Below are 70,720 nucleotides of genomic sequence, written 5' to 3' on the forward strand. Positions count from 1 at the left end.
TTTCATTTGTTTAACTAAATAATTTGATCTGTTTTACTTTTCTTTATCTTTTTTGAAAGTTTTAATATTTTTTATCTGTTTTAAAATTTTAAAAAAATTCTAATATTTTAAAATTATGGGTAAATTATGCGTGTAGTACTAAAGCTATCAATTTTAGTCTATTTTAGTACTTAAACTTTTAATTTTTTCAAAATCATACCTAATATTTAGTTTTTATTTCATTTTAATACGTCAATGTTAAAATCTTAACGGTTGATTTTCACGTGACACTTTTTTATGGATAAAATGCATCATTAATCACTCAACTATCTTCTCACTCCTATTTTGATCACTATGGTTTAATTTTTTTAATTTGTTTACTTAACGTTCACATTACTCCTAATTTAATCACTTTAACCTTAATTTTTTTTATTTTTAATTATACATATTAATAAAATAATAAAAAACGTGTCACAAAAAATATTAATAAAATAAATTAGAGTGGTTAAAATAAGAGTAATTTGAAGTTGAGTAGTTAAATTGAAAATTTTTAGAATTTAGCATCGAAATAGGAGTGAGAAGATAATTGAGTGATGAATGATGTAACTTATCCATAAAAATTGCAACGTCATTAAATTTTTAATGATTGTGGTATTAAAATGAAACAAAAATTAAATCTTATGTATGGTTTTAAAAAAAATGAAAGCTTAAATACTAAAATAAACCAAAATTGGATGTCCCTTGATCCCATATGTAATGGGATAAGGGGGATGTAAGATAGTAGGCTACCTCAACACCAGGTTGAGAGTAGCTTCCGTAAAAGACCACCGAATTATGAAATGTCCTCCGTGGGACTCAATCCCACGACCTCAAGGTTAAGAACCTTGTGCTCTACCAACTGAGCTGGATAGTCATCTCAAAAATAAACCAAAATTGATAGTTTATATATTAAACGCATAATTTAAGCTTAAATTATTTATTGATATTACGTACAATATTACAATATAATTTTACTCATATTTGTTGAACAACAAATCAAATGAAGTTTCTGAGGTACTGATACATGAATTAGCTTGATCGCTTCGGACACACTTATACAAGATTTGAATGCAAAGATTAAAACCTAAACAAAAACCACCTCTGGAAGTGTATATCCTATGTCATTACACTATCTATAGCCCACGTCCGCACAAACAAATGATGAAAAACAATATTAACCGACTGTAAATCTTAATTGACTGCCTCCTTAGAGAAGAAGTTTGAAACTACGCACCGTAAGCAACGAGCTCGGTAAAGCTGGCCCATGATGTGTTGGATTGTGATTTCCAGGCACCATTGCTCGTTACCCGCCATCAGAGGTCGCCGTAAATGAGAAAAATATGGTGATGTACAGTGTCGAAACAAGGTTCTGTTGTCATCGCCTCCTTTGCCACCAATCTGGAACTTTCAGTCTTCTACTTCTGTGTAAAGCAAGTTGGACCCCGGGAAGCTTGTGCTTTACCTGTCTCCATAGCATATTGACGGCGTCTTCCTTCTTTGGAGGGAACTGGAACTCGAAATGATGGGAAACATTCTTGAGCCGGTTCCACATTTCAAGCCATCGATCCTTTGGAAATTGACGCAACTGATTGACCAGATAACCTGGTTCCAATGCCTCTTTCATGGAGAAGAAAATTGAGAATTCAGTGTAGTCAATTTCATCCTCATAGGGGAGCTCAATATTATCACTGACGATCACGGGAACACAATGACTCACAATAGCATCGAACAGTCGGCAAGATGAAGGTGTGTCACCTGCAGGATGCAGACAGAACTTCGACGAGCGCATCCCCTCTGTAGACTAACACAAAAGAAAGTGAAATAAATTAGATATTTAGCATACTTTTAGTACAAAAAATATACTAAAAAAATTGCAAAGCGTCACCAAAATCTTCCTCCACCTTGAAAAAGTGATGATTATTTGGTTTCATACTGTAATATGGTGGCAAATACTTTCCATTTAATAGATTAGCAACACAAATTTATTGTCTGAAACCAAGTGGCAGAAGTATCACACCACGTCAAGTACAAATAGCAGACATGGTAACTAAAAATTGGTTTTTTTGACTAAAAATTGCTGCGAAAAAGCAAACACAACATTAACACATATTGGCAAGCAAATCCATTTGAGTCTTGTGACTATCAAAATATGCAAATTGGAAAGTGGGATTACCACTTCGTTTTCTGAATGCTTAGAAAATAGTACACTTCCAAGGTCCAAGACAAGCAGCATACCATTATAATGTTTTTCGGAGTTGCTACACTCTTCTCGTAATGAACATCATCAATACCAGACAACATCTTTGCCAGTTTGACTCGAATTTTGCCTTGCTGCATAGAAATGATCTTGAGTTAAGAACAATACCAAATTCAACATAAGTTCTATGAATGGAATATCTGTGTTTAATAAACTGTCATACATCTTTTCTGACAGTATTTCCCCGGAAGAAAAGAAGTGTATTTCGGGACTCATATGGGTCCAGAGGGTCATCATCTGTGAAGGAGTCCACAACATGTACATATGGAGCAACCACATCTTTGCTTAAACTTGACACGTTTCTAGGATAGCGGCCAAAATCTACAACAATAAGGAGTGATGCATTCAACTCTTGTCGAAGAAATCTGAAAGCATTTGGATGTGTCATGGGAATTACATGGTCTCTGCCTCCAGATCTTTGATAGTACTTGGATTTTTGCAGGAATTCCAATAACTCAACCTGAAATGAGAAAGCAATTTACATTCCACCATAATCAACAGTAATCAACGTGAAATGAGAAGCACTTTATATCCCACAGCCATCACAGTAAATATACTCCAGAAAACTGAAATATAAGATCATTCCGCCTGGGACGTAGAGTCAAGTAAAACCACAAAGCAATAACTTCAAACTAGAGAAACTCATCGGCAGCAGAAGGGAGGGGGGCCAATAGCTCTTTTCATATCATTTGCATTTGCGTTACACAATTCTAACAAGTTAGGCATGATAATATTTGAGAAAACCGGTGCAATTTACTATTAATCAAACCAGCAACCGCTGCTTGCTTCCAGTCAGTAAAAGAGGGCACACAGTGCTAATTTAAAGAAAAATACTTAGAGAATTGCAATAAGCATTTATTTAAACTCTTCAAAAATAATAGAAGGAAACATTATAAGTTCTCCTTTCCCCATAAATCACTACCATCAATAATGAAACCGTTGACCAAGGATTAGATGCATCATGATAAAAAATATTAACTCAAGTTATCATGTGTTGAACATGTCTGAAAGCTACATTCCATTAATTGAAGAGCAATTAATGAATTTATTATTCCAAAATGATAGTTCCCAAAACCATTGGCTAATTCTTTAACATGTAAAAAGCACAAGCAAAGCAACATTGCCTTTTCATATAATGATCAATTGGTAAATGCACCTAAAGTCCCAAACATGATTCTCTTTCATAATTGGGAAATGTTAAAGAAATAGAAGAGCAATTAATTAAGGTTTTTTTTTTGGGTTTTGAATTCAGCTGATGTAGTTATCAAAACCCAGATAGCTAAAGTATCACATTTTTCATGGAATTCAATATCAGTAAAGTGCTTCAAACTGGAACTAAAAACAGAATGGAACTAAATGAACTTATTTTATGCATTTTGGTATCAAAACAACTAGAATCCATCTCCCTAAGCACCAAACAACGCATTAAGCCATAACGCGAAGTGACCAATTAAGATTCCCAGTACCTGTAATCGGCGATCAACCTCCGTCTCAGGATCCTTCATATTATGGCCGTGCGTATTAAAACTCAACGAGGAAAAAAACGGCACATAAAAGGCCTCGGCGGTTTCAGGATCCGAAACCCTAACCGCCTCCCTACCTTCCTCACCGTCGCCGCCGTAGAGAAGCGACGCCATCAGCCAATACTCCACACTGTGCTGTCTCTTGATCCCGGAATTCGATGGCCAAGGCGGGAGATTCTCCACCGTCAATGGAGCCGCTCCCTCGGAGGGGCTCCGACGGTCCATCATGTCGACGTGGAATCTCCGGGGGAGATCGTACATGTAAACGCGGAGGGGGCGGTCGGTAGCACAGAGCGAGCGTGTAACCGTGGGCGACTGAAGCAGAGGGAAGAAGTAGGATCTGAAATCAACGGTGCCGACATAGATTGAACATGAAACGAGGAAGAGAATCACGAATGATAAGCAGATTGCAGCTTTACCGTACATTGCCGTGTAAGAATTGAGATCTACCTCTGCTCTTTGCTCACTGAATACTATTATTATCTGTGATTCCAAGTCCTATATTCTTTTTTGCTGAATTGTACTCTGGATTTCCACACACACACAAAAGAATCTTAAATTTTGCTTTATCCGCATTCGAAGCGAAACAAAAGAACAAAAAGGGATTTATTTACAGCGCCGTTGTAAATTCCCGGAAACGCCAACTAAATTCGTGCTCCAAATTAGCTGGAAAAATATGATTTTTTTTACTTTGTTCCTTTTTAGGTCTGTTCTAACGTCAATTAATTATGTATGCTTAAAACAAACGATTACTATTAGGTACATTGACAGTTGAAGAGGTAACGTAGTTTGAGTGGTTTCTCGCTCGGTGGTATTAGAAAGGGAGGGTAACGACTCTGATTAGGATCCGGCTTTTGGTAATTCGATTCGATCTAAAAATATATATTTTTTATTAAATTTGATTCGACCTACAAATTATATATATTCTATATGACCTGACCTAAAAATATATATCTTTCATTTGATTCTGATTTGATCCGAATTTTTAGAATATAAATTCGACCCGACTCAATCCGGCATAAAATAATGACTTAATTAAAAAAAAATTTTTAAATAAATTATATTATTATCCTCTAACCGGGTCGAGTCTGAATTTTTTACCATTCACCAGACCACAGCCTCTTAAAAATTGATCCAATCCGACCTGAACCAAATTTTTTTGATAAAAAAATTCAATCTTAGTGGATCAGATCGAATCGAAATCCTTCAATTTCGGGTTAATGCATTTCCCTAGGTATAAGGGATGGACTAGGATTGTGTTAGCTTAAGTATTTGAATTATTCAAATTTGATTTTAGTTTTATATTTTATATTATATTTAATTTAAGTTTAGTAAAAATTTATTTAATTTAAATTTTGGTTTGATTTTAAAATAAAATTTATATACGTATTTGACATGACTCGACATAAATATATATAATTTTTTTCACTTTTTATTTAGGAAAGTATGAATTAAATAAAAAAATAAAAAATAATATTATTTCTCATCAAATTCAACTCGATCTAACCTAAACTCAAATTTCAAAAACCATAATCCGATAAAAAAGTTTAAGTTTTTATATTTGTTAATTTCAACATTTGCACAATATCTAAATTATTTATATCTATTAAATGATAAAAATCTTAAATTAAAAATTATTAATGTTTAAATTAAATACATTTAAAACTATAATTTTCACAATATACCAATACCAAAATTGAACTATAAGTTCTTATTTAATCAGCTCACTGAGCTATACTGAGCTGTATAAGTTTTACTTTGGTCTATATGTGTATGTGTTGGTTATGATGGAATCGATCGAGTGCTTATTATTAAAAGATAAGTCCTTACGAGCATGCTATGAAGTCCTAAGGTATGTGCAATTCTTTCATACAACATAAATATGCTTTCGATAAGTTGCATGAAAGATTATAAGCATGTTATGGTTTGGTATGCTAAGTGGAAATTACTTTGGATAATCATGATTATGATAATAGGTTTCATGTGTTGATTGGTTTGGATACGCTCCTATGATAGATAAGATAATATTGTTAATGGATGATTTGTATGTAAAACGGAAAGTAGTTGGCATAATCATGTTAGCATGTATTTGATTGTACGGTGGTTGATAAATGCAAATTATCGAGTAATTAAGTTTTGTTTAAACTGGGGTAAGTCTAATGGAAAAATCGAAAATCAGTTTAGGAAACAGACTTCTAGGTTGCAACCTGATTTATCATATATAAACCTAAATTTTTAGGTTGCAACCTAATTTATCATATAGAAACCTGATTTTTGGTTGCAACCTAATTTATCATATAGAAACTTGATTTCTTTTTAGTTGCAACATGATTTTAGGTTACAACCTGATTTTTCATATGGAATTATGCGTTGGAATCAGATCTCTCTGAGTATGTGAATTACGTGTTAAATGAAATAAGAAATTTAATATGATTTTTAAGATAAATCTTTAATCTCTGTATAATTACCAGTTCAGTCTTCAATCTTTTGAAAGATTAATAAATGACCCTTAACCGTTATTTAGAGTTAATAATGGATTACTAATACTTCTTGTGTATAAGGATATCATGTTTGTTTTAAGATCATATTTTGGTTAGTTTAGATTAAATCCCTAAGTTTTTGAAAAGTTTCAATTTCAACCTTTAAGAGGAATAACGCTATGAAATTATTAAATCTAATATTAATATCCATAATATGTCATGTATTAATTGTGTAAAAATGTTAAGTGAGCAATTCTCATAGTTCCAATATTTATAGATAAGTCCTTGATTTTTTATGATTTTGAAAATAATCCATTAGCATGAATTTATGTTATAATGTGTAGGGGTGTAAACAAAAAACTCACGCTCGACTCGAACTTGAAATCCTGAACTGAAGCTCGTGAGCAGCTCGAAAAGGCTCGAAATGAACAAAAATTTCTTAAACTTAACTAGATTAAATCCTCAAACTCAAACTCGAACATGAACCTTAAATACATGAAAACCTTATAATATTTTTTTAAAAAAATCAACACATAAATGTTAATATTATTAATAATTTATTTTTTTTAAAAAAATATTAATATATTATATTTTCGAGCTGCTCATGAGCTTTTCGAGTCGAGTATCAAGTAGCTCATTTCGGCTCGTTAAGAATTCGAGTCGAGCTCGAGTCGACTCCATTCGATCCGAGTATTTATCGAGCCTTGACTGAGTCGATTTCGAGTAGCTCGCGATCTGTCTCGTCTCATTTACAACCTTAATAATGTGATATTGTTTGGCTATTAAACAATCCCCACTATATCAGTATTTGTTCTTTTCGATATAGATAGGGAAGAAAAATATATTATTAATAAATTATTAATATTGTATCAATTGAACATACCTATAATATTAATTATAAGTTAAAATATTATTTTAAAAATATTAATGAATAAGCATCATGAAGGCTTCAAACCTAAAATAATGTATTCATAACACAATTAACATAGGTTATTGATATTATTTACAAATTTAATTTGACATACTTATAGAATAAAAACATTGTATTTTATATTCAAAAATTTATAAATATAATTTCATAACAATAAAATTAAATTAATAAAATTAAAAGATAAAAATGTAAGAAAATTCATGAAATATGTATGATTGTTTAATGGAACAGACTTCGAATTTATTTTTTAGAAAAATTAACCAAACAACGGAAAATATTTTACACTACAACATCCATACAACATAAAATGTTTTTTTAAATGTAATTTATTTTCCAAAATTTAATTTTTGAAAAATGTGTTTAGTAAAACAAACAGATCCTTAATATGATTGAAAGATATGAAAGGTAAATAGATGTGGGGAGTGAATAAATTAACAAAAAGTCTAAGGAATGATAATATAATTTAAGGTTAAAGAATGATAGGGAATGAACTCAACCGGAAATATTATAAATAAGATAATATTTTTTGTTCGACCGAAAATATTAGAAAAAAATTAACATTTTAGATTAAGCTCAACCGAAAATATTATGCTTTTTTTATAATATTTTTGATTGTGTTCATCTCTACCATTTCTTAGCCTTAAATTAGACTATTGTACAACATAACTACCCGTCTCTCGAACAATTTCATCTTTTAACCGATTTTGTAAAATGAAAATTGATATACATATCAAGTTAAGTGACAAATATGATAATTTACCCTAAAAGAAAAAAGGTATATTACATATTTAGTACCTAAACAATTATTTTTCTTACGTGTTAGTACTCAATTTTTTTTTCAAATCATACCTAATGTTTAGTTTTAAGTTTTATTTTGGTGTCCTACCATTAAAAAATTTAAAGATGACGTTGACATATCATCGTAAGGAATTCCATGTCATCATTGAAAAATAAAAAAAGGCACATCAACAATTCTATTAATTTTTTAATGGTAGGATACCAAATTGAAACCATAACCAAACATTAGGCTTGATTTTGTAAAAAATAAAGTTTAGGTACCAAAACAGAACAAAAGCAATAGTTTAGACACTAAATGTGTAGTTTACCCAAGAGAAAATAATAATTAAAGCAATCGTATGGTTGCATGGGTTCTTTTAGTGACGAAAGATGTGAAAATACAAATAGCGACGACAATGTAAGGCTATTCATATGTATTCTGAAGCAACTTTAAATTCCCCCAAAATTCCCTTCATTCTCCTCCTAGAATTGATGCTTTTCCCTACCCTTTTATACCTTTTCTTCACATTGTGCTCAGATTGACCCTTCACAACTCAAAAGAAGAGAAAAAATTTATCCTCTTTCCATCATTTTAACACTTTCTTACTCGTTTCTTCTCTGTTGGTGTGTCCTTAGCTTCCTATACTTCGTCCCCACTGACACCCTTTCCTTTTCTCTTGTACGTACATTTCAACTCTCGTTTCGTTTCCTTTTAACTGATTTATTTCTCTGACACCCTTAGCTTTCTTTCTTCTTCTTCTTTTTTTTTTTGCTTTAATGGTGTTTGCATGAAATGGGTTGCTTGCGTTTTGTCTATCTGATTCATAGATTTGTTGTTCTTTTTTTTTGGGTGTAAAATAGGGCTTAATTTGTATCTATTTAACTCTGTTTTTAGTTTGAGTATAGCCTGATTGGTTGTTAAGAGTTTTATATTTAATTCCATTAGCTATTTAGTGGTAGAGATCCTCTTGAGATTCATGGACAGTAGTTGTTTTAGTTCGATAAAGAAAATTTCTATTTTTTTAAATTTTGTAATTTTGACTTTAATATATTAAACAAATGGAATATGCATGAAGGTTGATGAATTAATGGTACGTTGGTAAGAATTATATACATGGACCTGCGTTTTGTTTTCAATTTGATTCCTTGTTTTTCTTGGCAAAATTGTTCTTCTTCCTCTTTTTTCAGTTTTCGTTTGTTATTTTGTTCAAGCTCTTTCAACATATACTGTTTCTGAATTTTGTTTTTAACCCCAATTGCAGATCATTGTCGTATGGTTTTCATAAACGTGAAGCCATATTGATTGATCCTGAGTGAAAGCGGTTATTTCTTCGGGGTTTGAACAATGATTCTTGGGTTAAAAACTAAGAACAAAAACCGCGTCTCGGATCAGGATCATTACATTGTATGTGTTAAGGAGATTAGTCCTTGGGCACCATTGCAAGCTTCGCCCTTGCCTCAATCTATATTGCTTCAATGGGATAATGGTAATAAGAATTCTGGGTCCTTGGTTTCTTGTAATAGGAATGGAAAAATCGAGTTTGGCGAATCTTTCAGGCTTCCGGTAACTTTATCTCCGGAATCATCTCGTAGGAGCGGCCACCGTGATAGGTTCCCGAAGAACTGCTTGGAGTTCTACTTGTATGAGCCTCGGAGGGACAAAAACGCAAAGGGTCATCTTTTAGGATCTGCTGTTGTAAACCTTGCTGATTATGGGATTATCAGGGAAACTATAAGCATTAGCACTCCTATTAACTTGAAGAAGAGTTCAAAGATAAGGATTGCAGGCCAACCGATGCTTTATTTTAATATCCGGCCATTTGATAAAGGCAGCTCCAGCTCGTCACCGGGAGGCAGCTCTCTAAATGAACTGTCATTTGACAAGGATGGGAGTAGCTCATTTTCTGAATCGATAAATGTAGAAACTGAGAGTACCCCTTTAACTGATGATGATGATATTTCCTCACAATCATCTCGGACTGTTTCTTCTTCTGTTTTTGATTCTCAGAGGGAGTCATACAATCAACATGACAACGTAGTTAAGATCATTATCCTCCTTTTTTTATTTGTGTCCATTCACATTGAACTGTCATTGTAATGTCCTTGATTAAAGGTTTTAAATTCGGTTAGCTTTAAGATTCCTGAAATTGACTTGGCCGACTTAAGTTTCTTGAAGCATTGCCATAAGAAGAATTTTCATGTGAATAAGAAACGATTATGATTTAAAAAAATTAGCTGACCCTATTCCCATTTGTATTTTTAATAATTTAGCGAAGGGGATTTCAACTTGAGACCTTTTCAAGTTAAGACATCGCTATCAATTAGGCCATACCCTGACCTGAAAATCACTAGGAGCAATAAGATGAGCAAATTTTATTCTTAGTGATTAATTTGTAGGTACAAATTACAATCCCTCTTTAACCATTTTGAGAGTCTATATGGTAGTTTTGGGCAGGAGCACAGTTTCCTATATGCACTTGCATGATTCCTTTATAGAACTGTTGTTGTTCTGGTTAATTTGGTGACTGTCATCATCCTAGAAAAGCTTATATTTCTGAATGTTTAATAGCAAGTCACCATTGACTACAGATTGGATCAGAACCAGTGGATGGTGGGATAACAAGGTCTGGGCCCCCTCTTCATTCTGATGGAACATCTGCAAACCAGTGGATGTCCTCCAATTCAGAGAATCTTGTAACTCATCCCACAGATAAAGTTTCATCCTCGGAGGCATGTGTTTCCATTCCAGTAGATATGAACTCAGATCATGTAAAAGATAAAGACTCCCAAAGAAAAATAGAGGGTGCTGGAAAAGCCTGGAGACATGACCAAAGCTGTGTAGACAGAAATTCAAGTAGCGATTCACGTGTTGGTCATTGGAAGGGAAATGCTGAAAGGTCATCATGGAAAGACGAGCTGGATAGCCAGGTTTTAGGTCCTGAGGAATATTCTCTGCAGGATAGGTTAGGTCTTAGACAAAAGAACTTGAAACCTGTTCAGTTGCATGTTGACGAAGCTAAGAGTAACGGACCCTCAAAGGTCCAGTTCATGGAAAAGGCGGAGGATAACTCTATCCCTGAAAAGACTTCTAATGGTACCACAAGCGATATACTTGGTGAAAAGGAAGAAACTAACAGTAAAGCTGACTCGGATAACGGTTATGGGCTGCTAAAGAAAACTCAGGTCAAGGACAAGACAAATGAAAATGATGTTTCTGAAGAGATGCATAGTAGTCCTACAAGTAATACGTGTAATGAAATAACAGAAAATGCAAAGAGCTTTTCCAAAAGCAATGTTGAACTGGACTCCAAAATTGAAATGCTTGAAGAAGAATTAATAGAAGCTGCTGTTCTTGAGGCTAGTCTTTATTCTGTTGTTGCAGAGCATGGAGGTTCTACAAACAAGGTTCATGCTCCAGCTAGGCGACTTTCTAGATTCTATCTTCATGCCTGTAGTGCAAATACCCAAGATAAGAGGGCAAGTGCAGCAAGGGCTGCTATTTCTGGATTGGTTTTGGTCTCTAAAGCATGTGGACATGATGTTCCAAGGTGTGTGCTAAAACTTTCCGTAATCTTTTTCCTTTTAGAAAACGAATCTGGGAGATTTTAGCTTCCACCTTTGCTTTTTCAAAGATGTTAATTTGGTTTGCATGTTGTCCAAATTTAGTCATTGGTGGTGTAATGCTTCTCCCTTTTGCACCTTTTCTTTTCCATTTTCATAGGTTAACCTTCTGGTTATCAAATTCAATTGTATTGAGAGCAACTGTTAGCCACACTATTGGGGAAATGCAGCTGTGTTCAGAAAGTTCAGATGACTGGGTGGACCCTCAGACATTTTTACATGCATTGCAAAAGTTTGAAGCTTGGATCTTCTCCAGAATAATCGAATCTGTCTGGTGGCAGACTTTGACTCCATATATGCAATCTGCTGCCGCAAAGTGCCCAAGATCAAGGAAAACCTCAAGCAGAAAACATGGATTAGGTGATCAAGAGCAGGAAAAATTTTCATTTGAGCTTTGGAAGAAAGCTTTTAAAGATACCTGTGAGAGGCTTTGTCCCGTTCGAGCATGTGGGCACAAATGCGGGTGCTTAGCTGTGTTGGCTAAATTGGTATTATGATATACTATATACTTTGTTTTCATGCATGTATACAAAACTTAGTCTTGGATCCTATGCTTATTCATGTTCATCACAATGTCTCTTTGTTAAAAAATGAGGCAATGTCCTTGTGTCTTATGATTTTATTATCTAATTGATAATGCCGTTGAAATGCAAATTTGATAGAAACATTGTTGTCTGTTCCATCACTAGGTAATGGAGCAATTGGTGGGCAGATTAGATGTGCAATGTTCAATGCTATTCTTCGTGAATCAGATGATGAAATGCCAACAGATCCCATTTCTGATCCAATTAGCGATTCAAAGGTTCTTCCTATTCCTTCAGGCAGATCAAGTTTCGGGGCAGGTGTACTACTAAAAAATTCTGTGAGTAATGGGTTCTCTTTTTTGTAGCTACTTTAATACTTCATTGCCCCCTTGATGTGCAAGGTCTGGTCTTGTTTGACAGTCACATAATTTTTCCTCATTTAAAGTAGCTAAATGTTTGTACCTTGCGATTTCTTGCTCCAAATGTTATGTCAACGGATAATAAAATAATGGTATTAGGGTTTGAAATTGCTTCACTGAAGTTGCTTGAATAATGATGGAAGAACGTAGAAGTTTATTACATTTCTGCCATTTTATTGAAAGTATCCTTTTTTCTGCTGCCTCTGTTACCAGATCGGAAACTGGTCGAGATGGTTATCGGATCTATTTGGTATAGATGACAGTGAGAGTCACGAAGATAGCACCGAAAACGAAGTAGGTGAGAGCAAAAATGCTGTATGTGAGGGTTCCTTCAAGGCTTTTTCCCTCCTAAACGCATTGAGTGATCTCATGATGCTACCATCTGACATGCTTGTGGATAGTTCCACAAGGAAAGAGGTATAATCATGGAATTATTAAAACGTTTATTTTAATTTCCATAGCAATGTCTATATATATATTCTTTTGTAGCTCATTACTCTGTCACTTCTCTATTTCTGTTAATCTCATCTTCCCTTTGAAATTTAATGCTGAAGGTATGTCCCAAGTTCAGTGTCCCCCTGATCACAAGGGTTCTTAACAATTTTGTACCCGACGAATTCAACCCGAATCCAGTTTCACAGGCAGTTTTTGAAGCATTGGAGGAGGTTTGTCATAAACAATATACAAAGTTTTGCTTAAAATACAACTTTCCAGTTCATTCGTCACTCTGCAAAGTTGCAAGTTTGTTGTGCTCGGCTTTCTTGTTCCTAGATTGATCTTTTTTCTCTCTTATTCAGGACCTTTCCGAGGCCGGGGAAGAATCTATCACAAACTTCCCACGTATGGCTTCTCCTATAGCCTATTCTCCACCTTCTGCAACTTCCCTAACAGACATTATAGGAAATCAAGCCATGGAACGGAGTCAATCATCTGCGCTTAGAAAATCATACACTAGTGATGATGAGCTTGATGAATTAGATTCGCCCATTACAGCGATCATGATCGAGAACCCTCAGGGTTCTCCCACTTCAAAAGAACCCAACTGGATGAAAATGGGAAAGGGAGGCCGGAAAGTTGTTAGATATCAGCTCATCCGAGAGATATGGAAAGATGGTGAGTAGCAATGTTTCTTTTCCCTCCCCCCGTACTTTCACCAAACATATTTCTGTATATATGCATGTGATCATAGGCTGGTGTATTAAGTTGCCAAGTTTCGTCAGAGTCGAGTAAAAATTGGTATTTTCCGTTACATCATCGTACACATGTTACAAACTACAAATCTGTATCGCCTATTGCATGGTTGCTAATAAAAGGAAGATGATTGCCAAGATACCTTGAAATATTCTTTACATGTGATGTGGCTTTATGGGTTAATTTCCTTGATCTTTCCCATCATCAGCATCTTGTTTATACAAAGAATTTTATCTATCATAATTATATTGACTTATTATATTCTGAATCCATGAATGAGTGTAATTTACACCTGAAAAGAGTTTCATTTCATTACATTCACAAAGGCCACTATCACCACAGTATTCCTAGTATTTCCTGTTTTTAGGGATGGGCATAGGTCGGGTTTCGGCCTACCCGACCCAAAAATTTTACATCTTTCACCCGACCCGACCCGAAATAATAAAAAAAAAATATTATTTTATTCAATAAAAACAGTGATTTAATTGAAAAAAAAATTATTGAATAAAATAATACATAGAATGATATTATTGTAATTATTACTAAATATATAAGGTAAAATTATGTTTTTTTTGGGTCGGGTCGGGTATTTTCACCCTAAACCCGAATAACATCGCCTTTAAAAAAATCCGACCCGACTCGAATCCGATTTAAAAAAAAACCAACCCGATCGAGTTAGGTTCGGGTCCTATTACCATCCCTACCTGTTTTATAGTGCAATTACCCCCAAGTCATCTCTTCTTCCACCTGCGAAAACCGGCAACAAGACAACTATCAGTCTCGGTAATTTATTCGAAGTCGTTATAGTCAAGTGCGACTGCATGAACCAGTTGAGTTAAGCTTCGGGTTCAAACTATTTCTAATTCCGATGATCAGAGTATATGAACTTATACGTGATTAATATAGGTACCATTTGAAGGCTGAAAAAACAGTATAAAACTAGTGAAACAAGATATCTTACGGCTTAGAAGAAGCACTGCTTACAGGACTCGTCAATACATCATAGTGTCCATAACCATGATACAGAACTCGGATGGGGTTTTCCTTACCGTATTCCTGACCATACTCGGATATAATTTTGAGGGTACCCGAATTCTTGTCCCTCGTGTAAAGTGTTATAGGGGTCCTGTAGATGAAATATCTATTTGACAGATAAGAAAAGTTTGATTTACTGATAACAGAAAAGTGTAATTGTAAATTTTTGATGTAGAAAGCTAAAAGAAAGGAAAACTCACTGTAGGAAATGTGAGTACATGAGCAACTCAGGTTCTCCTCCCCATATATGAGGCTGCCGCATCTGCACGACATAGTTGTCGAAATCACCCTCGAGGAACCTGCAAAAAGTGTGAAGATTTACTTGCGTGTAGTGTCAATGAATCGACAGGGAGATGCTAATCAAGAATTTGGATCGGTTTATCTCAGGATATAGCCTTAACTCTCCTACTTGTGGCTACAATAGTTCATATGTGAAGAAAAAATGCTTACCATTCGGTGTCGGCCCGCCTCTTGATGAATTTGTCAACAACCTGTCGAAACAAATAATCTTTTACTGAGTGCCAATGCAAAGTCACAGCAGAAAGACATCTCCAGCTAAACACAAGATGGAAATGGAATTCATAAAAAGAAAATGCAGGTAAACCGATCTGCCGATAGGTTGAATGTGTTCTGAAACGAAGATAAAGCAATACAGACAGATTTTAAATAGAAACAAATTCGGTTAACACATTCCAGTTGCACTATGCTGAAAATGTATGCCAAAAAGAAGTTAAAAGCAAGGAAGACATCTGCAGCTAACACAAAAACCGAATATTGACAGCGGAAAAATCAAATTATGACAAATTCCATCCGAGTTATATCGAATTCAGTAGCAAGTACAACTAAAAAACCAAATGATGCTTTGATGTGAATGGAATCAAACACCCTACGTTATGAGTTCATCAGCAAGATCCTTCTGACAGCTCTCACTTGGAGACTGCTTCCCTGACCTCAGCCAAGCAACATGAATCACCCAGCGGAACAGACATAGCCCGTCACGGGGAATGCCTGCATTGAAAAACAAGCTAAAAATACTCAAATCACATGCATTGTGTCAAAACAAATAGATTCTCAACCATGCATAAGTTCGAACATAAAACAGATTCAATACATATGGAATTAGAGACAACTATGATCATAATAGGTTTTGCAGCCCAAACAATCTGAAAAACATTATCAAGAAATTCACCAAAACGAAGAAAGCATTATATATATAATTTTTTAGTTTTACACAAATTTAAAACAGTTCGATGAGTAGGAATAGAAGATTGAGATTAACAATAGGAAATGAGAATATATTAACTCGAAAAAATAAGAAATTAATCTCCACCTTCTATTTCCGCTCAACGGTCTTAAATTTATTAGTTTCACATATTGTGCAGGTAGATCATAACCCATATATATATATATATATATATTGAATTTTGTAGAATCCCAGAATTCCCAAGTTAAAACCCTAAAAAACGAAGCATATGAGAACAAATAAATCAAATTCTTTGCTCAAACTTTCCAAAGATCGAAAAAGAAAAGACCCTCCTTAAGCTTCAATGTTTCGATTTCGACAAAATCAACAACGCAAATAAAAAAAGTTCAAAGAAAAAGAACCTGCGCCGAATTCCGTAATGATTGCAGCAATGAAAAGGCAAGAAGAAAACACGATTCTTAATGCAAACCCAGAACTCAAAAAACAATCACAAACAAGTCTTGCCATCGAAGAAAAAGTAAAGAATACTACTTAAACAAACAAATTCACCAAGGAAAGTATCCAAAGGAACCGGAAAGTTACCGATCCAAGTTTCCTGTTTAGGCATTCTTTTCATTTTTCATTCAACATTGAAAAAAAAAAAGAATTCCTCGAAATCAATCAATTGATGAACACCCAATATTTCAGCCATTTTAATGCAAGAGTAGAAACAAGATTTACCGGTGAGTGAGCTTGAAAGTGATGAGAGCAAATTTCACTGAATATTCTTTTCATGCTTGTGGTTCCATTGCCAATATTAGAGAATCCAATTGCTGTTCCATGCTTTTTTAGTTGAATTCTTTTTTTTTTAACTTTGATTAAAGTACATCAAAAGTCACTGAACTATGCTCAATTTAATATTTTAGTTAATTTAAAATAATTATTAAAGTTATAAAATTGTTATAAAATAATCACTACGATGTTATAGGTACAACACTCTCAACAATTCTGATTTAGTGCGATTCAGAAAACAAACGTTAGAGTTTTAGTAGGATTCAAACTCCTAAAAATATGATAGATTTTACTAAGATTCAAACTCCTAAAAATAGGATAAAGTTTTACTATGATTCAAACTTCTAAAAATAAGTTCCACAAGCATTATAAATAGCCATGTAAATCACTATTGTAACACACGATTTACATACAATATACAGAGGAAAGCATGAAAAAATACTAAGGCAAAGCTATTGTAAACGATTTGAAAAGGAAAAAAAGGTAACATCTTCTTTACATTGATTCGTTCATTTCTCGCATGTGCATGTTATTTTTCTTGAGATTTGGTTCGAATAACCTAAAAAGTGGGTTGCGCCGATGACCAAAAAAGAGTGGGTTTCGAAATTTCGAAACTAGATCTACCCCGAGGCGTGTTCCTATTTTTAAATATTTAATTCTCCCCCTAAATCAATTTTTTCTTCGAAATTTACCCTTCGATTTATTTTTCCTTTTGATTCGGTCCCTTATATTTACGTTTTAATTATTATTATTTTATTTATTTAACTTTATTTATACACACATTTTCTTTATTACCCATTCTATTTAATTGTTTTGTTATTTTTTTCATGTAATTTTTATTTATGCATTTTTTTACTTTAGTATATATTTTTATTTTTTTAGATTATATATATATAGATATATATATATATATATATATTATATATTTTTATTATCCGTTTTATTTATTATATATTATTATTTTTTTATTTTATTATATAATATATTATTTTTTCTTTTTTATTATTATTTTATTTATTTTTATATTTTTCTTCTTTTTCTTTCTTTTTATATATTTTTTTTATTACTTACTTTTATCTTTGTTTCTTTATCTTATCTTTTATTTAATTTTTTTTCTTATTTTAATTTAATTTAATTATTTCTTACATTTTTATCTAATATGTTTTTTGCTCTCTTAAGGGTACACCTTTAAAACTATCTAAGGTAAGTAATTAAGATCGTATTTTTACCTTTTAATTTTAAATTATAATTTTCTTAATTTAAGACAACTGGAAATTGCGTAGTACCGAAAGGGCAGTTCAAGGGTACTAACCCTTTTTTGACTATAACCGACTCCTGAATCCGACACATCTTTGGAAAGACGCAGATCAGGTAAGAAATAGGGTATCCTATAACCCATTTGTTTTAAAATAAATGATCGGTGCCGACTCCAATTCGTTTAATCCAAGTCGAAGCCCAATTCGGACCACCCGAAAGACGACCCGCAATAATAAGTGTAACAATTCGATAAAATGTAATAATTATTTTGTAACATATCGATAAAAAATATTAATCATTTTGTAACGGTTTGTTAATTTAAGGTTTAATTATAAAATAACACCCAAACTATACATTTTTTCGAAATAGGTGCCCAATTTTTTTTGAATCATCCAGGTGCCTAACGTTACAAACATTACCACTTTAGGTTATCGGGTTGTAATGATTATTAAATTTTATCGTTAGTGACATGTGTTATGTTTGGTAACTTTAAAAAATTTATTTAAAATAAAAATAATATTATATATATTTTTTAAAAAATCCAAAATTTTAGAAAAACTTTAAAAAATCTCAAAACTTTGAAAACTTCAATTTTAATCCCTAAACCCACGTCGTTCGTTGCTATTTGACGTCGATCGGACCTCTACCAGAACCTTCACCCTCCGATCATAAACGATGCGTTGGTGACAAAGGAAGTGACAAAATCACGACTCAAAACCATGTCTTCGACAAATTCAAATCCCCAAATTCGCAATATCTAAGCAATCTAATGACACACACGATGGCAAGGGAAACGACAGCCGATTAGGGAGATGGAAAAGGTGGCATCGATGACAGCGACCATGGCTAGCAAGGGAGGGTTAGGGTTAGGGTTTTAAGATTTTTTTGTAATTTTAAAAAATAAGGTTTTTTTTATAAATATAATATTTTTTAAAATTTAATAAATACCAAAGCATGACACATGTCACTTATTATTAACGGTAGTTACGTCTCATGTACATAAAATGGTAACGTTTGTAACGTTAGACACCTGAACGATTCAAAAAAATAGTTTAGGCTCCTATTTCAGAAAAGCGATATAGTTTGAGCACTTATTCTATAGTTAAGCCTAAATTTAATGACTATTATAATTTTTAAAAGTTTATTGACAAAACAATCGTTTGAGCATAATTCAGTAACCTTTGGTGTACTTTACCCTTTAAGTTTTCACTAATTTACACAAGTAGAGGAGAGTGATTCGTGGCACTTTATTATTTGGCCACGTGAAGATCAATATCTGGGACCAAATTGGAAATCCTTTGTTATTCCCGCTAAAATGTATAAAAAATTGTAATATCAAACTATAATTACATCATTTTTATTAGTATATTTTATATTTTCAGATATTTACTGATTCATAATTATTTTCTACAAAGATAGAATACGTTTTTATTTAGGACAATGATTCTAAAATTATAAGGATATCTATTATCTATAAATTAAATTTTTGATTGAATTTATTATCATAAATTTTAGTGTACCATTTATCTTACTTTTTGTATCGATATTTTATCAACCGTAAGATTATTAAATATCACGAGTCATCCTTACTCATAAATATTATCAAAACTCTGAAAAATGGAGCTCGACTAGGTTCGTAAATTCACGAGTCTGAAATTTTCAAGCTCGACTCGAACTTAAAACATAAATTGAAGCTCGAAAAAACTCGAAATGAAACAAAAATCTTATACTGTATTTTTTATTTAAAAAAACACATAAATGTTAATATTATTTATAATTTATTTTTTAATAAAATCTTAATATATTATATTTTCGAGTTGTTTGCGAGCATTTCGAGTCGAGTATCAAGTAATTCGTTTCGGCTCGTTAATAACTCGAGTTGAGTATTTATCGAGCTTTGATCGAATCGATCTCGAGTAACTCACGATCTGTCTCGTCTCATTTGCAACCTAGTCGCATCTGAACCAAGGATCTCAACATGATAATTTGGAGGAGCTAATCAAAATTTTCAATAATTTGGGGGCTTACCTGAAAATTTTGAGGGATTTAATGAGATTTCTTTTTTTTCTTCAAAATAATTGGAGAATTAATGAAATTTTGACAATTTTGAAGGGGCTTAATTAAAAATGTATATATATACAGAAATTATGTAATTGTGACAATCCAGAAAAATAGCCCACATATTACAAAAGGGCTGTACATTTATGGTTCTCTATGATGATAAAATATATATATATAAATACAGTCCAATGGAACAGAACATCAGAAGTGTAAGAAATTTACAGTACCGGCCACGCTTTTCAATGGTAAATAAAGTGAGTGTAGCTCTTGCTCTTCCATTGAAAGTTCAAGCTGAAGTTCAAGTTGAAGCCTTTCCCCACTTTTCTTATTGATGAAGATTTAGACAGTTGCTTGTATTCTGAAGCCGATGGTGAAGCAGGCGTCGAGTCTTGATCGCTTTCTACTAATGTTCGGCATAGGTTTACGGGCGGATGATCTCGTTGACGCTGCTCCCGGAAGAGCGCCAGAAGCCTTTGTGACTTGTCCCTGCCTCTTGTTGTTCCGTTTACCGACATCGACATAACGTGGGAATCACGCCTTCTTGTAGGACCAGTTTGTTGCGAAAGACGGCTATCTGATAAAAAAATCGTAATTGATAATTTGAGAAAATAAAAATGAATATAAAAGAGACACAAAATTTACGTGGAAAACTCCTAAAAAAATTTAGGGTAAAAACTACGGGCAACGGTAAAAGAATTTCACTATAAGAAAATAAGAATTACAACCTCTCTCGATCTACCAAGGAGAAAACAATGATAATTCTCTCTTGATAAAAATGAGAAAACAACTCTCAAGAAACTCTTTAAATTTTCTCTTGTATTGGAAGAAAGCTAGAATGCTTTGGGATGGTTTTGAAGCTAAATGAGCTAGGGTATTTATAGTTGAAGCTTTAAGGACTAATCTTGAAAATACCCTAAATTAAAATAACTAAATTGTAATTATATTTTTAATTTTTTCCACAAAAGTTGGCTGCCTAAATTTTTTAATTTAGCAGCCGGCTGCTTTGCCAAATTTTCCAGCCGCCCTTTGTTTACTTTTAACAATCTCCCACTTGAAGATTTGATTGGAACAATCGTATCTTCACATCATTATTTCTACCTTATACCTTTATGTTGCTTATATTTCCGTCAGGCCACAAGAAGATCGACACCAAGTAAATTTATCAGTATTTACCGCTTTCGTCATGAAATCTGCTATGTTGTCTTTGGTATGGATCTTCTGCATATCTACCGTTCCTTCTTCCATCTTTTCACGAATGAAATGATATTGAACTCGTATGTGCTTTGTCCTTGAATGAAATGCTGGATTCCTTGCCAGATGCAAGGCGCTTTGACTGTCACAAAACAGAGAGACATACTCTTGATTGTGCCCAAGCTCCTCCAATAACATCTTCAACCAAATTGCTTCTTTACTGGCTTGTGTAGCTGCTACATATTCTGTTTCTGTTGTGGATGTAGCCATAATTGTCTGCAATTTTGAAACCCAACTTACAGCTCCACCAGCAACTTTGAACACATATCCTGTAGTAGATTTGCTTTTATCCAAATCCCCTGCATAGTCAGAATCTACATACCCATTGATTAGTAAGTTTGATCTTCCGTAACATAATGCATCATTTGAGGTCCCTTTGATGTATCTCAGGATCCTCTTTACTGTATTCCAATGCTCTTTGCCTGGATTCGCCATATACCGACTAACCACTCCCACTGCTAGTGCAATGTCTGGTCTTGTGCATATCATAGCGAACATCAAACTTTCCACTGCTGATGCATACGGTACTCGAGACATTTTCATCCTCTCTTCTTCACTGCTAGGACTCATACTGTAGGATAATTTGAAGTTAATAGGAAGAGGGGTAGAAATTGGCTTACAATCTTGCATGTTGAATCGTGACAAGATTTTCTTCAAGTAATTCTTTTGTGAAAGCCAAATCTTCCTATTACTTCTGTCTCGGTGAATTTGCATCCCTAGAATCTTGTTTGCTGATCCCAGTCCCTCATTTCAAATTCCCTAGCCAGTTGTGCCTTCAATTCTTCAATATGATCTTTGTTGGGTCCTGCAAAACATGTCACCACACACAGCAAAATAACAAAATCGTTATCACCAGGCCTCTTAAAATAAGCACAAGGATCTGCATTAAGTCTGTTGTATCCAAGGCACATAATGAAGGAATCAAATCTCTTATACCAACACCTCGGCGCCTGCTTTAGACCGTATAGAGATTTGTTCAACCTGCAAACCAAGTTCTTCTTTTCTTTTTCTTCAAAACCTTCAGGCTGGAGCATATAAATTTTTACTTCAAGATTTCCATGAAGAAAAACTGTTTTAACATCTAGCTGCTCTAGATGTAAGTTCAATGTAGCATACATTGCCAAAACTACTCGAACTGTTGTTAGTCGAACCATAGGAGAAAATATTTCATTGAAATCAATACCTTTTTTTTGAGCATATCCTTTGACAACCAGTCTTGCACGATACCTCTCAACTTGATCGTCACCATTTCGCTTAATTTTGAACACCCATTTGTTACCAATTGGCTTCCTTCCTTGTGGTAGTGGAACAAGGTCTCATGTATTATTTTTATGAAGGGCTTCAATTTCTTCTTTTATCGCCATCATCCACAGTGAAGCATTTGAGTTGTTTATTGCCTCCTGGTATGTTGATGGCTCACCATCCTCTGTTAAAAGGTAGTATGCAATATTACCTTCTATAACATAATCTGAGTGCCAATTGGGTCGTCTTCTCACACGATCTGATTGACGAGTTGTTGGAACTTCAGAACTCTCTGGTCTTGTTCATCATGTGCTGTTCTGCTTCATAGAATTCCTTGTTCTCTCCTTTTCCACATGTATCTGTGTAGTCTCTGACTTTTCAGCGCTATCATCGTCTTCTTTCTTTGTAGTTTATCTTCTACAAGATAACATCCCTGCTAATGATCACTTTGCGGGCAGTGGGATCCCACAAGCGATACCCCTTTACACCATCACATACCCTAAGAATTTGCATTTCCTGGATTTTGGATCCAACTTTGAGATTTCTTGGGAGTTGTACATCACATACAATACTTCCAAATACATGGAGGCTTGAATAATCAGTGGTTTACCAGTCCACATCTCCATTGGTGTCTCAGCTCTATTGCAGTTGATGGAGCTCGATTCACCAAATACATGCGGTATTTGACTGCTTCTGCCCAGAATGATTTTCTCTTTCCTGCAAAAGTCATCAAATTCTTCGCTTGTGTATTCTCCTCCATTATCTGTTCTGAAACACTTGATCTTATTTCCAGAATCAAGTTCCACCCGCGCTTTGAAGTTTTTGAAAGTGGAAAACACATATGACTTCTTCTTAATAGGGTACACCCAATATCTCCTGGAGTAGTCATCAATAAATGAGACAAAGTATTTTGCTCCGCTAGGGATGTAACTGGTGCTTGCCATACGTCAGAGTGAACCAATTCTAGAACACTTTTGCCTCTAGAATTTGATTTGTTGAATTTTAACGGTGTTGCTTACTTGTTATGCAATGCTCCACATAAGGAAGTGATACCTTTGTTAAGCCTGGAAGTAGCTTTTGCTCCACAAGGACTTTCATTCCTTGTTCTGACATGTGTCCAAGTTTCTGATGCCATAGCATTGTCGAATCTGAACTACACGAGGCAACAAAGGCTTCTGCTTCTACCAAAGTCTCTCCCTTCAGCATGTACAAGTTTGCAGCTATCTTTTCGCCTTTCAGCACCAAGCGCTCCACGGAACACCTTCATGATTCATTTCCGTGTTTCAATCTTGCTTGCATTATTATCCAACAATTCGTAGGATAATAAATTTTTCTTCAGGCCTTTCACGTGCCGCACATCTCGAACAACTTTAATTGTTCCATCATACATCTTCAATTGATGGTTCCCACCAATGATTTCTAAGGCATGATCATTGCAACTATACACAGATCCTCCTGAGACTGGTTCATAATGATGGAACCATTCTCTTCTTGAGGTCATGTGATATGTTGCTCCCGAATCAATGAGCCATATATGCATATCTCTTTCTACCTTCCACGGTGGTTGACGCTTCACACATAGATAGCATCTCCATCATCTGAAGTGTTTGCGGTATTGCCTTGTGGATTGGAGTTTTTTTTAAACTCCAACAATCCTTCTTCAAGTGACCCTTCTTTCCACAGTGGTAGCACTTTAAATTCTTCTTGCTCCTCGACTTCGATCTACCATGTTTAGACTGCTTGCTTTGGCCACGTTCTGTTGATCTCCCTCTCATCGTGTCAACGCTTCTGCTTGTTGCAGATTTACTTGTGTCTTTCCTTGTTCTTGCGTCGATTTTCTTCTTGTAGGACAGCTGCAACGCATCGAAGACTAGACTGGTGACATTACTGTTTGTCAAGTTGATGATGAGTTGATCATACGAATCCGGTAGACTTTGAAGTAGAAGTTCAGCACGTTCTTGTTCTCCTATTTTACAGCTTAAGGATGTAAACTGAGAAAATAAGGTGTTCAGTGTATTTTAAGTGCTCCATCACTGAAGTAGATTCTGACATACGGAGAGTGTACAATTTTCTCTTAAGGAAAATTTTATTATGCAACGATGTGGCATCGTACAATTTGGTGAGATGATCTCATATCTCCTTAGCTGTCTTATTCTCCTCGATGCTTGACAATACTTCATCTGCTAATGCTAGATGAAAGTTTGTCATAGCATTTCCGTCCATCTCGTTCCATTTGTTGTCATCTGCAAACTCCACCGGCCTTTCATTTATAGCGCTAGACACCGTCTTTCTTAGGATGACCTTCATCTTCAATTTTCACAGTGAGAAATTTCTTCCATTAAATTTTCCAATATCAAATTTCGTTGCCATAACTTCTATTACGGATAACTCCTACTATTTCACTATAGTGAATAGTTCTCTGGAACCTTCAAAGAATGGGTAATACCTTCTTACTTTCTTATGTTGGAGGATCCACCTTTTGGTGGCAACCACAAAGACAATAAGCAGATATTACACATTCAAATCTGGCTCTGATATGTTCGGCATAGGTTACGGGCGGATGATCTCGTTGACGCTTCTCCTCCCGGAAGAGCGTCAGAAGCCTATGTGACTTGTCCCTGCCTCTTGTTGTTCCGTTTACCGACATCGACACTAAAGTGGGAATCACGCTTCTTGTAGGACCAGTTCACTGCATTTCTCGGTCCGTTGCACAGGAAAAAAGGCATGAAAACAGCTTGCTCTTGCACGAAGGTTCCCGTCGTCTAAAACTGATGCGAGGCCGGTTATGAGACCGGAGGCTGATACCATCTCTTCTTTTGCTGCTTCGCTTGAAGATTACACATTCAATCTGGCTCTGATACCAATTGTTGCGAAAGACGGCTATCGGATAGAGAAAAATCGCAACTGATAATTTGAGAAAATAAAAATGAAGATAAAAGAGACACAAAATTTACGTGAAAACCTCCTAAAAAATTTAGGGTAAAAACCACGGGCAACAGTAAAAGAATTTTACTATGAGAAAATAGGAATTACAACCTCTCTTGATCTACCAAGGAGAAAACAATGATAATTCTCTCTTGATAAAAAGGAGAAAACAACTCTCAAGAAATTCTCTCTAATATTGGAAGAAAGCTAGAATGCTTTGGGAGATTTTGAAGCTAAAGAGATTAAGATAGAGAGCAGTTGCCGATTCATCGGCATTGGCGTTGGAAATCATACGCTCCAGCAATGGAATCAATCCAGACTCTAACATCAATTCCTTGTTCCTGTTATGTAATACAGAACAATCTATGAATAACAGTTCTAAAATGAAAGACGCAACAATGCTCTGACAATGATGCATTTAGCGTATCCTCGAATGAATCATAGACTAGCAGCAGTTTGCCAGAGGCTAAGAGAAATAGAAAAACCTGTATTGCTCATAAGTAAGCAAAGACGTACCTTTTATTGTTGACAGAAAGGTTAAAGAGAGCCAGTGCCCCAACTTCTTGGGCCACTGCATTCTGTTCGCGCACAGCAGACTCTAGAATTGCAATAATGCTTCGACGAATCCATTAGCCCCCTAAAACTCCTGGCCTCTTCATCATCTTTCAGCAAAAGCCTATTTATTCCACGACTTTGCATCTCTCCATCAAGTTCTCCTCTTCATTCAGGACAGATAGGACTTCCTGATATCTATCCAACACGTTGAGCTCGGAAACTTCTTCCTGTGGGGTTGAGATTCATCTTCGGCTTCATTCCTCCCACTTCCTTTTGTAACATTCTCCTCTAAAGGAACCACCTTAGTCCCCTTCAAGTTGCATGAACAAACACTATCCGTCGATCTAGAATTTGCAGCCCCGGACGCAGACAAGGCCAGTATCCAGTAGTTAAGATCAAGAGACTCTAGGGGGCACCAGGGATAGGAACTCCGTTCTGTTCACACCAACTAGCAATGACCTTTGACACAGTAATTAGGAGTCAAAGAGAGATGCGGGAGCTTCTGTTGAGTCTTCGGACAGGTGTCATGCCATCCCTAAACCATTTCTCACAGATCCTTTCATATGTCTGTCCAGAGGCAATTACAACTGGTTCGTACATAAGCTGCAATGATATCGGACATCGTAATTCTATGGATGGGATGCATGACTGCCCAGATCTAATATTTGTCTTGAAATTGAAACAACTGAGCCTTTTTAGCTGCTGCTCGAATCCATGGCAGTTACCACCAGCCCCTTCATCCTCGAGAGAGCCCAAAACAGTGGGGGAACATGGTGCCGAACCCTGCGAGACGGTATCATCCGAAACCTCGCTTCGAAAAACCTTGGAGTATTTTCTCATGAGAGACAAAAGACAAGCCACGATGGATTCCTTCCTCTGGTCCTCCTCTAAACGGGCTCTTTCTACCACCTTCTTTCAGCAAGGGCTGCCCCAGAAGAAGTGATACCAAGTTTGCAAGGAGCCTGGTGAAATGACTCGAGTTCACTGTTGTCATTACATTCCTCAAAATTCCTCCCATTCTGGAGTAATGCAATTATTTCTTCGCCAACTTGCTTCTCATACGGGTCGAGTGAGAAGACAGTCTCCTCGAGCTCCTTTATGATCTCCAAGCCAAACAAGTAAATCAACAATGCACTGGGATGATATGGATAAAACACATAATTCAACTGCTTCCAGAAAAGACCCTTATTTATTTGAACACCCAGAAATTACATAATTTCACTCTCTAACCAAAAGGGAAGAATTAGCACCTGACATCCAATGGACTGTGGAACTATATCTTTTACGCCTAAGAATATCATAAGAGCAGATTTTGCCTTCACAAATTTCAAAAGAACAGAATCTCCGGTGATAGCCTACATGAGAAGAACAATACAGTACGTAAAATCTCCAGGAAAAAAACACTGAAAGTAATTTAGTAACGTATCCAACAAAAAATCAAAACCGCTACTCTAAGAACACATGAGTACACATGCAACTATGCATGCATATATCTTACCAAGTCAAGTTTACTACATGTTGAACAGTGTTGAACAACTTTTTTGGCCTTTTCCAGAGCTATATGCAATGAGCATAGAGTTCAAATTACATTGATAACTTTCAAAATATAATGTTCTAAACATTTTCCTTCTCCTTGACACAAAATCTGTACTAGCCAAGAAGCGGAAAAAAACCCCCACCCCCTCTAGGGTTGCATTGCTAGGAATCAACCTTTAAGAACTTCAATTTTCCTAGAATGATGCACCCCAACAAAGAAATGACATATTGACTCAGTTCTATGGTTCCCTCTTGTATATGAACTTCCCTCTTGTTATATGAACAAGTTATCATTCAGAGCGTGTGTGTGTGTGTGCATATTTCAATTCTCTCCTCTGTTACACATAGGATTTAAAATAAAAGATTTCATACGTTGAAAAGAACAATGAGATTGACAGCAGCCATGTGGATTGTTGGTTAAGTTCTAACTCCTGATGGCTTTCAAGTATGGAAAATGAAAATCATTTGAGCTATCCTATTGATTTTATTTATTTATTTATAGTTATTTTCATTTGATATACCATCAATCACTAATTGTGACAAAAATTTTAAAAAAAAGCACCTATATAGTATATTTTGTGACGTTATTTGCAGCGTCATATAGAAATTTCGTCATAATTGATAAATTTGTTGAGTGATCACAACATTTTAGTTGGGCTATGATCCAAGTGGGTGGCAATCACAATCCGAATACAACTTTTAATTTTCACCCTAATCATCTTTTTATTGTCACAAGTGATATTTTAATTTTGTCAGTAAGATCATTTAACTATTTAAATGATACGATCAAGTCACATACTATTAATATTTAACGGGAGCGTTGACATGTCAGTTAATAAAATTGATATAATTATACATTTAGTCCAATACCTATATATTATACTAATTTGGTCCTAATTTTAATTTAGAATGTATACATATTGAGGATCATTATGTAATTATATCAATTTTGTTAACGACATATGGCTTGATTGACATCATTCAAATAGTTAAGTGGTCTGATTGACAAAATTGAAAGATTGATGGTCAAAAAGAAAAAAAGAAAACAGTTAAGTGGTCATAGATATAGTTTACCGTAAAAATTAAAGAATTTTCATTTCATCTTAATTTGACTCCTAATTTTAATATAATTTAATTTGAACTGATTTTATCTTGAGATAATAAAAGTATACTTAACCCTAAAACTTTAACAAAAAAATTTGATTGATCTTAAATTAATAAAAATTATAAAAATAAGAAACAAGTATTTTAATAAATATTTCATCATGGGATGAGTAACTTATATATGTTTGCTATTATATTATTATTTCCAAATTTTCTAATTAGGTCCCTATGTTTTAGAATAAAAAGAAAAACTTTTTATATTTGTGTCGAATCGAGTTGAATATGCATCTTTATCTCAAAATTCGAGTTGAGTTCATGTGAACATGGTATGCTTCTCAGTTCGAGTTGAACTAGCCAAAATCTCGATCTAACACAATATGTTACCATCCCTAATCCTAATCAAATCGGATTAAAACCCATCCGTAGTAAAAAAATTATCATTCTTAATCAACGACAAAATTGGCCCATTACGGTAGCCCAGAAAAAAAACTTAGGGAATTAGGACAGTTTGACTTTCAATTTGAGATCTACGACATTTGTTACAATACATGAAACTCGTCTCCTAGAGGTGATGAATACTAATAAAAAAATATTTTTTCAAACTTTACCCCCCATGTGATAAAATTAATAAAAAATATTATCGTCACCTAGAGGTGATTAGTTTGTTAAATACTGTAACAAATTTCGTAGATGTCAAATTAAACCATGTGCCATATAACCCTAATTTTTTTTCTAAGTGTCGTATTGGCCAATTTCGCCCTTAATCACTTATATCATTGTTAGGCCCAATCTCCCAATCTATTGGAGATCTAGATATTGGGCCATAGATATTGATAGGTGATATCGTGAATTCTGGATTATGGGTTGATTGTGCGTTGTCGAAACTACCGATCTCCGTTTTGAATAAAAAATTGGGCCGATCCAAGACGACCCAAACAAGCTGATTTTCTCATTTCCAATAGCGCAAGAAAACTGGGAAAGAACGTAGAGAACGAACCATTTTTCCTCGTATAATTTCAGTCTGCCGCAGCTTATTTCATTCGATCTCACTATTTTCCCCTGCTTGAATCGAAAAGGTTTTCTTCTCACCTCACATTTGTGTGTGTGTGTATATGTGTGTATGTATGTATATGTCGGAATTAATATTTTAAAGAGAGTGTTTTGTTTTTACGCCTAGGGTTTATGTTGTAATTTGATTATTGGGAAAGAATACATCATCGGATGCATCGAATTTTCTGATTCTATCTCACACTTTTTTAGATTTTCTAAGAACCAATCATGAAGCTTGACACCAGCGGTTTAGAATCGGCTGCGCCTGTTTGGGGTGCTCCGAGTGAGCTTGTTGATGGGTTTTCATATGCTCCGTCGTTCGAGGTCCCTAATACTACCGATGTGAGTTGGAATTTCTTGTTAATTGGTACCACTGTTTTGATTTTCTGAGTAAATGGAGAGATTTATGCCTTATTTTTATATGTTTGATCGGTGTATTGCAGTTTGATGGGTTCCAAAAAGAAGCTATCCAGATGGTCAAACCTGCTAAGGGTACCACCACGCTTGCTTTCATCTTTAAGGAAGGCGTCATGGTTGCTGCTGATTCTAGGGCTAGCATGGGAGGCTATATCTGTATGTTTATTTATTTATTTTGTTATGTCTATTTTGCAATAGTTAGATGTTATTTACAGAAATTTTTTGGTTAGAAAATAGTTGACTTATAGTCACTGTGAACTAAACCTTGATGTGTGTGTGTGCGCATGTGTTGAATCTGCTGTTTTGCTGTTGTTATTTTGGGATAGAAATTTAAAGCACTGCTATCATTCCTTTTCCCATGATTTGGCAGAGTCACAGTCGGTGAAGAAAATAGTTAGATATTATTTGCAGAAATTTCTTGGTTAGAAAATAGTTGACTTATGGGGATGTCTAAGGAAAGGCAACCTAATATAAGCCAAAGAAAAGGCGCCACCGGAAATATTAATATTTTTTTAACATTTTCAGTAGAGCGCTACCTAAAATGTTATTTTTTCTACAGGAAATGTTAATATCGGAAATATTCATTTTAGTTAGCGAAATTAACATTCCGGTAGTAAAAAATAATATTTTAGGAAGCTCTCTACCGGAAATGTTAAAAAAATATTAATATTTCCGGTACCGCCTTTCCTTAACCTTATATTAGACTGCCGTACAATAGAACTACTCGATTTATGGTCATTGTGAACTAAACCTTGATATATATATGCGTGTGTGTATTGAATCTGCTGTTTTGTTGTTGTTCTTGTTTTGGGATAGAAATTTAAAGCAATATTATCATTCCTTTCCAATGATTTGACAGCTTCACAGTCGGTGAAGAAAATTATTGAAATCAATCCTTACATGCTTGGCACAATGGCTGGAGGAGCTGCTGACTGTCATTTTGGCACAGAAATTTAGGCATCAAGGTAATGGAATAAAAAATTGCTCTCTTGAGCCAGTGGGATAGCATATGTTTCTTTTTTTCTCTTTTTTGTTGGGTTCGTATTGTTTTCTGTATACTATATATTTTTGCATATTGGGCCATTTGTCATTTTGGCATTCTCTTTGCAGTTTTCATTGATGCTCATATATTGCGGTTTTTCTAAAACATGGGGTTATACAATGTAGAAAGTGATAGTATATTTCCATCTCAGAGGTTTCAGATGAGATGATTTTTTCAATTGGCTCTAAAATTTAAGTGCTGATTTACTGCATTCTCTAGCACATATATAAGAACAAAAGAAGTCGAGAAAAGATATGGTATTTAGCATATCTTACCGGCCACTAAGTATATTCAACTCCCCCTTCAAATGTGATTTACACACACAGATTAGCTGTATATAGTTCCATCATTCAACTAAGGAAAGTTGTTTTCACTCTTTGATATGTAAGCATGTTGCTTTCATAACCTAAGTGGACGTAGATTTATAATATTGGGTCTTTTTCTTGTTAGCAAAGCAAGCTTTTGACTAGGAAGTATTCGATATGAGTTCTCCATACTTTCTGATTGTTTGGGTAGTTAAATTTAAGGCATTCTGGCTGCCTAATTGCCTTGCTGTCAAAATGGAATATTCTCAAAAGAAAGTGGAGCCATTATTTTGTTGAGAAAAATTGTTGGCCTTGTTTCTGTGTTTTCCCAATTACCCTTACATACACAAAGTGCTAATAGATTATCATTTCCATTGATCTAGTGCCGGCTGCATGAATTAGCAAACAAGCGTAGAATTTCTGTTACCGGGGGCATCAAAACTGTTGGCAAACATTCTCTATTCTTACCGAGGAATGGGACTTTCAGTTGGAACCATGATTGCTGGATGGGATGAAACGGTATTTTCAACTAAAATTTGTTCTCTATCCTCCCTTTCCCCCTTGCATTCTAAGACTTTCATGTTTTCACTTTGCTGCCTAACCTTGGTTTCTAGGGTCCTGGATTGTACTATGTGGACAGTGAAGGGGGAAGGTTAAAAGGAATGCGTTTCTCTGTTGGATCTGGTTCACCATATGCTTATGGTGTGCTGGATAATGGGTATGGAATTTTCTCCCCATTCTTTAATTGCTATTGTTCCATTCATAAATGCAAATGTGATGATGTAAAGTTATCACAATCTATTCCCTCTAAAGGTAGATTTAAAATTAAGTTCTTGAAATGATGTCAGTCAAAAATTCTACATAGTTGGCCAATAAACTGCAAAGTTATCATGATCTTCATATTAAGTTAGGTTTAAAATAATGATGTCATTTGAAGAGCTATGAAGTTAGCCAAGCAGCACAGTCTCCTCGTAAAGTCAACGTTGTCTAATAAGAAAGAAACCATGGAGGAGGAATGTGTTGAGTGGGCCTGTTAAAGGCTTTATTGTAGTCTTTTGGTTCTATCCACTTTTATTTGTTGAGCGAGCCTGTTAAATTCTTTTCCCTAGTTTTTTTGGTTCTATCCACTTTTTTGCTCCTGTTGAAGCGCCGTTTTGATAATAAGCATGCTGCTGCCTAATTGAAGCTCCGACCATCACATAACTCTGCTTCAATAAAATCTTTTTGATTGCTGTAATCAACCCTTTCATTAATTTTCTAACTGTGTGTTGGGACGTCAACTTTTCTTGGCTTCTCCCAAGTAAATCATAGATTTTCTATTGTTCCATGCCGTTTAATCAGATTATTTGTGACATTTTTATTTGTCTCATTCTGTGCTCAGCTTTATGCATTCATACACATAAATATCTTGTTTTGGATGTTGGTGCTAGCTATCGGTATGATATGTCCATTGAAGAAGCCGCAGAGTTGGCCAGAAGAGCTATTTATCATGCCACATTCCGTGACGGAGCCAGTGGTGGCGTTGCCAGCGGTATTCTCTCTCTCCCCATCTCAAGTCAACATGAATTTTCTCAGTAATTGTTATATATGATATGCATGTGTTTGTGTGTGTTCCCTAATTTGATGAACTTGTTAAAATTTTTATCAGTTTACTACGTGGGATCAAGTGGCTGGAAGAAGCTATCTGGCGATGACGTCGGGGAACTTCACTACAAATACTATCCAGTGATGCCAAGCACTGTGGAACAGGAAATGGTTGAAGTAGCTGGTTCATAAGCCAACTTGAAGGTGGCTGTTGCATTCATAAGATGGGTCAATGGCGATGTATTCTTTAGTATTATGAGGCAGTTTCCTCAACCTTAAAAGACAATTCGGTCATGGACATGGCTGCAAGTTAATGCTACAAGAACTCTTCCCATCAGTTTGTTATATTGATGTTGAAAATTTTAATGAATCTCTAGTTTTAGAAAACCCCAATGTTTTTATATTTATCATATTCCCTTTATAGATCTAGATGTTATATTTTTATTTCCTTTTTGGTACTCTTCTCTCTCTCACATCCTTCCTTTTCTAGCTTACTGGCATGTTGTTTTCATGATAATAATTAGGGTAAATTGTATTTAGTACCTAAATTATTAGTTTGATCCGTTTTAGTACTTAAACTTTTAATTTTTCAAAATATATAATGTTTAGTTTTTGTTTCAGTTTAATACCCTATCGTTAAAAATTTAGCGTGTTTAGTATTTAAACTGTTAGTTTTGGTTCGTTTTAGTATTTAATTTTTTTTAAAAAAGTTTCTAAACTTAATATTAAATTTTGTACAGATATTAAAATGAAACAAAATCTAAAATTTAAGTATAATTTTAAAAAACAAAAAATTTAGATATTATAATAGTTCAAAATTGATAGTTTAGTATTGATAGTTTAGATATTAAATATATAATTTACCTGATAATTGATAATTATAATAATGAGAGGAAAATGGTTGAAATGATTTTGAAATAAAGACCTCTCAACTCAGTGAGTTGGGCAGTTAACGGTCAAACTCAGTTCAACCCCCATCTTTCATTTTGGCGGGAGGTTGGGTCCCACATTGAGTCAAAATCTCTTCTCTTCCTAATAAATACCTTTGTCTCTCTCTCGCCCTCTCTTCTGCTCAACCAACCTTACCCGTTATCTCCGGTCTTCACTTCACTGCCAAAGGAAAAGGGAAAAAAAAAACAGTTTTTTCAACTCTCTCCTCTTCTGCTTAAAACCCACATTTTTAAACATAAAAACAAAAGCAAAATCCTTTGTATCGAATGATAATGAGGAAACTGCCTCTGTTTCTACTCCTTTTCTTCTTCTGGCTGAAACTCGCCTCTTCTCTTTCCCCCGACTGCCTTCCTCTCCTCTCTTTGAAATCCGCCGTCTACAATTCCCAAGCCTTGTCGTCAACGTTCTCCGACTGGAACGAGAACGACACCACGCCGTGCAATTGGTCCGGCGTTTACTGCACGAACATAACGGGGTCCCCCGAGACACGTGTCGTCGGAATTTCACTCCCCGGGAAGAATCTCCGGGCGTATATTCCGTCTGAGCTCGGGACTTTGATCTATCTCCGGAAACTAAGTCTTCGGAACAATCGCTTTTTCGGTTCTATACCCGACCAATTGTTCGACGCGACGACGCTTCGTAGCTTGTTTTTGTATGGTAACAACTTGTCCGGTCCGCTTCCTCCGTCGATCTGCAACGTTTCCGTTTTGCAAAACGTTGATCTCTCTGGTAATTCGTTGTCGGGTTCTTTGCTTGAGAATCTCAAGGATTGTAAGCAGTTGAGGAAGCTGGTTCTGGCTCGGAACAAGTTTTCTGGTGAAATTCCCGATGGAATTTGGCCGGGATTGAACAATTTGGTCCAACTCGATCTTTCTTCAAATGAATTCAACGGATCGATCCCTGGTAACATTGGGAAATTAAAGTCATTATCGGGTACTCTCAACTTGTCTTACAATCGCTTGTCCGGTAAGCTACCGATAAGCTTAGGTGACTTGCCGGTTACCGTCGGTTTTGATCTTAGAAACAACAATATACGTGGGGAAATACCCGGAAAAGGATCGTTTGCAAATCAAGGTCCAACGGCGTTTCTCAATAACCCTTTGTTATGTGGGTTTCCTCTTCAAAAATCATGTGAGAACCCCATTTTAAGTCCTTCAGGAAGTCAAAATTCAGGTCCGAAATCCGGTGGAACTGAGAAAAAAGAGCTCAGCCATGGGTTAATTGTTTTAATCTCGGTGGCTAATGCCGCCGGTGTGGTTTTCGTTGGATTGATTATAGTTTACATTTACTGGAAAAGGAAAGACTCTTCGAATAGCTGTAGTTGTACCGGGGAAACCAAGTTTGGACGAAAAGGCAAAGGGAAACTCTGTTCCTTTACTTCATTAGCCTGCACTGATCGGTTTCGGAAGGAAGACTCGGAATTCGAAGACCACGAAAGAGTAGAAGGGAAACTCGTCGCCATCGATAAATCGTTCACCTTCGAACTTGACGAGCTGCTTAGAGCGTCGGCCTATGTGCTGGGGAAGAGCGGGCTCGGGATAGTGTACAAAGTGGTGCTTGGAAACGGCGTGCCGGTGGTTGTAAGGAGATTAGGTGAGGGTGGAGAGCAGAGGTATAAGGAGTTTGTGGCTGATGTTCAATCTATTGGGAAAGTTAAACATCCGAATATTGTGAGGTTGAGAGCTTACTATTGGGCTCCTGGTGAGAAGCTTCTCATCAGTGATTTCATCCCCAATGGCAATTTGGCCAATGCCATTAGAGGTCAGTTTAAGTTTCTTTACCATTTTCATGCTTGAATTATTCTGCTTAGCTTAATCACATGTGAGCTCGGATATGATATTATTCTGCCATTAGAAGCTTAGATTAGTCTCTTTACCATTTTCATGCTTGAATTATTCTGCCATTAGAAGGTTAGTTTAGTTTCTTTACCATTTTCATGCTTGAATTATTCTGCCATTAGAAGGTTAGTTTAGTTTCTTTAAACATCCGACGTTGATCATGCTTATGATGGTCTAGAAATGAAAGTGGTCCTAAAGTCATCCTACACATTTAGAGGTAAATCACAGTAGAATATCCATTTGTTTTTGCACTGTCTTGTTTGTGTGAAATGAAAGAAAACAAGAGCACTAATGGTGATGGGTAGGGGGTGTGAAAAACTGGGTTCCGTTAACCGTTAGCAAATTATTTCGGTTGATTGATAAATTTGAATTGTTCAATTCTCGGCCCTAAATGGTTTTTCGGGATACGTTTTTTTTTTTTTGGATTTTTTGCACAACCGTAGTTGTGGGCTAAGAGAGTTATTTCTATCTATGTTATTCGAATTCGGGTGTCTGTCATATATGGGCATCCAAATGGTAGGTCCCCTTACCTATTGGAAAGCCGTGCATCATGTGACTAACCATAACAGGCATTGACTGATGATACAGAGGAAATAATTTTGGCTTTGAGCATTTCAAGGTTTCAATCACAAGGGGTAATGGGTCACAACTCAAGAAGAGGACTCCCTGGATCTTAGATTTGATTTGTTTTCTTAACCAAAATGATTGATGCTGCCATCCCTTGCATGCTTTAGCTTGTCGCCAATTGCTTAATATACTGATCTTAAACAAGTTTTGACTTTGAGCATCTTATCGTTTCAGCCTTTGTATATGAACATCAATCTTGGAACAAAGAAACTCGGATACCCGGATTTCGTCCGGCCATGGTAGTTCTGTTTCGGCAGGACACGTTAGTCTTCTCATTACTGAGTTCTTGTCTCGGTTTATTGCTCGCATAATGCATCGAGTATTCGAATGCTGAACCGGAAAGTTGTGAATAATGGAGTCAGCGCCCTCTGTTTCAGTCGAAAAACACAGAGTTCATACGACCTTTTGAAGCATACTTGGTTTAGCAACCACACAGTTGCAATTTTGTCACATGGTTCTATTACCAGTTCTTTAGTTGTTAGCAAATTAATTTATTAAATAGTAATTTAGTATGAGCCTAGAACACGCAAGAGAGTGGAATATTAGAACCCATTATTATTATTTTTTAGTTTAAAGTTGAATCATTTAATTAATAGCAATGGATTCAAAGTTGTAGATCTTGCATTATTATTCACAGGCAGAAATGGTCAGTCAACAACAATCCTCTCATGGTCGATAAGGCTGAAAATCGCAAAGGGAGCAGCCGGCGGCTTGGCCTATCTTCATGAATGCAGTCCGAGAATATTTGTACACGGAGATGTCAAACCTTCTAACGTTCACCTCGATAACGACTACGGGCCTTACATCTCTGATTTCGGCCTCAACAGACTCATTACCATCACCAGTACTAATCCCTCTTCAGCCGGCGGCTTCATCGGGGGACTATCTTACAAATCAATCCGAACGGAAGGAACCAACGATCATCGAGCACCGGAGGCTAGAGCCCCCGGCGACCGACCGACGCAAAAATGGGACGTGTATTCATTTGGAGTCATCGTACTTGAACTGCTGACGGGGAAGTCTCCTGAACTATCGTCAACCACAACGACTTCCGTCAAAGTCCCGGACCTCGTAAAGTGGTTGAGGAAAGGATTCGACGAAGGTATCCCGTTGTCGGACATGATCGATCCCATGTTGGCAGAAGAAGTGCAGGCGAAAGAGGAAATGTTGGCGGTTTTTCACGTAGCTCTTGCATGTACTGAGGTAGACGCCGAGGTTCGACCAAGGATGAAAACTGGTTCCGAGAATCTTGAAAGAATTGGAACATAGTTAAAGATGTGAAAAAACAAGAACAAATCATTGTGGATTTCGTATTCAGTTCTCCTGAATGGCTCACAAATAGGTCCAAAGTTTTGCTGAAAATTCATTTGTTATTGAAGACCAATGCGTCATAAAAATTCCTTGTCCTCTTTTTAAATTAGCTATTTTTTTTTATCAAATTATTTTATTATATATAAGTTATAAATTTGATTTATATACTATTAATTCGATCATTTTTAATTGTCTGCTTTTTCATAGAAAAGGGAGAGTTCAAACTTCAGATATTAATCATAGTAATGGGGTCAAGTAAACAAATGATCCCTATGATTTATATATTTTCGAGTGTTTTGACTATTAAAAGTTATAAAATGATCCATTGACTGTAGAAAGTTGTTTTGTTGACTCATTTGACTATTAAAAGTTACAAAATAGTCACTTAATTATTCATTATGTTCTATACTCGTAATTTTTCGTTAAAATTTTGACAACAGATTGATTTGTACGCTAATCTACTGACTTAGATATGATAAAAATTTAATCTCATAATCTCAAATGATTGTCATATGTCAATCAACATCTTAACGTCTAACTCAGACGATCACTACTTTTTTTTAACGGAAAAGAACGATTCAACTCCCTATAATAAGAGATCTTTTGTAATATTTAATAGTTAAGGGACTTAATAAAGTAATATCTTATAGTTAAGGGACCATTTATATACTTTACCCTTATTAATAAGACTATTAAGTATTAACCACCGAAATAATAAAACTATCGGTTAATGATAGCAATTTATTAATGTATGACATGTGATTCAATACATAAAGTTTTAACGTGCACTCGAGATATTTTTTTAATTAAGTTAGTGCGATCACAAAATAATATTTATTTTAGAGATAATGAACATATAATGAATATTTAAATATCTTATTATAGTAGTTGGTACTTGAACTTGTGACCTATAAAAATAATAATAATTCCTTTAACCACTTAGATAAGTTAATTCATGGAAGATATTAATCAAAGTAAATCAAATAATGTACTTTCGTTAGAAGAAAAAAATTATTTTTACTATTAATTTAGATCGAATATTATAAATACGAGGATAATGCTACTAACCTAATTTGATCAATTGACCAACGTCAAAATTTAAACCTATATTACTGTTTAACAGATCAAGTGTTTAATCTGATTAAATTAATAGATTGTTGATTATTTTGATTAATTTTAATTATATATTTTTAAGAAAAATAAAAATAATAATTTTTGAACCAATCATTCAAGAATAACATGACGAATTTTTTGTGACGTGGCATTAAAGTAGATGATACTTTTTTCCCGGGTTAAATTGGCTCGAAGTGATCCGAAACTACCAGATTCATAAATCCTCCCGGTAAAGAAAATCAAATTCGTAAGTCTGATTTTGATCCGAACCGAAGCAAAATCAATCGATCGAAGAGGGATCCAAAAGCATGGTAAGAAACCTAACTTTCTAATCTTTTAAATTTGATAAATGGCCTTCTTCATTTGATTTTTCTTCTTTTTTCGAATCACTGATAATTACAACTTTTTTTTGGTGCGATGTCAGTCGGCACTCTTCAATTTCCATTCATTTTTAACGGTAGTGTTATTGGGAATCTGCACTTGCACTTTCTTGAAGATGCAATTTCCAGCACTCTTTGAACAGAGAACCGGGTATTTTTTGTCCACTGACGCTCTTGCTATTTTACTTCTCTTTAGTTTATTCATTTATTAGTAAATTTGTACTTACATTTCCTTTTTTTTATGATTGAATGCTTGATTGGCTTTGAAATTTGTAATGGCTAATTTAGACGGGGGATGATTGTGGAACTGGATTTCTCTTTGTATATACTAATTGTTACAAAAATGAAATAGGAGAGAAAAGAAATGAAGACAGATGACTAAGCTAACATTCAGATTTCTGCCTTCCTCAGTGTTTGAGCATTTGAATTTACTTCTTCTAGCATTGTTTGACCACTAACCCTGTTTAAAATCTTAGTTATGTTTTGATTCTGATTTCAATTTTGTAATTTGAATTGAATCCGAATTTTTGGGGCTATGTAAATATAGCCACAATGATATTGCTATTAGCAAAATATTCTTATCGGTTCTGCCATTGCTAAAAGTTCACAGGAAGTATCTGTGTTTTTGTATTCTTCTGCTTTCCTTTGAATAACTTGACCTTCCTCTTTTTTTTCTCCAATGAAGAGGTTAGATTATATAAAATTATATTAGTTGAGTTAATCTTGGCTTTATTTAATCTTTATCGTTTATCTTTGGTAGCAAAATTGTTATTTTATTGTTTCCGTTTCTAGCATTTATAGGTGTCACTTCAGTTTCATTTCATTCATTGGAAGTGTTGGGAATGGAGCTTATGTGGTGTGATATGCTTATTTGTCAGGTTTTGAGGTTTCTTTCGGAAGGCAGCCAGAATAGGTGGGGGGTTTTCTGTTTCTTTCTTTCTGGTAGCATTGAAATAGGCATGCCTATGTTTTCTCTTTATGTATCTTCTCTTAACATATAATGCATCCAATTCACTTTTGGGTTGGATTGGATGGTGGTATTATTTTGACTGAAAGGGAAAGGGGCAACAAAAAATGATGCCGTTGAGCAGCAGTCCAGGGAGGATTAGGTCAGGTTATTTTAACATAAGAATGAGGATATTGATGCTTCATTTTCTTTGCAAAACATTGGAATACTTCAATACTGCATTAGCTAGAAGCAGTTGAATCCTTCTCTGCATTTTAGTTGTATAACCAACTGGCATGTTTTGACTCTCAGGTTTACAGTGTCATTTGATGTGCATGAACAATGATTATTGTAGTAATTGATTCAGATTTTGTTTGTAGGGATCCATTATGAGATATGATGTATATTTGAGCTAGTATCTCTTTTGTTCTATTTGTGTAATAGGGTTCCTCCCTGCCATTTTGTTCCTTGAATTACATTTGTAAATGGACATGCTAATGTAAATATTTATGTGGATGAAATGTTTCATTTGTAACAAAGATATTTTTTCACCTCTCTTGACTAGATGCAGTAGTAAGTTGTTTCACCGGTGTTTCTTACGTTAGTGTGTTTCCTGGACTCCTTTTACTTTTTGAATTTTGTTCCTTCGAGAGAAATGAAGGATGCATCTTGCAATCAATGAGTGAATCCATGCACAAAAGTGATGTGGGATTCTAGTGGAACCATTTTGTATGTAGGCAGGGGAAAAGGATCAAATTGGCTTGTTGCTACTCTTTTATTAGCCATGCTTTACAACCTGTGGGACTAACATATATATTTCTTGGATCAGGTGAACGCTTAAGTCCTTGGGTAGCTGTAGGATGCTTCACGATGGGGTGTCAATAATATTTTTCTAACCATGAGCACCTTTCGCTTGTTCGATGGTGGGATTCGTTTCTTACATGTGGACCAATGTATCTCTTGTCAAAATTTGACATGGTTAAAGGGTTTGTATGATGAACAGAGTTTTGATAACACTACCAAGAACTATAAACAAACTTATTTGAATTGTACCTGAGCATTCTTTGGCAGATTATTTTTCCATTATTTTCAGTTTACCTTTCATGCTTCCATTACCAGTGGCCCTAAAGCTAAGTTGGATGGCCAACTACAAAGTCTACAATTGCCAAGTTTGATTCCTTTCGTTTATATTATTAAATCTCCTAGCCTTTTCATCTTCTTTATAACTGTTTTTGTAAAATCTCATTCCTTTGATCAATCTAATTTACCTTTATTTCCTTTTGTACAAAGGAGACTGTAACATATGGATAGAGAAAAGAGTTGCAGGTGCTGAAATTCAAACTTCAGATTTACTAGATGTCATCTCTTAAAGGTAGTTTGCATGGACCAACTAGATTAAGTTTTGGATCATATTCCTTTCTTTTCTGTGCAGTCAGATCCTGCACATAGGGGGTTGACAGGAGAAAAGGCATCAGACTATAGAATGTCTAGTTTTGGTTTTATTGTGATGTAATAAGAAAGTGCCTTACGCATTTATGCTTCTATTTAATCATAGTTGGTACCGTAAATATACCTGTCCCTTGCCCTTTGCAAATCATGGAATTTTGAAGATATAGAGAGGGGGGGGGGAAAGAAACAAATCAACCGATATCAAGGCAGTAGGTGACTTAAAGCAGATAGAAATACAAGCAATTACATAAGCAGTGAACCTATGCTTGAATCTCCTCAAAACCATAAGCTTTTCACCACTCCAGTCACATGCAGATAGGATAATCTTCTTCATAGGCTTCTTTCCTTTACTGCTTCCTTCAGTGACCGACGCCGTTTCTCCATTGTTTTCTTCATCTTCACCCGAGTGGAGAGGATAGCTCCGCAAAAACCCTCTTCTGTTATTGTATTCTTCATAACGAAAGCTCCTAGTTCTCACCCCATCCTCTTCATCCATACCTAGGAATATGCTTAATATCTGTGCCCAAGCCTAAGAATGATCAGATTAAGTTAGGGTTCTATATATATTTAGGAATCGGGTAGCTGACAGGATGATGAAGACATAAAGGTAGGAAAGAGATAACCCAAGAACGATGGCAAACAAAATCTTATAGTATTTGGTTTTCCCAAGGTTCCTTAAGAATATATTTTCTTCCATTTTTTATTATGCTCTTGATTTCTACAACGATATCATTGGTGGGGTTTCATTCCTTTCGTGAATCAATTAGATTTCTTTATTTTCTTTAATATATTTGTTATCTGTGAAAATTTTCTGATATTGTCTTGAGTTCTACTCTCGTATTTGTGAAATATTTGGATATGAGTATGAAGATATGATCCTTCAAATATATAAAAGGAACACTATAAGTTTCTAGCACAGCCTTGTAAAAAATCATACCCATGGTTATATTGTGAAGGTTTTGCTTTCAACTTGGAACACCTTTGTTTTTATAAGATTAGTTCAGGCTTTTTCTTTTTAGCACCGTCGGTATCCGACCTATTGGCCAGTTCATTTAGATAGGGTTTTGCAGAGGCTTATTAATTTATTATAAGAATGATCCTTTCAATTTAGTTTTCTTCATTCACAACGTCAGAATTTGAATTCCTGTAAGATTTGGTACTTCAGGCTTAATTCGATTGATTCATATATCTAGCTCAGAATATGTTTAGAAGATTTGGAATTCACAGTTTAGTATACGCAATATCTTCTTCTGTTTGCAGGTTAAGATTTTGTTTGTTGTATGGAAGAAATCCAACTAATGCAAGGTACAGTATCTCTGAAATTTTGGTATATTGGAGTCTAGTTATAGGCTTGAAACTTTGATTTGGGTTCCATTGAGTTCAATTTTTATAATTTTTACACAATCATGCATAATGTTTAGTTTTTGTTTCGTTTCAGTACCATGCCGTTAAAAACTTAACGGACGAGCTCATCGGTTGTCGTTTCTACAGTCCTTGGTCGCTACATCTATCGGTTAATGAAGCCCAAACTTTCCAGCACGTACTTTTTCAACCCACTAAACACGATTCCAACCTCCATTTCACTAGAAAACGCTTCAACCTCTCTAAATCGACGACGATGGATTTTTTGATGTCTTCATCCTCCGATCCCTGTCGTCAACCTTCGGATGGGCCTGAAATTGGACTATGTTGGTTGACTATCATTCTATCGTGATCCATCGTTTGGATTGGTTGTTTGCTCACTGGAGCTATGCGTCGTCAGCCTGTTCGCTAAGTTTTCAACGGCAAAATACTAAAATGAAATAAAAACTAAACATTAGATATAGTTTTGAGAAAATTGAAAGATTATGTATTAAAACGGATCAAAACTAATAGTTTAAGTACCAAATGCATAGTTTTTCCTAATAATAATAATAATTATCACATTTATTTTTTTGCCATTGTAACACGTTACCGGAATTGCTTTATTGCTTCACTTTTACTTTGCCATCTACCACCCACTAATTTTGTCATTATATTCCAAAACAAATTGTGAGAAATCATTAAGTTTTGGTACCCAAAATCTCGAAAATTAAATGTGTAACAGTTTGTATTTGTTAGGTTTGAAAATGTGATTCCACAAATTAGGTTAATTATTTTTTGTATTATAATTTAAGAAAAAGTTGATGAGATGCCGAGTTTATATTCATTTGGGCTACGTCGTAAAATTTCTTCGTCTCTTATTTTTCTTTTATTCTTCTAACCAAAAAAATGTAATAGTATCGGTATTGTTTAGGGACAAACATGAGATTTAAATCTGACGTGTTTAATTCGACTTAATTTTATAAGATCAGGTTTAAAAAGAAAAATCTGGATTCATGTTAGATTTAGAGTGAAACATCTTTGATCCGATCTGATATAATAGTATACATTTAAAGATAAATTGCATTGATACTCCTTTCTATATTTTTTCAATTCGGTCCTCGTTTTCTTAATAAAAGTAAGAATTATATATGTATGTGTGTTGGGTCGGGTCGAGTTAAATCCAATTGGATCAAATATAGATTTTTATCTTGAAAATCGGGTTAATTAAAGTTTCTTTAAACTCGAGTCAGCTGACAAGTGGAGGGGTATAATACTCGAATCAAATTCAAGTCAGCTAGAAACTCGACTTGTCCTGACCTATGTTCATCCTTAAGAATATCTTAGATAATCTTACACTTAGGTAATATCATTTTCTAAAATATATATTACACTTTTTTATTATTATAAATTTGATTTGATCTGATCTAAATTAACTCATACTTAATAGTTTAAAAAAAATATATTGTACTTTATTAATTTGGACAGATTGTGGTCATACACCTGATTTTAGTGAGTGACTATTTCAACAGAAATTTTCGATTTTAAACTGACACTTGAGCTAAAGATTCAAATTTGTCAGCTTGTTGTATGTTTTCAAATGAGTCTAATTTTGTCAAACATGGGATTTAATGTTTTGGAAGGACAAGTGCAACCGCCCGAAAGAGACAAGAATTGCAATAAAACTATAGGACATCATCACTATCCTCAAGTCGCCGAAGCAATTAATATGTGGTGGACCTCTCAGCCTTCATCATTGTAGCAGACTAGCAGTAAGATTAGGTCAGTTCTCAAATAGCTTACCCAATATGTATCACATTTGCTTTTGCTTTCTCTTCTTCCCTGTTAATGCCACAAACCAATTCAATCTTACGCTTGCTTCCTTGTGTGTGTATATATATATATTAGGGTTTAGAATTTAGAGACTATAACTTAAGATTTAAAGTATGTATTATTAACCGTAATGAATTGGTGATGACTTGGCGATCGATCGATGTTTAGATCTTTTATCTCTATAAAGAGATAGAGATATGATCGGCGAAGAATAACGGTTTTAATAATTTCTTTCAATTTTTTTCGTAAGATTTTATAATAGCTTTTAGTGTTTATGTCAGACGTGAATCATTATGATTAAGATTATCTATAGATTGATATTGTTAATAATTTTAATTAAGACAAAATGTAAAATCACGACTTCCTAAAAAAATCCGATAGTTAGAAATTAGGGTAAACTATGTATTTAGTATTTAAATTATCAGTTTAGGTTTGTTTTTGTATCTAAACTTTCAATTTTTTTCAAAATCACACCTAACGTTTAGTTGTCATTTTATTTTGGTACCCGCCGTTAAAATCTTAACATGTTTAGTCCCTAAACTATCAATTTTAGTACCTAAACTTTCATTTTTTCCAGTAATATTAAATTTTGAATGTGATATTAAAATGAAACGAAAATTAAAATTTTTAATGACGGATATTAAAATGAAATAAAAATTAAACTTTATATATGATTTTAAAATTTTAAAAGTTTAAATATTAATCAAGATCAAAATTGATAATTTAGAAGCTAAATGCATAAAGTACTTATAAATTTAAAATTATCATATATTTTAATTTTTTATATATAATTTTATATTAAAAATCTGCATTCATTCTTTTAAATTTTTTATAAACTTAAATCAACTCCACTTAAAATTTTATAAAATTTAAATTCGCGTCTTCCGTCTCTGCGAGCTAAACAGAGGAATACACGGAGTATACTAAAAAGTAAAAACAGTTAATAAACAGAGAACACTGAAAATGGACCCACGGCTGTAAGTGCTATTTACTTCAACTTCCACCCCCTCAGTCCCCTCCCACCATGTTTGGTTTGAGAAAAGCAATGAATTCAAAGCTTAAAATCAAAACCCCATTTTCCTGTTTCCTTTTTCATCTCTTTTTCATTTCCTTGCATTGAAGGGAAGACACGGGCTTAGTTAAAGTTCTTCTCTCTGTCTGTCTCATGATTGAGTTTTAAGAAGAAAGGAAATGGGGAATTGTGTTACAATCTACAAGAACAAAGATGTTGCAGACATGGACCTTAGTGTCCGAATTCAATCACCCATTAAAGACGACAATGTCGGAAAGGAGGCTGCAGACATGGGTATGTTTCCAAATCGGTCTTTTTATATGTATCTTTTGGAAATGACTGCCAACTGCTTGATGAAATGACTAAACGGTGTTTTATGCTGTGATAAACCCATTTTGTTGACTGGAAATTGGCTCCTTCTTAGCTTCTGTAATTGAAGTGCGCCTGTGATGTTCTCTTCAGGTAAAGCAGAGGAGAGGTTTTTTGATTCCCAGCCATGGTTAGACTCTGATTGTGACGATTTCTTCAGTGTTAATGGTGGTGAGATTTCCTTCATTTTGTTGACAGAATGATTCATGTTTCCCCGTTATAAATTTACACTACTAAACTGCGGTCGCGGTTATAATTTCGATTGCAGTCGAAATATCACTGTTGCATCTGTTGCGGGTGTTAAATGACTTTAAAAAACGTTACAACATGTTATGTTATATTATATTATGATCAGGGTTTCAAAAAAGGTCATCGACCGCGATTTCGTCCACGATTTATTGGTTTTGTCGCCGTCCGAGTTACCCGCGACGGCCGTAAGTAAATTCAAAATAATCGAAAATACGACCGTGACCGCTATTTGAAACTCTGATTATGATCGTAATTTAATATTATAACATCGTACGTCGCATGAAACTCCGTACATGTAACTCAACTCTTTATTTTTCCTAAAATATATCAATAAAGAATATAATTCTTCAAATATATAATAAACATACTCGAAGGACATTAAGCCGAACTCCCGGAATCTAAGTAATATAGGCAGCTACGTATTATTTTGCTGAGCATTTGCATGTGGTTCTTGAGATTGACGAAGCTTGTTTCTTTTTGAATATTTAGTCGCTTCTTTAAAATATATGAAGAAATTGAATATGTTGGACTTGACGTACGTGTATTTTGGAATAAGGTAATGGTGTTTTGACGAGTGATATCAGAGTGATTTTTTGACTGTTCGATTTTTCATCAAGCATCTTATTAACGAATAGGGTAAGTATTTGGATAATTGTGATGACAACACGTGATGTCTTTATCACAGGATTGAGTGAGGAAGAATATTACATATTAAAGAGGTGAGAGACATTAATCCACGTCAGAAAAGAAAAGAAATGTTTTAGAATTAGAAAAATAATACGTTACACATCCTATTAGATACATCTTTTAGTAAGAGGATAATGATTTTGTGATAAAATAGTTCGATTAATATGAGAAGTGGTGATTTGAACTTCATGTAACATGATATTAAATATTCATTTTGTATAGAATTAAAATGGTAAGAAAAATGAGATTTATTGTTAGGGTTTTTTAAGGTTATCATATTTTTCTTGTCAAAAATTTTTCTACTAAATTTGTGCGTTCGTTTTTTTTTGGGATTTGTAATCAATTTATTGTCGTTATCTTTAGCTATTTATAGGTTTTCTTTTGAAAATTTAAAATCATTATGTATTTTTATATATTTTATGTTGAAAATTTATTTTCGTCCCCTAGAATTTTATAAGTTAAAGCTCGTCATCTTAGAATTTCAAAAGTTCAAGTTTACATTATGACATAAAATTATGCATCTATCTCTAATTACGATCTATATTGTTAGGGATGGGCATGGGTCGGGTTGGGTCGAATTTTTGGTCCACCCGACCCGAGAACGAAATCCGGCCTGACCCACATAATATATACCCTCCACCCGACTCGAACCCGACCGACTTTTTGAAATAAAATCTGAACCCGACCCGAAATAATAAAAATATATATTTTTCAATAAAAACAGTGATTTAATTAAAAAATAATAATATATAGAGGGTATTATTGTAATTATTCATAAATATATAAGATAACATTATATTTTTCCCAGGCCGGGTCGGGTATTTTTCACCCTAAACCCGAATCCTACCCAACCCGAACACTACCTTTAAAAAATCCGACCTGAACCCAAATTTTTTAATTAAAAAACCCGACCCGATCGGGTCGGAACCCGTCGGGTTCGGGTCCCATAATCATCCCTATATATTGCTGAGTTTTAGTAAAGTTTTTTAAATTTAACAAAGCTTGTTTCCATGCAGATTCCGTCTCTTCTTCTTGCAACAGTCCAAACCATCAGAAAAGCTTCAGGGAAAATTCAAAACCTGATAAAAATCAATCACTGGATCATGGAGTGCCTGCAGAGTCTCCCACTGATACAAAGAAGCTACTAATCGAGTTGTTTCGCGAGAGCGTCAACGACGACGATGCCAACGACAACAACGATCCGAGTTCGAAACAACGGTCCAAAAACGAACCTTCAACAACAAGTCCATACGAATCTATCCCGAACTCCGCTCACAGTAGCGGAACAACACCGCACCGGGGATGCCTCCCGAGGAACGACAAACCGGCCCAGTCCGCGCAGCGCTGCCTTCCAAGTTTCGTGCGCAACACGAGCTTTGGTGAGAGGAAGAAAAGGCTAAGCCCTGCCCAAAACTGATGCATGGTAAGGTAAGACATATTTACTTTGTACAAACCTCTAAAGGTACAATATAGAAAACCTTACTCGGATTTAAGTGTTAGTGTCGGATTATATATATGTATTTGATGCAAGTATATGATATATTTAGACCTTTCTTTGAAGAAATTATTTTGAAACCTATATTTAAATTTATTTTGGACGTGAATACTTTATGAAAAATGAAGGGTCAGAATGTATAAAACTGAGAATTTTGTACTAATAAGTTAAAAAGCTCTTAAACTAGTATGCTAATTTTTTTCTTCTAATTATTATTATTGGGATAAACTACATCAAATACCATCAAACTTTAGGCGTTGTATCGTTTATATCACTTAACTTTCAATTTTGTCAATTATAGCATTGAACTTCGATTTTCATTTCAATTATATCATTGAATCATTAACAGCACGATGACATGGATGACGAATGACGAAGTGCCGATGTGGTTGTCGATTGCCGACGTAGATACCTCACTAAAATAATGTCGTTTTGATCCAGCTGTTGATTTAATGACCTAGGGATATAATTAAAACGAAAATCATTCAGTATTATAATTGATAAAATTAAAAGTTTGGTGGTATAAACGATACCCTTATTATTATAATTATGAACTTGTATTTTTTATTTAATGATCAATTTGATTATCAATCTAATTTTTACTATATTAAGCAAGTACTTACACCTATACTAAACAAACACCTATTCTTTAACTTTTATCCATTAAACCCATGAACTTGATTTTAATTTTAAAATAAGAGAAGTAAAAGGATTAGATGTCTGGTTTTAGAAACTGAGATATGAAATTTCAAAATTTTGAAGAATATAAGGATTGACGACAGAATTAGACCTAATAAAATTTCCTGTGTTGTCATTTATCAACTACCCAAAAAGCATGACCGAGAGATATGAGCATAATTAGGGATGGGTATGGGTTGGATCATATTTTCGATCGACCCAACCTTGAAAATTTTAAATTCTCTATTCGATTTGAAACCCGCCCGAAAAATATAATCCTTCCACTTGACTTGAATATGATTTGAATTTTTTGAGACAAATTTAGAACTTAACCAAAAATAATATGTTTATTAAAAGGTATTATTTTTATTCTAAAAAAAATAAAGATTTAATTAAAAAAAGTAATATATAAAAAGTATATTATTACAATTATTCATAAATATATAAAGTAAAATTATAATTTTTTTCAGTTTAATTCGGATATTTTTAACTCTAAAACCAAACTCAATCCGACCCAAACCTAATTATTTTTAAAAATTCGATCTGATCCGACTTGATCGGGTCAAAACCCGTTGGGTTCGAATCTCATGCCCATCTCTAAGCATAATCCAATGGAACTTTGAAAAGAAAAAGCAAAAGGTAAAATTATAAAACAGAAATCCAATTAACTCAACACAAAAGGCTTGGAACCAAATTAGTCTTAACACAAACCAAATTAACTTAAATGAAATTGGTCATTTAAGATCCTTAATTAACCCATAGGCCATGCTTCTTTCAAGCTTTAATTGTCACACTGCATAGGCACGAACCAGATGGCTTTATATCAGAAGTTTGCCATTCCGAACCCGGAGCCGCAGTCGGATCATATAGAAGGGTGTGGTAACCGGGGTCTCCTTCCACCGATAATAACAGAAGTTTTCCGTCCAGTATTCCGAAACGGAACCCTATGCTTGTGCTCCCCGTCAATGGCACTGGAACCATCTTCCAGGAATTGTCGTCCGGGTTGAAGATCGCCAGCTTCCGTTGGTTCTTCCACTCCATGCAGAAAAGCCTCTTCTCCAGCACGGCATGGGCAGTGACCATCACACAACCATTTTTCATCTCGCACCAAGTGTGCTTCTCGGGGTTGTATACATCGACAAACCTCGAGTTTCCGATGGTGAAGCTTGACCTACCGCCCAGGACATAGAGTTTCCCATTCAATCCACAAGCAAAACAACCCCAACGAGGCCGGCGTAGACTTTCGATAACGGTCCACTTATCTGTATCGGGGTCGTACACCTCTGCAGTGGAGAGGCTCTCACCTTCGGCCCCATATCCCCCAACGACGTAAACCACGCCGTTCACCTCCGCGCAAGCGAAATCATAACGCGCAACATTCAAGTCTGCGAGTTTGCTCCAGCTGCAATTATGAAGACGAGTAAAACCCCACAAGAACTAAAACTATAGCAGATCATGTAATCAGAACCCGAAAACAAACCTGTTGAGGCAAGAATCGTATTGGTAAACGTCAGCTGACGCTGAGGCAGTCCCGTTGATTACAGAATAGCCCGCTAACACAAGAAGCTTTCCATTAAGGACAGTTATCCCGAACCCGACTTTTTCAGGGCCAGGCATCGGTGGAAGAAGCCTGTGTCTCTGCCCCAAACAATCCAAAACCTCCCAGTGGCTTTCCTTTCCTTCGAAATCCATGGTTAGAACATAAAGCCACTCTTCAAGCATTCCAGCTATCTTTCGCTCCATTAAGAATTCTTTGCTTTGAATAAACGATCTCCACCTCTTGCATACGCTACCCATGGCAGGGAAGCTGGCACGAGGAACAAGAGCAAGGCAATGCTTGGCCACATCATCGGGAAGCCCCGGAAGCAGCAGGCTGCCTAATTCATCAATGGCCAGAGAAGATGGATGTGGATTGCCTTTCGAATGAATCAGTGTATCTTGCATAACAGGGGAGGTAAGTTCTGTGATTCTCTTCTTTTCTCTCACGAAACCAGGCATTTTCTAAACGATTTCTCAAATCCAATACACGAATATATTTCCCAAAAGAAGGCGTCGATGATTCTATAAATGCTAGTCTACTAATTAAAGAAACTCATGATATCCATCACCTATAGGGATTTTACAACACCAAGGCATAAGCGACGTGGCGGAACGGATCACTTGAGCAGTTAATGTCGACGATAATCTATTCCTAGTCCATTCTGGTTCATAATCCATACCGAAGGCCCTGCTGTTCGAGTAGTTATCGACCGTCACACTTGGTGAAGCTTTTTCCCCTCGTTTGTATCCGTTCCTTTCCCCACACATCGCCCGAATACCTAATCACAAGATCGAAAACCATAGGAAACGGACGAAACAATAGTATATATTCTACAAGCCATAGTCAAAAGAATTCGGAAGCATAAATTACCTCTTATGGCCATAAAATTCAGCAGTTCTAGCCCCCAATAACTTCCATTTCGACGAAACCGGGGAATCACCTGAATGTACAAAGTAAAATGAAGAAAGGTCAATTCAAATTCAACTTTTACCAAACCCAGTCCATGTAGAACAACTTAGTTTATATCCCTCGATTTGTAAAACCCAGATCTTGATTTCACCAACCCAAAGTTAAAAACAAAACAAATAACTAAAATCATCATATGGGCTATCAAGATCAAATGCATACAATCAGAAAATTAAAGCAATAGGCAGGGCAACCAATTATCAATCCCAGCAAGAAAAATTAAGCTGGAAATACAAGTTCGAACAACAGAGCCTTACGTTCTTTTCCAACACCATAAGAAACATAGTAAGCTAGATCTGAGCATAAACACAAAAACATGAATCTAAAGTGTTTGAAAACAAAACAAAAACAAGCTTTAAAAGAAGAACACAAACTCAATCTGAGTATAACGAAAGGATAGAGCTCTAAGCTGAAAGAAGATGTAAAGAAAGGGTTACCTTGATCCTGGAAAACAGGAGATAATTGAGTTGATAATAATAAGAAAAACAGGGAATGGAGGTGGGTGGGATTGATTGTTTTGAGGCAAAGCAGCTGTGAATTTGGGAATGAATTTATAAGCATAAAATCAGCGACCAAGAATGAAGATAGAACTGACAGGGCGCCACCACGTCATTATTCATCACATTTTTTTTACACTCTCGTTTATTTTAGGTTTAATTAAAAAATAAATGTTTCAAATATATTATTAATATTTAAATATTTAAAATGATAAACAACATATTTAGTATCTAAACTATTAATTTAGATCTATTTTAGTTATTAAACTTTTAATTTTTTCAAAACCATACCTAACGTTTGGTTTTTATTTTAGTACTCCACTGTTAAAAACTTAACACATTTAGTATGTAACTATTAATTTTGGTCCGTTTCAGTACTTAAACTTTCAATTATTTTCAAAACTTAACGTTAAATTTTGAATAGAGGTACTAAAATTAAACAAAAACTAAAGTTTAGGTATGATTTTAAAAAAAACTAAAAATTTAAATAATAAAATTGATAGTTTAGATATTAAACACATAATTTACCCTTTAAAAGTAAACTACATATTTAGTATTTTTATTAAATTAAATATAATTTTTTAAATATTTAAACATACTTTTTTTAAACATACATTCATTAAAAGATCGGAGGTTAAACAATGATTGAAATGGATTACATATTTGGATGAATCTTGGGATAAAATTGAAGATGCAAAAGTTTAGGGACTAATTTAGAATGATATCCATAGTTTGGGGATAAAATTAGAATGTTTAAAAGTTTAAGGACTAATTTAGAATGATAGTTATAGTTTTGGGATGAAATAAAATGTTAAAAAATTTAAGGATTAATTTAAAATGAGGGTCATAGTTTTAAGACATATAATACAATTAACTCTTAATATAAATTCCAAAGTAGAATTGTTGGTATGAATTCGCTATTTTTGTAATCCTCGTCCTTATGACAAAATAAAAAATTAGGTCCGAATCTCGAGAGTTTGATTTTTTATATGAGAGAAAACTTTTTGAAGTTCAGAGAGTAAAATAGAAGAGATAGTAAAGTTTAGTTGTGAAATTTGTAATTTACCCATAAATAAATTTATATAAACTAAAATTTATACTATATATATCAAATAATTTTTCATATATATATATTTTGCTTAATAGCAGCATAGATTAAAAGTCAGAGTAATAGTGCTGTAAAAATACGACGAATGAGAAGCCAATAATTTGTTTATGCATTTTCAAGTCAAAGGAATAGGGCTGATATTTTCCTCTTTGCGATGACCAAAATAAGACTATGTTGAGCATCGACACATTTTTCATATAAAAAAAGTACAACTTTTGTATTTAAATAATATTCCCGACTATAAGATTATGTTTTATTAATCTCTCAATTATTAAAATTTATAAAAATATTATCTAATTATAGAATATTACTTTATTAAATCTTTCGACTGTTAAAAATTATAAAAATAATCACCCGACTATAGAATGTTCCCGCCTCCCGCCGTGATTCAACACAATCAACTTGAGTGTCAGTGCGTTCGTTTCAACGAATCGGTGGGCAGTGTGGCGTTTACGAGAGAGGTTGATGTGGACAAATGATATTAAAGATTCCGGGTTTTGGCTATTTTCGGTGCTCACCACAAATCCTAAAAATCAACTTCAGTTAGATTCCATTTTCATTCGTGCCGCAGATGCCTCTTGTGGTCAAGGATGAATCCCCGGACCTGGGATTGTTATAGATTGTTCGGAACTGTGGATATGTGCTCCAGCGCGGTCGCCTCTGGGCCACCAATAGTGACCAAAACGAATCCATGACGCTATCCACCAATAGTGATTTGGTTGTTTGTTTGTAGGACCCGAGTTTTACGGGGGCGGTGTTGGCGTTGCCAATGCTAATGCCTAAAGCTTAGGATGAGGGTAGTTGAGCTTTGTGGGTGGGTCGAATAAAATTAGAAAAGGACTATTCACAAAGTTTGTTGAAATTTGTGACTCAAGTAGTTGGTATTAGTGTGAACAAATTGATTTTAGAGAAACCATATTAAAATTAATATTTATTTAATTTCAATATCATCATTCAAATTATGTTTCGTTGACTTTTCCTTATAAAAGTATCTTTATATTCATTTCAGTGAATTGTTTGTCTAACTCAGTTGGTAGAGCGTAAGGCTCTTAACCTTGTGGTCGTGGGATCGAGTCCCACAGTGGGTAATTTATAATTGTCGGAGGTCTTCCACGGAAGTTACTCTCAACCTAGCGTTGGGGGCAGCCTACTACTCTATCTCCCCCTTACCCCATTATATATGGGAATAGGGTCAGCTAATTTTTTTTATATTCATTTAAGTTTATATATATTTTAGTTAATATAATAATAAAATTATATTTTAAAAAATATTATATTTTGTCCTCTACTGAAATTTTAGCTCCGTCTTTTATCTATAATATGTATGAACTAAAAGATTTTAATGGTTAACGAATTGTTATTATCTCTTAAGATCTCCAATTCAAGCACCATATATGCATGAATATGAGTATTCAATACCAAATGATTGTAAGTTTTTGAACATATATTATATATATTTATCCCAAATTAATAGGAAAAAAAGCAATCTAATTTCTATATTCTCAATATAAGAATTTGAACTTCTGATTTTATAATTAAGTTTATAGATGAAATCATGATATTATGAATGAAAAAAATGAATTTAAGAAGATTGTCTTTATAATAAAGTTTTAATAAAATTTAATTTAAATTAATTAAAAATCAAATATCAATAATTATAAGGGTAAAATACAAAAATGATCCATCAGTTGTAGAGTATTATTTTATTTAGTTCATCGACTATTAAAAGTTATAAAATGATCCTTTGACTATAACTTGTTGCTTTGTTGAATACCTCAAATATTAAAAGTTGCAAAATGGTCATTGACTATTGATTATGTTCCAAAAGCATAATTTTTCGTTAAAACATGGACAATATTATGAGTTGAATGTTAATCTGTTGATTTTGATACAATAAAACTTGATTACAGAATTTAAAACGACTATCATATCCTAGTCATCATGTTAACGTCCAACTTAAACAACAGCCAATATTTTAATAGAAAATGGCAAATTTGTAACATATTGAACAATCAAGCGACCATTTTACAACTTTTATTAGTCGATGTATTCAACAAAACAACACTCTTATTTAACTTTTAATTATCGTTAGACTTAATAAAACAATATACTATAGTCGATTGACAATTTATAATTTACCCTAATTATAAAAAAGTAAACTTGATTTTTTTTAATAGATCTTATGAGATACATGGGGCTTGGTTGAATATGGTTCACAAGTCTTGATTTGACTTTATTCTCGCATCCTTTGCTGATTCATCGTATGGTAATCACCCTAACCCCCTCGACCCTCTCTAGAGATGAAAACCAATATTTTGATGAAACTGACACATGACTTGGAGCTCAAGTCAACTGCCAACTATTAAATGACTATTTGGCACGTCAAGAGGCAGAGGCCTTCCAATTCTCTTCTTAAGATAAAGTTGTCCGTAAATTTTAATATAATTATATATAAGATTATTCGAGATACACAGAATAATCGTATTTTAAAAAAATTTATATAACATTTAAGATTTTTTTTATTTATTTTCTTATTGATGATATAATTTTGTATCTCTAAAATTTTATAATTTTTAAAATTTTAATATAAATTTGCAAAAAAAAATTATTATCTGTCATCATAATCAAGTGTCAAATAACAGAAATAGTTTCATATCCGTTAAATATTGATACGTTGATGTGTTTTTGACAGAAACTTGCTAGTTTTATTAAAAATAAAAAATGTTTAAAATTACAATAAAGATTTATAATTATAACTATAAATGTAAACTAAATTATAATTAGTATATTTTTCTATAACCATTGATAAAAAAAATAGCCAACTAGATCACAGGATCAAAGAAGAAAAATGTTAAAAACTAACTAACGAAAATACTCGAACAAAATAAAGATTTGAAGAAATCTGACTGCATCGGGAAGCGAACTATAAAAGGGATTAAGTTACTGAAAGACCACTAACAAATCGCAAATCAAAGTCAAATTACGTGATAAAATTATCCGTGAACAAAAAACACATATCCAAATCAATTCGAGGGTCCAAAGCATGACAGATCAGCATGATAACAAATAAGTGTTATCTTGATTAGTTATGACGATGTCAAATCTAACCCTAAAAAATAAACGAAAACAACAATCAAAAAGTCTAGAATTATCAAAAGACATAGATAAACGTGTCACAAAAACAAAATAAACATGTCATAAAAATATAATTATTCTTAAAAAATTAAAAAAATAAAGAGAAAAAATAATCGATGGCCGACAAATAAAATAAAAAAAATTGATTTAATCTACATAAAATAACATAAATTACAAAGAAAAAAATGGAAGGAGAGAGGGGAATAAGAGAGCGACTAGGATTTTGGATACATTAAAATTTTAAATATTATATTTTTGATAAATTCACGTATTTTTTAAAATATGTTTTATAATATTAATATTTAATGACGTGGCAGGCAGAGTATGAGCCCAGTCCAATAATTGCTTCATTTCATATTGGACTGCTTAAACACATGACAATAAATGTTTTTATTATTAACTTCATTTCGTTCGCCTGTAAATGATTTTTAGATTCATTTTTCCTGCACTCTTTTACTATTTTCTCTAAATTTGCATGAAAAGCACAAACACAACATAATTACATCTAGAGAAAATAATTTCACTGACAAAAAATATTTATAATATATGATTTTAATTAATTTTTTTTTGGATTTGTCAAAATGACCAACTAAATCGCAATGCGATCGATAATTCGTAACGCGATCTCCGGTATCGCAAATCAGTTGTTTCCAGATTCGCAACGCGAACTTCGACTATCGCATTGCGATTTACATATTCGCATTGCGATAGTCCAAGTTCGCGTTGCGATTTATTCTAAGTTCGTTGCGATAGTCCAAAATCGCAACGACGATATTGCATTTGTTTCTTAAGAATTTTCTCTAAAAAGATAGTATTCGCGCAGACGTGTCGAAGACACGTATTACCATTACCAAGACCACGACCACGACCACGACCGCGATAGTCTAAGTTCGTATTGCGATAGTCGAAGTTCGCGTTGCGATAGTCGAAGTTCGCGTTGCGAATTTGAAAACTGATTTGCGATACCGGAGATCGCGTTGCGAATTATCGATCGCATTACGATTTAGTTGGTCATTTTAACAAATCCAAAAACAATTGATTAAAATCGTATATTATAAGATATTTTTTGTCACTGAAGTTATTTTCTCTTACATCTAATAATGTATCAACCGTAACCACCGTTCATTTTCTCTACTGATCACGATGCCGACTACTTCGTTTTCTCTGTTCCGTTACCGATCACCAATCGTAACCACCGTTCTCCTCCGCCACTTATACCCCAATCGCCGCCAAACAGTCCCCTTCCGATCCCAGACAACAAAACGCATCCAGAAGAACGACGCGGAACAAGAATCTCCTCAAAGCCAAACACGTCTTGAAAGATTTCTCATTCCTCGCCCCAGCGCTTTCTCCTAACGAAACTCCTCCCCTTTCTGACTCCCAAGCTATCGGCACCGTCGCCGCCTCCCAAGCCAACTTCAGGCGCGTTATCGTCCAACCGGAACGGAGCAGCTCCGATGGAGGAGATTCTAAAGTCGGCGTCGAGTTGCTGTGCGTTGTGAGGGACGTTTTGAAGAAGATAAAGAGGAGGGTTCTGGTAGGAGACAAGGTGGTGGTCGGGTCCATTGATTTGGTGGACCGACGTGGCGTCATCGAAAATGTGTTTCAACGGAGCTCCGAGCCAATGTTGATCACTTGCTCGTGCTTTTCTCGATGGAACAGCCGAGGATTATGCTTACAAGATTCTTAGTTGAAGCCGAGTTCCACTGGAATTCCTCTCACGCTTGCTTTGAACAAAACGGAACTCGTCGATGAAGAGGTTCGATTTCGAACCTTGATGCTCTCTTATGGCTCTGAATTGAGTGTAATGTTGCTTATTGAATATGTTTTCATTGCGAATTATTTGTTGAAAATTGAAATTATGAAATGTATTTGCAGACTCTTGAGGCATGGAAGAAAAAATTGAGAAGCTGGGGTTATGAACCACTTTTCTGCAGTGTTGAGACCAAAAATGGCCTTGATTCTATGGCTTTTTACTTGAGGGATCAAACGACTGTAATTCTCGGTCCGAGTGGGGTTGGGAAATCAAGCCTTATCAATGTTCTGAGAAGTAATCAAAGTTCGTCTGACGCTCTTGAAGGAGATAACTGGTTTGATCCTGTGGGTTTGTTTTCCAAATTCTGCAAGACTTCTCTCTCCATTTTTCTTTGTGTCGAGAATGGCAAGTCATGTATAATTCAATTCCTTAAAAAGAATTTCTTTCCTTTAGATTTTAGGCAGTAACTGGTTTGAAGATCAGAGGGTTGGGGAGGTTTCAACAAGAAGTGGTAGAGGAAAGCGTACTACTTGACATGTATCTTCGCTTCCGCTGTCAGGAGGGGGTTTTCTCGTCGATACGCCTGGGTTTAACCAACCTAGTTTGTTGAAAATGACAAAGCACTCTCTTGAACAAGCTTTCCCTGAGGTTGTCTGCTTGCTGACTGTAATATAGTACACTACAGCAACTTCTAATGTGGGTTTGACTCTATTTTGCTCCATCTGATAATCTTTACTTTGGGTTCCCCTCAACTACTAATTTTCAGATGGAACCTGCGAAATGCTCATTTAATAGCTGCCTACATATTGGTGAACCGGGGTGCATTGTTATAGGGGATTGGCAAAGATATCCTTACTATTTCCAACTTCTTGACGAGATCAGGATCAGAGAAGAATATCAGTTGAGGATGTTTGGGACCAAAAGAGAGGGTGATGTTAGGTACGTAAACTATGATGTGCATCACTTAAAATGTTAATTGCCTTGCAAGAAAATCCCTTTTCATACAGTCCTATATAATCTACAGACAAGGGCGATCATATTTTTATTTTCGCCAGTGATTTTCATATCTTCGGTATCATGTTCATACTTGCAGCTGTTCTTACTGTTATGAAATAATAGTCTAGTGAGAAATGCTTAGATCCACAATATTTTACAGTCTACATTTCTATACAAGTATTCCTTCAATTTGGGATTTACCCGGACTTCTCATCTAGATATGGTTCAAGTTATATGACTTGCTAACTTGTAAACATATGCAACTTCATTCTGAAATTTAGAGAATCCTATTTGCAGGTGCAAAGGTGGGAGAGATATGGACATTCAGCGAGCTGAACCCCGACTGGACCCAAAGAAACATAGGCTTATGCTTTAAATCATATCCAGCCATTTGGCATAATGTAAACAATAGAGGCATGAAAGAGATGCAAATGCAAATGAAAATACTCTTCAGTTGTTTAATAGCAACATAGTAGAGGCAAAGGAAAGATAAAAGGGATGCTTAAGGGTTCCCCTCAACCAATTGTTTTCAAGTAACCTAGCAGACTACAGTAATCAAAATGAAATCCATTCAGCTTCCTAGCAACGGAAGATGAAATCAAAATGACCCTACTTCTTGGTGCCTTTCTTCTTCGAACTCACAGCTACCTGAGGCTTGGGATGCTTCTCGGCCTCACTGGGATCCAACCAATTGAGTGGGCGGCGGTTGAAGAAAGGCCAATTCGGAACAGTAATCAAGGCAGTGAGGGTCACGCCACCGGCATATACGAGCATCATCATCTGAAACGATCCCAACACATAACCAGCAACGAATGAAACCACTGCAAACACCAATAGCAGTACCTGCATTATCTGCTCTGCTAGCTTTTGCCCTTGCCAGTCCATCTATCAATACAATTCAACACCAATTAACGTAACAAATACCAAAACTACACTATAACTAAAGAGACACTGATCTTTGCTAATTTTATTTCCTATTTCACCATTACTGCAGGTATCATATATACAGAAAAAACTGAATCTCGATCCCCAAAATGGTTCTCCTTCAAGTTTTCTTCGTTAAATCCCAGAGATCGTTGAAGATCGACAAATCAAAGCCGTAAATGTTGTTTGGTTAGAAAGAGAGAGAAAACGAACAAAGAAGTCAATCGCGGTCAGAAGGGGGGAAAACAAAAAAGAGAGATTGCAATTAGAGCATCAAATCGTGGAGGGTAAACATTAGGGTTTCGTCAGATTTCAGAGTAATTAAACCTAAAATCATCCTCGCCTTCGAAGCGTGAATGCTCATTCTCTTCCATTTTCAACATAATTCTTGAACTTCGATCCACGAGCAAATAATACAAATGATAATTTTTTTGGGAAAAAAAGGAAAAAAAAACGAACGAAAAGAGAGTTGAATCACATGGAAACTTTAAAGCTTAAAACAAAAAAGAAATTTACCAGAAAGTAAAATGGAGAAGCGAAGACAGGGGGAGGATGGTTGAAACTGAAAGTCAAGCAACAAGGAAGGAAGTGTACAGTACGTGAGAAATTCAAGTTCAGATTTTAACATATGGGGAACTTACGATATCTCATGACCGCAGGATCCAAAGCAAGAATGGATACAATAGCCGTTGGATCAACTTCTCAAAACTAGGTGCAACTGAAAGCTGTTTTATGCTTTTGTTTACTAGTAATAAAGCCCTTTATTAATGTTCGGTGTTTGCTTCAAGTATTATGGGAATCTCATATCTCATATTTGGTTGGTTGAGAATCTCATTTTCGGTAATGTTTTATTATTAATAGTAGATTTTTTGGGATATATTACCGGGAATGTCATTACCTCCCTTCCCTTAGGTATTGTAACATTACCGGCGTTTTGGACTAAAATGCCCTTAAATTTTTATTTTTTTAAAAAAATATCATTCTTCTGTAATTGAATAATAAAAATTCTACGAAGATTAAATTACAAATTTATCCTTAAATTATTTTAAATTTACAAAAAAAAATCTATAATTAAAATTTTATTTGAAGTTCAGGGGTTAAATTTTTTTTACCCTTTCATTAAACCCTTTTTATATTTTTAATTTTGTAAAAAAATTATATAAATATTATGAATTTAATTTTTTAAAGAAAATATATAAATATTTTACAATTTGTAATATTATACAAATATATAATAAGGACAAATTGGTCAAATATACATTTCAATAATCTTTTATTCATTTAACCAAACACGGTAATCTTACATTCCTGCTAAACCAACCAAACACAAAATACAACATTCCCAGTAATCCTATTCCCTTGTAATCTTTTATTCATACTGGAAATCTTACATTCCGTGAACCAAACGCACCCTAAATGTGTTTTACAAAATAGTGTTTTATTAATGGTATGAATTATAAAAAGAATTATTTTTAAGATGAAATACACAAACGTATTAGTGATAACCTTTTTTTAATACAATTAATCACGGGTTTAAGATCCGTAATGCGATGGTCTTAAATGATCAAGTATGAATCGATCATCTAAAACATTGAATAAATCACTAAAAATTGAATAAATATAAATACATAATACTCGGCGACTGTTTGGTTCCGGTAATCTAGGATTACCGGGGGAATGAAATGATATTTCCACGTTTGATTGACTAACATTCACAGTCTCCGGTAATCTTTTATTACCAATAGTGATATTAGGGTATATTATTGGGAATGTGATTACCTCCATTTCCTTAAGTATTATTGGATTACCGGCGTTTTGGACTAAAATGTCCTTAAAATTTTTTCTTCAAAAATATATTTCTTATGTCGTTGAATAAAAAAAAAATACAAGAATGTTAAATTACAAATTTATCCTTAAATTATTTTAAATTTACAAAAAAAATCCATAATTAGAATTTTATATAAAGTTCAGGGGTTAAAATAAAATTTTACATTTTCATTAAATATATTTATCTTTTTAATTTTGTAGGAAAAATTATATAAATTTTATGAATTTAAATTTTTTAAAGAAAATATATAAATTAATTAGAGTAGAATTCAACTTGTTAAAAAATAAATATATATAAGGATAATTTGGTAAAATATACATTCTAATAATTTTTATTCTTTTAACTAAACACGGTAATCTTACATTCATGCTAAACGAACCAAACACAAAATACAACATTCTCAGTAATCTTATTCCCGTCAGTAATTCTATTCCAACTGGTAATCTTATATTCCGTGAACCAATCGCACCCTCAAAAAATCATTTATATCATCGAGAAACGCTAGAGGCAACATGGAAAAACCATAGAGTTTAGATTGAAGGACTATATTACTTAAATGACAAGTGATACAAATAACCACGGTCTGTCACGTTGGAGTACCATTAATTTAATTTATAAAAATTAAAAGATTTAATGTATAACTATAAATTGGTTAAAAATTTAAAGATAAATTATTTAAAATAAAATGTTAATTACATTATTTTTTATAATTTTTTAATAATCTATAAAATAATATGTTACTATTATTTTTTATAACCACCGATATTTGATCTATTGATTGATTAATTCGGATCGGATACAGTAGAAATAAAGACGACTCTCCCAACCCAGTTTAATTCATTTCCAATCGCCAAAATTCGAACCCATGTCCTTACTTAAAGAAATTAATGTCTCATCCATCTAGATCAACCTATTGTTAGCTTTACTAATCGTTTGTAAGTAGATTTAAGTTCAGCTGTAAGTTACCTCTTTCTTGACTGCTCCTCTTTCTCGGACAAAGTTAACTCGATGTGGCAAGGAGAAGACATTTAAGCTGGCAAAAAGAACAGCCTTATAAAGATATAAAGACAATAGACAGTAAAGAACGACAAGTGCATGACTGCATGGTTCTAAGACACACGATTGATTCTTCCATGGGCACGGTAAGTACGACGCCTTTGTTTCTGAGCCTGGTTAACCTGGATGTGAGAAATATAGAGCACATCGACATCCAAACCCTTATCCTGAGAAATTAATTTCAGGGTTTATTATGAACAGAAATCAATAGAATTGAGTTCAAACAAAAACGACAAGAGTAGGCATACCTCAGCATTACTCTCTGCATTCTCCAACAAATCTAGAATGAACTTGGCAGATTTTACAGGCCAGCGACCTTGTCCATTAGAATGCCTGTTCTTTGCCTGAGCTGTACGTCCGACACCGCGGCAAAAGCGTCGGAAAGGTATGGCCTGTTTGTGAGCCATAACATCCTCCAAATACCTCTTAGCCTTACCAAAAGGCAACTTCCTGATAGCAAACGCAGTCTCCCTTGTGTTCTATACAGCAACAAATGGATACGAAACTTGGTGATGATCACCAGAAAATAAAAGGCATAAAAAATGCCCCCTAGAAAACAAAGACATCAAGACCCCCCAAATATCAATTGAACGAATTCTTGTATGTAGATAATCGAACACTAACATCTTTCCAAAGTAATAGAAAATCTTATATCATTTACTGAACCCTCAGTTACCAAGAAGATCCAGAGGTTCACCCATAGTACTAAATTGAGGTTTGCAATCGCAGTTGCGGTTGTGGGTGTTACGAGTTACGACGTAATTTATTTCTTAAAATAACTATGTTTCTATGTTGCAGTGTAGCAGTGAACTTGAAAAACATTACAATGCGGTTGTTACATTGCGTTGCGGCCACAATTTAATACAATGGGTTCACCCAATAACAATGAAATTAATTTTCCCGAATTGTACGATAACATCACTCACGATTACAAATACTAAGCCGAAAGAAAAAGAAACAAACAAACAAACAATTCATCCTAATAAGTTCACCGAAAATCACTTAAAGATCCTCCCTCAAGCAATCAGGAAACAAAACAGATATGTTCTGCAGCTGCTTACATAATCTAATTATTAGCTATGGCAACAACAATCATTCATTAGTATCATATGGTTCATTTGATCTTCAACCGTATATAAATAGAGAGATCCCTAAGCAACAAGCTAATCTATGCCCCTAAATTTATCTAAAGTTCAGATCAGATTATATCAAATAACGTCAAAATACCTTGATCAAATGGGGTGAGGTTCACAGCCGACACTATTGATGTCAAGCCACGGAGAGTATGCAAAGCGTTTCGAGATAAATGCATTAAAGTGCATTATGGACAATCCTTTTTTCGACCTGCTCACGGACAAGGGAACTGCAGCTTTACCGTGAACTGCACGAAATCTAGTCATGTTGCAATTGCCCATTATAGGACTAAAACTGTGTTGTATAAGAAGGTATTATTCTTAGTGTACGAACACGAATGCTAACCTTGGAATTGATCTATTTTAAATGATTATGGGTATCGAGTGAAGCTGCAAGCTCCATTATACTACACATATGGACTGATAGTTCAGCTAATTGTCACATTCATACACGTCCTTATGCTATATTGTATGTTTGTGCAAATTGATTAGAAAAAAATATTACTTTCGTTCTCTTTGGTATAACAATTTCTTAAGGCTTATTATTAGGATTGATGCAAGGCAGTAGTCCTCCATTTAATTTGGCAGTAGACGTCTGATAACTACATTAGCTAAAATAACCAAACATTCTTGATTTTAGAAAGAACAAAAATAACAGAAGCCTACACGTATACTTGTTTGAATCTTAGACTCTGACTAATGCGAAGCATAGCTCTGAATTCATTCGGAAAGACCAGATTTGCACAATCTCGTCCTTCTTGAGTTTGTTGCTCTCCACTACTGAGTTCCACGATTCGATCATCACGTAGAGTGAGTTTTTCCCCATATCCCACCTGTTAAAAGTCATGGTAGTTTTCTCCATCGATGGATCCAAGAAGCACACTTGCATTGGTTTCTTGTGAGCCAAGTCATCAGCCTCTGTTTTCGTCAGAAAGTCGTGGCTTTTGACTTGCGAGAAGGGTACGGAGAAGCGGCTGGCGGTATGATTAACGTCGGAGAAAAAGAGGGTCTTCTGAATGACTAGAACCAAACCAGAACCACCCATGTCTTCAAGTATGTACCGTTTGAATCTGTCCGGCATGTCGGGTGTTGGGATTGGAGAAGAGGGTTTCTGTTTCTTGATTCTCTTCAACTTGGATTTCAGTTCACTTCCTCGTTCTCGATCACCATCTTCAAGTATGTGCCGTTTGAAAGTGTCCGGCATGTCGGGTGTTGTGATTGAGGATTGGGGTTTCTGTTTTTTGCGTCTTTTCAACTTGGGTTTCAGTCCACTTCCCCAATCTCCATCACCATCTTCTTCTTTCAACTTGCGTTTTGATTTCTTCCCACCATTTTTTTCGAACCCCATGCTTTCTTTCTTGCAAAGAAACTCAGGTAGCTGTGCATTGTATTCGAAACCATTGGAACGGCCATGATCATGGTTTTCCTGCAGTTTCTCTCCCTCAAATTTGGCTATTTGAAGCAACCATTCGAAAGGATCTCCATTGGGATCAATGTGCTTAAAATCATCAAGACTCAGGAGTTCAACCATACTTCTTTTCTGTGTAATTGCAACAAATTCTTTTCTTGTAATTTACAACTCAGTAGCTAGAACAAATTAAGATTTTGTTTCGTTCTTCCAATGGAGTATGGGTATAAATAGAAAAAACCTTTCTTGAGTTTTTGTTTCTTGAGAGAAGAGTACTTTTGTTTTTGAATTATGAACGTCGAGCAGGGGCTCACTAATTCTAGTAGGAGTGAATTTTATTCAACGGTAAAAAGGGCGGGCAGAGAAAGGCGGCAAAGGGGCAAAGAAGTAAACATGCTTATGATGACCGTTAGCTGCTTGAGTCGGTTTCATTCTTAAAACAGGCTAATCCGGACCCGTTGAAATAAAGATAATAAAATGCCCAACAAAAGCCCAATAGCCCAAGGGTAATTCAGACATTTAAGTACAGATATTAAAATAATACAAAATACTGATGGTCGGGAAAATATTAGCTCTAAGGCCATCTCCAGTCTTCATCTCTACTCTACAACATCTCTATCTCTACTCTAGAGATTGAAACAGTAATTCATCTCAAGCGCTATCTCTACATTACCACCAACTCTACTTTATTCATAATATTTAACTATTATAATATTGATTTTACAAATATAAAATAAAACATATACATTTCTAAAAATTATTAAGATAAATAAGCATAAATAAAATATTCATAAATAACATTACGAAAAAACAAATAAATAAGAAAATTACAATTAATAATAATAATGTGAAAAACATAAGTTACATAATTATTTATTTTAATTATCCGAATTAAAATATTCATTCCACATATGCTCAATTAGTGCATTTCGTAGAGCAAAATGAGCATTTGCATCTTTGATTTGTCTAAATCGGGTAAGGAATTCTTCGGAAACGAAAAGAAGAAGAACATTCAATATCTACTACTTTTAATGTGTTTGGAATGAACTTTGATGATCTTGGAGGGAGTGGAGGGGGTCTGTCTGGTTATTAGTTAAATCCTTGTGTTTGTGTTGTTGGTTAAAATGTTGTTTGAGTTTTATTAGTATTTTCTATGTTTTTATGTTTGCTGTGGTTTTTATGTTTCAAAAAATTAGTATGTTTATTTATCTAATTTAAATATGTTTTATCTATCTTGCAATTTAATCAACTTGAATATATTATATTATGTTTAATTTTTATTTTATTGTGTAGAAATTACAATTAAAAAAATAAAATATATAATAAGATAAATTAATTTTTAAAAGAAAATGAAATTAAAAAGATAATTAAATCAAAAATCAAAAATCATGAAGAAAAACAATTGTAGCATTGCTACAGTGGCACGCTACATGTAGCGTCGAGCTACAATTGTTCTTCAGACTGGAGATGCATCTGGCGCAGGACTGGAGACTCCACAGTGCTTCAGCAACTTCACTCCAGCGCAGTGTTGGAGTTGCTCTAAAAACGGTAAAGCGGCTGAGCTCTCCGCATCTCAGCCATTCACCGCCTCCGACACTGGCAAATATCATCGGGATTGCACCTAGTGAGCTATCGAATCCTTACTACAAATTAATTTAAAATAATTTATTAAATTTAATTATTTATATTTAAAATTTTATTGATGTAATTTTTTTATGGTAATATCGAACCAAATGTGTCTATAGAAGGAAAGTAATAATTAAATAATTATACTATTTTGTAAAGTAACCACAAATTACGTTTATCATACAAAGAAAATAATGGGAACATATAAATTTTTAAAACGCGAAGGATTTAATTATATTTATCTATGGAAAATGTTTTAAATATGAGAGTTAAACTTCTATAATGATAAGTAGATTTTTTTTAAATAACGATAGTGGAGTTTAAATGTATATATGAAAAATGTATCTATGTGAAAGTTGCCAAATTTAATTAAGTGGGAAAAAATATACGAATATATTTAAAGAAAATATTTCTTAAGACAAAAAAATAATATTAAAATAGTGACTATAATAATTATAATTGCATCTAATATTAGTAAAAAAATCTTGAATGGATTGTTATTTTGGATTTTAGGTTATAAAGTTTTCTAATGGGTAAATTATACAATTTCTTATTGAATTTTATTTTTTCTCTTATTTTACTTACTACACCTACTCTGGAGATCGCCTAGGAGCTCTGCTCGTTTCGGTTGCTGATCTGGGTTTTGTTTTTTCATTTCTATGTTTTGTGTTTATTGCTCTTGATCTGCGTTTGGAACTTCCCGTGTTTGACATCGAATTGGGTTTGATCTGGGCTTTTTCCTTTATCTCCATGTTTGTTTTGTTCTGCATTATTGTAACTTTAAAAACCCTAGATCTACTTCTTGCTAGCTAATTCCAGCATAAACCTCTGAAGAAACCCTTTCAAGCCCTCTAACCCATCTGGGTATTTCTTTTTTAGGGGTTACCTCTTTTTAATTTGTTTTTTTAGAATTTTCTTATCTCACCCACAACTTTCCTCCAATTTTTCTTTTGAGGAAAATACCAGATTCAGTGATTACTGTATATGATTTTAGTGTAATTTTAATAAGCTAAATCCATACGTTCTTCTTTACTTGCTGTCCCTTTGTTGGTTTACTTGATTCGTTGCTTCATTCTTCTTTCAACTGGGTTTCAGTTTTGGGAAGTACTTATCTGTAGTACTTTTATCTAATAACTCTTCGATTACTTCGTTCTTTTACTGCCAGGACTTGCTTCCAGTACGTTGGATCTCTAGTTTGTTGTAGATGAGTTGATTTAGTTATTGAGCTAGTTATATGGTTGTGAGATTGATTATGACATTCTAATTAAGTTTAGTTTAGTTGTTAAGTTAATTGTACATATATGTGCTCTAACATAACATATATGATTAAGTGTTTTACTTTTCTTTGAGTATGATCTACTGGATTTATATTTTAGTACTTTTCTTATATCATTATCGATATTTAAGTAAGATATAAATCCAATCATTGGTTTCTAGCTGTTGGTCTTAAGTTAAGTAAGATAATGTTTATTTGTCTTAAAATCCTATTAGTAACCAACTAGGCTTCTTAGTACCTCTCAATTCTCTAGCGTTTTATTGGTGCATCTTTCGTCTTCTTTGGATTCATTTTTCATAGTTCCTCATAGCTTTGGCTATAGATGATTACTTGAGGTCACGTCATTCTTTTAGATCCCACAGGCCGTATAGAGGGAGGGCTCGACAGAGTGGTGTCAATGAGACTAGACTTAGAGTTTGTTCGTTGAATGTAGGCTCATTAAATGCTAGGCTGTTGGAGCTGACCGACGTACTTAGTAATAGGAAAATAAATTTTGCATGTATTCAGGAGACTAGGTGGAAAGGGGCTAGCGCCAGAGAGTGTAATGGGTACAAGTTGTGGTATTCAGGTGTAGATAACACTAGAAATGGGGTGGGTATCTTGGTATCCTCTAGGCTCAAGGAAAATGTAGTTGAATTTGTAGATACCGGGATAGGATCATGATGATTAAGGTTATTATAGAAGCGGAAGTGGTGAATGTCCTTTCAGTGTACGCCCCACACGTTGGCTTAGGGGAGGGGGAGAAACATTGCTTCGGGGATCAGTTAGATGATGTACTTAGGAGCATTCCGGAGGACCAAAGAGATTTCATAGGGGGAGAATTCAATGGCCATATAGGTAGTGCAACTGACGGGTATGACGGTGTTCATGGGGGTTTCGGTTTTGGTAGTAGGAACGAGGAGGGGCGTACGTTGCTTGAATTTGCTACTGCACACGATATGGTGGTCACTAACTCCTTCTTTAACAAGAGAGATGTGAACTTGATTACATTTCATAGAAGGGGACATTGTACCAAAATCGACTACATCCTGGTTCGAAATGGGGGTCGATGGGCTTGCATTGATTATAAGGTATTCTCTGAAGAGACATGTGCATCACAACACAGATTGTTGGTTTTGGTGTTCTGCGTACGCCACGGGCGGAGCACTCATAGGAGGGCTAAACTTGGTAAACCTATGATCCTTTGGAAGAACTTACATGGAGCGATAACTGATTACTTTAGGAGTAAGGTTTTGTCTAATACAAGTTTTGGAACTACAAACACAAATAATGCATATATGTTATGGAAATATATGGTAAATTCCATCAGAGAGGTGGGCAAAAACACCCTTGGGTTGTCGACAGGGAAGGTCAATGAGCATAAAGAATCGTGGTGGTGGAACGACGAAGTCCAAACCAAGGTGAAGACAAAGCAATCTTGTTTCAAGGAGTATCTACAATGCAATGATGAAGAAGAAAGATCGAAAGATAAACAAAGATACAAGGAGACAAAGCGAGAAGTCAAGAAAACGGTGGCTAAATAAAATGATAAGGCATACGAGGAAATGTACAAGAGATTAGACACCAAGGAAGGAAAAAACGACATCTTCAGACTAGTAAAATCCAGGGAGAATAGGAAAAAGGATCTAGGTAGCATTAGGTTTATTAAAGACAATAATGGTGTTCTCTTAGTGAAAGATCATGATATTAAGAGGGTTTGGGGTAGTTACTTCTTTGGCTTATTTAATGACGATGCATCTCCCTGTAGAGATAGTATCGTTGATGGGTCAGCCGACCATCATACTATGGTAAATGACTGCCCTACAAGTAGGATTGGGTTTGAGGAAGTCAAAATGACTCTTAGAAAGATGGGGAGGGACAAAGCTGTTGGTCCAGATCAAATTTCTATCAGTGTGTGGTTGGCCCTAGGAGAAGAGGGAGTTAAGTGGTTGACCAATATCTTTAATATTATTTTAGAGACTGCCAATATGCCAGAGAAGTGGAGAGAGTCTACGATGATACCAATCTATAAGAATAAATGAGATCTCCAACGTTGTGGCAACTACAGAGGTATTAAACTACTCAACCATACCATGAAACTATGGAAAAGGGTGATAGAGGCTATGTTGAGAT

General features: G+C 34.7%; 8 protein-coding genes, 1 long non-coding RNA gene and 4 pseudogenes across 9 annotated transcripts; 6 read left to right on the forward strand and 7 right to left on the reverse strand.

Annotated features, from left to right (window-relative positions):
- Positions 1–939: 939 nt before the first annotated feature.
- LOC120145457 (probable arabinosyltransferase ARAD1) lies at positions 940–4,314 on the reverse strand. The gene is made up of 4 exons (XM_039159286.1): positions 3,742–4,314; positions 2,439–2,735; positions 2,254–2,349; positions 940–1,819 (listed from the first exon to the last, which is right to left on the reverse strand). Exons 1-4 carry the CDS (start codon positions 4,222–4,224, stop codon positions 1,394–1,396), a joined length of 1,302 nt encoding a protein of 433 aa, XP_039015217.1. The 5' UTR covers positions 4,225–4,314; the 3' UTR covers positions 940–1,393.
- A 4,940-nt stretch (positions 4,315–9,254) lies between these two features.
- LOC120145459 lies at positions 9,255–13,882 on the forward strand (annotated as a pseudogene).
- Positions 13,883–14,343: 461 nt separating this feature from the next.
- Positions 14,344–15,428, reverse strand: LOC120145221 (OVARIAN TUMOR DOMAIN-containing deubiquitinating enzyme 4-like). Its single transcript, XM_039159113.1, has 4 exons — positions 15,227–15,428; positions 14,977–15,075; positions 14,703–14,867; positions 14,344–14,488 (listed from the first exon to the last, which is right to left on the reverse strand). The coding sequence occupies exons 2-4, from the start codon at positions 15,036–15,038 to the stop codon at positions 14,473–14,475; spliced, it is 243 nt and encodes an 80-aa protein (XP_039015044.1). The 5' UTR covers positions 15,039–15,075; positions 15,227–15,428; the 3' UTR covers positions 14,344–14,472.
- LOC120145426 lies at positions 15,223–27,612 on the reverse strand (annotated as a pseudogene).
- A 2,053-nt stretch (positions 27,613–29,665) lies between these two features.
- On the forward strand, positions 29,666–33,461 carry LOC120145329 (annotated as a pseudogene).
- A 760-nt stretch (positions 33,462–34,221) lies between these two features.
- Positions 34,222–37,884, forward strand: LOC120145151 (receptor protein kinase-like protein ZAR1). Its single transcript, XM_039159044.1, has 2 exons — positions 34,222–35,792; positions 37,134–37,884. The coding sequence occupies exons 1-2, from the start codon at positions 34,298–34,300 to the stop codon at positions 37,763–37,765; spliced, it is 2,127 nt and encodes a 708-aa protein (XP_039014975.1). The 5' UTR covers positions 34,222–34,297; the 3' UTR covers positions 37,766–37,884.
- Positions 37,885–39,136: 1,252 nt separating this feature from the next.
- Positions 39,137–40,898, forward strand: LOC120145244. Its single transcript, XR_005518112.1, has 4 exons — positions 39,137–39,231; positions 39,345–39,451; positions 40,179–40,213; positions 40,357–40,898. It is a non-coding gene; the product is annotated as an uncharacterized LOC120145244 (long non-coding RNA).
- Positions 40,899–45,861: 4,963 nt separating this feature from the next.
- LOC120145241 (uncharacterized protein At3g27210-like) lies at positions 45,862–48,692 on the forward strand. The gene is made up of 3 exons (XM_039159133.1): positions 45,862–46,175; positions 46,344–46,421; positions 48,203–48,692. The coding sequence occupies exons 1-3, from the start codon at positions 46,061–46,063 to the stop codon at positions 48,601–48,603; spliced, it is 594 nt and encodes a 197-aa protein (XP_039015064.1). The 5' UTR covers positions 45,862–46,060; the 3' UTR covers positions 48,604–48,692.
- A 1,404-nt stretch (positions 48,693–50,096) lies between these two features.
- On the reverse strand, positions 50,097–52,412 carry LOC120145240 (F-box/kelch-repeat protein At1g67480-like). Its single transcript, XM_039159131.1, has 4 exons — positions 52,303–52,412; positions 51,770–51,839; positions 50,840–51,677; positions 50,097–50,761 (listed from the first exon to the last, which is right to left on the reverse strand). Exons 3-4 carry the CDS (start codon positions 51,355–51,357, stop codon positions 50,134–50,136), a joined length of 1,146 nt encoding a protein of 381 aa, XP_039015062.1. The 5' UTR covers positions 51,358–51,677; positions 51,770–51,839; positions 52,303–52,412; the 3' UTR covers positions 50,097–50,133.
- A 5,336-nt stretch (positions 52,413–57,748) lies between these two features.
- Positions 57,749–59,733, forward strand: LOC120145427 (annotated as a pseudogene).
- Positions 59,734–59,773: 40 nt separating this feature from the next.
- Positions 59,774–60,930, reverse strand: LOC120145242 (probable signal peptidase complex subunit 1). The gene is made up of 2 exons (XM_039159134.1): positions 60,798–60,930; positions 59,774–60,242 (listed from the first exon to the last, which is right to left on the reverse strand). Exon 2 carries the CDS (start codon positions 60,240–60,242, stop codon positions 59,967–59,969), a length of 276 nt encoding a protein of 91 aa, XP_039015065.1. The 5' UTR covers positions 60,798–60,930; the 3' UTR covers positions 59,774–59,966.
- Positions 60,931–63,050: 2,120 nt separating this feature from the next.
- On the reverse strand, positions 63,051–63,670 carry LOC120145243 (60S ribosomal protein L17-1-like). Its single transcript, XM_039159135.1, has 3 exons — positions 63,414–63,670; positions 63,230–63,332; positions 63,051–63,142 (listed from the first exon to the last, which is right to left on the reverse strand). Exons 1-3 carry the CDS (start codon positions 63,570–63,572, stop codon positions 63,138–63,140), a joined length of 267 nt encoding a protein of 88 aa, XP_039015066.1. The 5' UTR covers positions 63,573–63,670; the 3' UTR covers positions 63,051–63,137.
- A 1,313-nt stretch (positions 63,671–64,983) lies between these two features.
- Positions 64,984–65,829, reverse strand: LOC120145428 (putative B3 domain-containing protein At2g27410). The gene has a single exon (XM_039159255.1). It carries the CDS (start codon positions 65,827–65,829, stop codon positions 64,984–64,986), a length of 846 nt encoding a protein of 281 aa, XP_039015186.1.
- Positions 65,830–70,720: the final 4,891 nt, after the last annotated feature.

The sequence above is a fragment of the Hibiscus syriacus genome, unplaced genomic scaffold, assembly GCF_006381635.1.
Source record: "Hibiscus syriacus cultivar Baekdansim isolate YM2019G1 unplaced genomic scaffold, ASM638163v2 tig00110893_pilon, whole genome shotgun sequence".
In the NCBI taxonomy this organism is placed as follows: Eukaryota; Viridiplantae; Streptophyta; class Magnoliopsida; order Malvales; family Malvaceae; genus Hibiscus; species Hibiscus syriacus.

Excerpts from the sequence above, each read along its gene's own strand:
- LOC120145151 (XM_039159044.1), top strand. The coding sequence starts at position 34,298 with ATGATAATGAGGAAACTGCCTCTGTTTCTACTCCTTTTCTTCTTCTGG. Across the intron at positions 35,793-37,133 it reads TTTGGCCAATGCCATTAGAG|GCAGAAATGGTCAGTCAACA; the intron begins GTCAGTTTAAGT and ends TATTATTCACAG.
- LOC120145243 (XM_039159135.1), bottom strand. The coding sequence starts at position 63,572 with ATGGCTCACAAACAGGCCATACCTTTCCGACGCTTTTGCCGCGGTGTC. Across the intron at positions 63,333-63,413 it reads ATGCAGAGAGTAATGCTGAG|GATAAGGGTTTGGATGTCGA; the intron begins GTATGCCTACTC and ends TTAATTTCTCAG.
- LOC120145242 (XM_039159134.1), bottom strand. The coding sequence starts at position 60,242 with ATGGACTGGCAAGGGCAAAAGCTAGCAGAGCAGATAATGCAGGTACTG.
- LOC120145221 (XM_039159113.1), bottom strand. The coding sequence starts at position 15,038 with ATGCGGCAGCCTCATATATGGGGAGGAGAACCTGAGTTGCTCATGTAC. Across the intron at positions 14,868-14,976 it reads ATGTACTCACATTTCCTACA|GACCCCTATAACACTTTACA; the intron begins GTGAGTTTTCCT and ends TTTCATCTACAG.
- LOC120145428 (XM_039159255.1), bottom strand. The coding sequence starts at position 65,829 with ATGGTTGAACTCCTGAGTCTTGATGATTTTAAGCACATTGATCCCAAT.
- LOC120145241 (XM_039159133.1), top strand. The coding sequence starts at position 46,061 with ATGGGGAATTGTGTTACAATCTACAAGAACAAAGATGTTGCAGACATG. Across the intron at positions 46,176-46,343 it reads AAAGGAGGCTGCAGACATGG|GTAAAGCAGAGGAGAGGTTT; the intron begins GTATGTTTCCAA and ends TGTTCTCTTCAG. Across the intron at positions 46,422-48,202 it reads TTTCTTCAGTGTTAATGGTG|ATTCCGTCTCTTCTTCTTGC; the intron begins GTGAGATTTCCT and ends GTTTCCATGCAG.
- LOC120145457 (XM_039159286.1), bottom strand. The coding sequence starts at position 4,224 with ATGTACGGTAAAGCTGCAATCTGCTTATCATTCGTGATTCTCTTCCTC. Across the intron at positions 2,736-3,741 it reads AGGTTGATCGCCGATTACAG|GTTGAGTTATTGGAATTCCT; the intron begins GTACTGGGAATC and ends TTCTCATTTCAG. Across the intron at positions 2,350-2,438 it reads GAAATACTGTCAGAAAAGAT|CAAGGCAAAATTCGAGTCAA; the intron begins GTATGACAGTTT and ends ATTTCTATGCAG.
- LOC120145240 (XM_039159131.1), bottom strand. The coding sequence starts at position 51,357 with ATGCCTGGTTTCGTGAGAGAAAAGAAGAGAATCACAGAACTTACCTCC. Across the intron at positions 50,762-50,839 it reads TACGATTCTTGCCTCAACAG|CTGGAGCAAACTCGCAGACT; the intron begins GTTTGTTTTCGG and ends TCATAATTGCAG.